Source organism: Rhipicephalus sanguineus, chromosome 6 (genome assembly GCF_013339695.2).
Source record: "Rhipicephalus sanguineus isolate Rsan-2018 chromosome 6, BIME_Rsan_1.4, whole genome shotgun sequence".
NCBI classification, from domain to species: domain Eukaryota; kingdom Metazoa; phylum Arthropoda; class Arachnida; order Ixodida; family Ixodidae; genus Rhipicephalus; species Rhipicephalus sanguineus.
Window position 1 is genome coordinate 50,769,434 of NC_051181.1, and position 68,121 is coordinate 50,837,554.

Genomic DNA, 68,121 nt, shown 5'->3' on the forward strand with positions numbered 1-68,121 from the left:
AGCGTGCTCATACAACCGTGCACGCAGCTTCCAGGTCGCTAAGATTTTGGAGCGACATAGTTTTGCTACCTACACTTCGTCTCAGAAATGACGCGCGCTGCTACTCGGTGCGGCCGTGCATATGCACAGTTACGTTTTCGATTACTTGGCTTGGCTCGTGTATCGAGAGAGTAACGACGCCGGGACAATCCATCCATGACACAGGAGCAGGCAACCTTGGGCGCAGGCGCGCACAACGCTGTACAAATACCGGGAAGGTGTATAAAGCCACACATCTTATTGTAACAGCTCGCTATTTTCAAAATGGTTGGAAAGCTCAAAATAAAGGTGGTTAAGCATAGTTACAGTAATTCCCGCGAGAGGAGAATAACGACAGCTTTCACAAGGGCTAGCAGCATCGCTATCAATTCTCAGCGTTGCTGGAGCAAGCCTCCATGCGTGTTTGGAGCCTTTCAGATCGAAAAATACTGCTTATAAAATAACTACGTGCTTTTCGGATAAACCACTGCAGCTACAAACGCTACGAAGGGTGAGCTTCCTGTCGCGCAGTAAAAAACTGGGCCGAGAAAAATCAGTTGTCGGTCCCTTTAAGAAACCTCCAGGACCAGATGGTATCCCAAACTGTTTTTTAAAGCGTTATGCAGAATAGTGTGCGAAATACTTACATATTTTATTTACGAGGTCCATTAATGAAGGAGCATACCGGAAGGCTGGAAAGTTGCTAGGGTGAAGCCATTACACAAATCACATCACATCACATCACTTTATTTCCTTAAAGACCCCTCAAGGGGGTATTACATAAGGGGTGGGACAAAGCTCGCATAAAAAATTACAGGCCAGTTACACTAACCTCTACATCCTGTAAGCTCATAGAACATATCATTCACAAACATATCATTAGTTTTCTTAACAAACATAAAGTTTTAACAGATACGCAGCATGGTTTTAGAAAAGGCCGCTCGATAACGACTCAGCTTGTTAAGATCGTGCATGACTTTGCTAGCACTATAAACAAAGGGAAACAAACTGATGCCATATTTATGGATTTCAGCAAAGCTTTCGATAAAGTCTCGCATGTTAAACTGATTCATAAGCTACGCGCTGTGTTAAAAAACGACAAAATGATAGCATGGATTGAAGCCTACCTTACTGATCGCCACCAATTTGTTAGTTTAAATAAAACAGTGTCAGATATAGTTCCTGTCAAGTCTGGCGTCCCGCAAGGATCCGTTGTTGGACCACTTTTCTTCTTGTTATATATAAATGATATCGTCGATAACTTATCTGTAAAAGTCAGGCTTTACGCGGACGACTGCGTGTTGTGTGAAGAAATAACAACGGAACAAGACCAACTTAGGTTAAACGGGGATCTCTATAAGGTAGTTGATTGGTGTAAGCAATGGCAAATGTGTACTAATTTTGAAGAGACAGTATGTATGCGGGTAACATTAAAAAAGAAGCCACTAATACATTGCTATGGTACTTTACATATCGAGCGATCTCTCTGGTCAAAACACCTTGACACGGTGCTTGCAAAGTGCCGCCGTAAGTTGTTCTTTTTAAGACGAGCATTAAAATTATCCACACCAACTATACGTCTCTTGGCATATAAAACACTCGTCCGCCCTGCTTTAGAATTCGCCGTAATTATATGGGACCCGTTCACTAAACCGGACGTAGGAAAACTAGAAAGCTTACAAAAAAAAGCTGTTACATTCGTGTTACATCACTAACCTTCTAACTCAAAGTGGCTGACCTGCTGTTACTCATCGAAATCGCGTATGTCGTTTAAAATTCTTTTTTCAACTAATGAAAGGTCAGTACAAGATCGACACGTCCCACCTTCTGGCATATTCGTCGGGATACGATACCAGGTGCAGACACTCACTAGCTGTAACGCCATTCACGACACGTGTCAACTGTTTTAAGTATTCTTTCTTTCCTAGAACGATAGTGGATTGGAACAAATTGCCCGATAAAACTGTGGCACAGGATTCACTATCGCAATTTGAATCGCACCTTCAGTAGGAAGGATTTTCTCGTTTGGCTGAGATGTCTTTCGCGTGTTTCTTTTTTTTTCCCCTTTTTTTACTCATGCTAACTCATTGTCTGTTTGATTTTAAGAATTTTGGAATAACGTCACTTGCCTGTTTTGTTCTTTTAAGCGCATGTGCGAACAAACTCATTGATTGTTTTCCCTTGTTATTTTTCTGTTTTTGTGCACTTATATATGTACCACGCTGCCAAGATCTTGTAGGAGATCGCAGTATCTATAAATAAATAAATAAAAAAATTTCGTCAGCGCTCTAACACACCGCGTGGCGGCGGCTTTAGCCCAAGACTCGCTCATAGCATCCATCCATATCGAAAAATAAAATAGCTCTCCGACGCGCTGTCGCACCGCATTCCCCGCTGGCCCTGTGAGAATTAACGGCCGGGCTAGAGGGAAGACACGGCGCTCGTCACGTTTCTCTTCGCGTTTGACGGCGCTTTGAAGAAGCGCAAATCGAGTATCAGCATTTACTATGTGCTTATAGCTCTCCGACGATTGCCTGGCTGTCAGCCTAACTTCTACAGCCCATCGAGCCACCTCGCCAGCCGTTCGAGCAAATCTGGATGGACTCACTGGGGCCGTTCCTGACATCAAATTCCGGAAACAAATGGATCGTGTCGTAGCTACCGACTACTTCACCCGCCACGCCGAGACAAGGGCCATGCCCAAAGGCATTGCTGCCGAAGTAGCCAAGTTCTTCGTTGAGAACATCGTCCTGCGGCATGACGCCCCAGAGGTCCTCATTACTGACAGAGGTACGGCCTTTACTGCGGATTTAACTCAGGCGATCTTGGTATACAACCAAACAAGCCCCCGCCGGACCACCGCCTACCTCAGACCAATGGCCTCACCGAGCGTCTAAATAAGGCCATCGCCACATGCTCGCCATGTAGGCCGGCATCGAACACAAGACGTGGGATGCCATCCTTCCGTACGTGACCTTCGCATACAACACGGCCGTGCAAGAAATGACGCGGATGAAGCCATACAATTTGGTATACGGAAGGAACCCGGCAGCTACGCTGGACGCCGTGCTACCCAACGTCACCGATGAAGAAAACCTCGACATGACCGTCTACCTTCAGTGCGCCGAAGAAGCCCGACAACTCGCCCGCCTACGCATCAAGAATCAGCAGACGACCGATAACCGCCGTTAGAATCTTCGACGACGCTTCGTGGAATACCAGCCCGGTGACCGTGCTTGGGACTGGATGCCTATACGCCGACGTGGACTTAGCGAAAAACGCCTTCGTCGATACTTCGGGCCATACAAGGTGCTTCGACGACTCGGCGCCCTAGACTACGAGACCATCCCGGATGGCGTCACGAACTCTGAACGGCGCCGCGCACGCCGTGAAGTCGTCCATGTGTGCGCCTTAAGACGTTTTATACGCGTTAGCGAACGTTGGACTTTACTTTTTCCTTTATCATTGTACTTTATTTGTGTATGCACTTTCCTCCCCTTCCATGTTCTGTTACAAGCATCGGGACGACGCTTTTCCAGAGGAGGGCAATGCCACGCGCGCTTCTTTTGTTACTTTTGTGTAACTAGTCCATTGCACGCGTAGCTGCTGCTTTGTGCAAGCCGCGCCCTTATGTCTGGGAGCCTTACAGATTATTTTAGAACCTTCTTATATGCTTGAGCCTACAAACGCGAACAGTTGAGTTTATTTTGGAAATAACGCGGCACTAGCTAGCCCCTTTATGATGATAAGTGCGGAGCGCTTTAGGAGCCCGGGCCGTCGTATGCTGTCGTCGCTTGGCGTAACGCAGGCAAAACCACGTATAAAAACTGAAAATAGAAAAAAAGGGGGAAAGCGAGAAATAGAATAAGAGCGAAAGAAAGGGAAAAATTAGGAAGGAAAATAGAAAGAGCAAGAAATACAGGGTGTTTCAGCTAAAAAGCACCAAGTATTAAAGAATTAAGCATAGGCGCTACGCGTCTACAATTAGTGTAGTATTGTTCTGAGCCATATAGAGTAGGTCAGAAAATTTTTTTCCAATCCGCCAAGCTCGGCAATTAACAAAGATTGCTTAATGAACTTTTTAAATAGTAGCTCTAGAGAACAGTTTTCAATACAAAAGTTGTAGCGCTTGTGCAGGAACATCGAATTTTTCAATCTATGTTAAGATACCTCCCCTGCTTAAATTTTTTCCGGCCTTTCTTTAAAGCGCGCGAATTTTAAAAAATACCACGTCACTGCCGCCTAGCGCGCGGCGCTTGTAGTGCCCTCAAATGTAAGTTGAACGAATTATCAAAGGCTGCTCCGCGCACGAAGGTCGATTGAGCAGGCCGCCGGTGACTGCGACGGACGCTAAATGATGATAGGGGCGTACCGTCTAAAGAAAAGAAAGTCTACGAAAAAGCGGCCGCCAAGTGTGAGTGAATCTTTTACTTCGGTCCATCATCACGCTGTAACCCTCGCCCCTTCCAATGCGATCATTCGTGCGAAAACATAAAAGAAAAAATGCCTACGCTGCATCAAATGCTGCCTACGGTCTCATGTGGCATTTTCTTCGTGGCTGCCGCTTTTTCGTTGAAGCATTATTTGGTTGTTGTTGTTGAAACGGTATGCTGATTTTGTCGCTTAACGTCCATCGCAGTCACCGATAACCTGTTCCATCGATCTGCGTGCGCGAAGCAGCCTTTGATAATTTGTTTAACTTACATTTGAGGGCACTAAAAGCGCCGCGCGTTTGGCAGCAGTGACGTGGTATTTTTTTTTAAATTCGTGAACTTTAAAGAAAAGCCGGAAAAAAATTAAGCAGGGGAGGTATCTTAACACAGATTGAAAAATTCGATGTTCCTGAACAAGCGCTACAACTTTTGTATTGAAAACTGTTCTCTAGAGCTACTATTTAAAAAGTTCATTAAGCAATCTTTGTTAATTGCCGAGCTTGCGGATTGAAAAAAATATTCTGACGTGCTCTATATGGCTCAGAACAATACTGCACTAATTGTAGACACGTAGCGCCTATGCTTAATTTTTTAATACTTGGTGCTTTTTAGCTGAAACACCCTGTAGAAAGAAATAGATAAAGAGAGAGGGAGAAATAATAGAAATAAAGATAGAAAATATTGACAGAAGAAAACGCGAAAAGAGAAAAAGAAGGAAAGAGAGGAGGAAAGAAAGAGAAAAACCAAAGAGAAAAAAGAAAGCTGTCCAGCTCCGCACTTCCTTCAGGCTTTACACACCTAGTGTGAAGCTATCTTAATTTTTGACAACCACGTCTGTTGGATGTACAGCCTTCGTGTGCGAAAAGAATTTTTACCCTTTGACTCTGCCCATTTCAAAGCAGTAAGAAAATAGGGAGCAAGCGCTTGTGTGTCCGTCTCATCCCTCTTGTGGGTGTGTGTTCGCGCTGTTACTCCCTTAATCTACAGTAAAAAGAGCGATTGCTTCTCAGTGCTTGGCTTTGGCGATCAAAAATTATGTTTGCACATTACGAAGGCGATCTTTGATCTGCAAATTTCACACCTTTTATCTGCTAGATTTCCTAGCGCGGTGGTTCCTTCTGTAGTAGAAGCATTGTTAAAGAAGGCGAAAGACTTCGAGACCTGCTTTAGAGTTTCAAAAAAAGAAAACAAGACCGATAGTTATTTCTTACTCGCATAAAGTCGCACATAACCTTAAGAAGTAAAGTAAATGTTCCAGCTGCTAGTTGCGCGTCGTCCCGTGTACTTCTTTTCGTTGTGTGCCGTTTTCTCGCGCCCCTCAGTCATCATGAACCTTAAGAAGGTTGCTTCAAGGTTTCACGTGCCCGTGGTCTTTTCAACGCCATGTGAAGCTTTTGTAAGCGTGTAATGAAAGCTGGTGATCCTAAACGATGTAGCCATAAAAAACGTGACCATCCTTTTGGGGAGTGTTCCGTGGGTGTGGTGTACATGACTCCGTAAAGCTGCGGTAACGTATACATTGGCCGAACAGGCGGATATACAGGAGCACGTGCTGTCCATGAAAAATGAAACGGGCTCGCATCTGCCGTTTCATTGTAAGACCTGTGCATGTGTACCCATTAGTGATGCAGAACTATCGATGGTACTATCGATACTATCGATAGCTGAGTCAATATCGAACTATCGATGGTAAAAGATACTGTCGATAGCGCTATCGATAGTAGGTACTATCGATAGTTTAAAATCAACAGTGCGAACTCATTGCAGAATAAACTTGTTCCCCGCGCGTGTGGTACATAGTGGAGCCGGGTGAGCAGGCTGAAGGGCAAGAAAGTTGAGATGCTTGTGTTCTTCACGAGAGTGCTTCGCTGACACATGGTCATAAAGTCAAACTATTCAGCTGTAGCGGAAAGGAAGCCGTTACATGGGGTTGTGATTATGAGGAACACCATAATGGAGGGCTCCGGAAATTTCGACCACCTGGGGTTCTTTAACGTGCACCTAAATCTAAATACACAGGCCTGAAACATTTTTACCTCCATCGAAAATGCAGCTGCCACGGCCGGGATTCGATCCCGCGACCTTCGGGTCAGCAGTCGAGCGCCATAGCCACTAGACCACCGCGGCGGGGCCGGCTTCAGATTTATATTGCATTTTATGATTTCAGAAAAAAATCTAAATATCAAGAATTAAGTTTGTTAATTGTAAGATGCAACTGGTTTCTTTTAAATATGAATTTATTGATGGACATATGCCGCCATTTTCACTGCGCAAATAATTTCTCTCGCCAAAAATTTGCTCATAAATTAAGCGAAGCTGAAAGTAGGCTATTGCGAATATTTTGGCAATTTGGCCAACCAGCAGCAGCATCGTTATTTGCACCACTATGGATAGTTTGTCACGTGGTTGAGACGGTGAAGAATGCTGCAGCAAGACTGGGAAATTCGAAGCTTTTTATTCGGTCGAACTTGTGCCCAGAAAATGCAAACTCAGAATACAAGCGATACACGCTGCGCACTGATAGCGGCGAGAACAGTCGCCGGCCGTTGAGTAATCTGATAATCGGTGGAACGCTTCGTCTTTTATACATCTGTCATCGAACCTTCCAGCGTTATCGCTGGTGCTCGCGTGAGCTCTCGAATAAGCTTGAATATTCGCGTCCGGCGCATAATGTTAAAATGTCAAACAATCGCGAAGCTTCTCAAACATTGCGGCACGGTCTCCGTCAAATGCTGCTAACGGTCTGTGGGTGAAACCCGAATACATCAAAACAAAGCAATAAACACGCGTGGCAGTAATATCGCTGGTAATATTAGCGATGGTACTACCGATTCGACTATCGATAGTTTATCGATAGTAGTACTATCGATAGTGTGTTTGCACTATCGATAGTCAATTTACCAATAGTTCTGCATCACTAGTACCCATGCTTTCTTCCACTAAGAACCTAAAGCGGAGTCGTGACGCAGTCGCAAGGGAGTTGGCTGAGGCTTACGTTATCAAAGTGTCCGGCAGTGTACGTGTGTAAGCGTACCTGCGATCGTCTTGCACAACAGCGAATTTGATTTTTTTTATAGGATCGCTTTTGATTTTGGCCCTCTGCGCATGTGCGTGCGATTATACATATTGAGCGTTCTTTCCAAAATAAACCAGTTAATACTGTGCGCTTGTACTTGTTCCCTCGTCTACGTCTTTGTCCCGTGTTGCACCGCTTGCCTATATTAAACAATCAACTGCACCTCCGCATCTGCCCCTCCGAAAGATAAACGAGGACAAGAGCGTCCCAACTTAGAATGCTCACTCTGGCTCCTACATCCACTCTGCAATCACACAGAATCGGCCGTTCCTTGCTGCGTCCATCAAACCTGCACTGGCATACGTTACAACGAACGTCGTGAACTGCTCGACTTCTCGATAGCGCTTATATGCCTCCTTTTCGAAAGCTTAGTAATGATGATTACATTACGTACTGGTTACTTGGCCACGTACCTTCTGTGCAGATAGCGCTCAGGGCGATGATCGCTGTTAAGACGACCCACCTAGAAAACAGATGCCAAATCTTCGACGTCATTCTTTCCTCTATCTCTCTCTCTTAAAACAAAACGATCGCTGACAAAGGCTTTATATAGTGACCCTGAGGCACCGACACTGCTTCACTTCGAGCATTCGACGGTGCGTCACTTGTCATTCCTGTAGTCCTCGCTGTTTTTCATCTCAGCAGGGTTGCCAATGACTTTCGAGTAAATATCGCCAAACGACGAGCAAAAAGTCGCCAAAAGTCGCCATATTTTTACAAATTTCGCCAAAAAAGTCGCCATTCTAGATATGTGCGCCATACCTAGTAATAAAAATTTCCACTGGATGGTACTGCCCCGTAGAAGGCAGTACCATCCAAGACCCTTAAATTATATTGACCTTTCTCAATGCCAGTCGTACCGCCCGCTTCACCATGGGAGTGCATGGTGCTACTTCTCCCACTGGCCGGAAAATGTGCGTGGCGGCGCAAGGGTGAATGAATGAAACGCTCATGATATCCTTCCATCCCTGTCCGCTCGTTTCAAAGGTAAAAGTGTGGTAAACCTTGGGCGAAAACCGTGAAAGCGTTGTTTGTAAACAGCTTTACGTACCCTTACATGAATTAAAAGGATTAAAAGGTTTATTCAAGGTAACACGACAACATTCTTACAGGAACCGATCATTAGTGAGTCTTACACCTCTTCAGTGTGAACTAATATGATACCGGACGCCACTGACCTTTTCTTATAGTCACTTATATCTACACGCGTCAATCCGGTGCGTTATTAATGAACAGGTAGAAAATGTAAAAGTTATATAGCAGTTGTTTTCATTGCACACGCTCACCGCGAACAGCGGAAAATGCCTCAATAAATGTTTTTATTGCACAAATAGCCGCGTATCCACCTCTCTTCGCTATTCCAAAACTGTCCTTACGAGCTGAATTGGGGGTACTGCAACAGTGAATAAGTCGCCAAGCTATTCAGAACAGTTGGAGCTTTGGCGGAACAAATGGTCGGAACACGCGGCCAACCCGTCGCCTAGCCCCTTCAGAAGCGAAACTTTAGAGAAGCTTTACAGAGTCACCTAAAACCATAAACTAATAGTCAAACACTGCCCCCTCGGTGGTTTGCAAGGCAGTCCGCTGACTTACATTTTGCTAGAATGTGGCTGGGGGACGTTCAAGTACCTCCTGCATCTAGATGAATTGGAGATACACACGAGTTACAGGACGGACATACCGAATGACGCGTAATGTGCACATTGTGCTCATGGGTATAAAACCAAGAAAAATACGGAGAATGTTGCCGCTCATTCGTTGGGAAGACACTGAGCTTTGAATGCATAACTCAGTGAGACCTGAGCCGAAAATCGCCAAAAATTCGCCATGTCGCCATTCATAATTTTAGGTCGCCAAGGGCCTCTCAAATTCGCCAATTTGGCGAAAAGTAGCCATCATTGGCAACCCTGCATCTCAGCTTTCTGGGGGCTTGCAGTTATTGTGGCTAGCATTGTCTTTTTGTTCTACGACAGCGTTGTTCCTTAAAAGCGAAGTCCCTGTAAACTGTCTTCCAATTTGCGCAATGCGGGCGGCAGTGCTAGACGCTCTCTCATCAGATGCTTTTGATAAAAACTTTTGTTTTTTGACTGTAGCGGGATTGCCGGGACCTCTGTGTTGCTTCTCCAAAGTGAAATACGGCATTGTGTCTGCACTGTGAAGTTAGAGCTAAGCCATTGTCTCAGACTTCCCGTCAGTTTTATGTTGTTTTTCACGAACCTTCCGCAAATACTCGAAGCCATTGTTCTGTTTTCTTTTTTGCCTTTTTTCGAACCCATCTTTTGTTTCTCGTGTATTTCTTTAATTACATAATCCGTGGTATAAACGACAATTGCAAAACAGTTTTCAGCATGTTACACTCCGCAACATTTGAAGGCAAAAGCCTGCTGAACACTTGGTAATGCGTTAAGTCATGCAATCGACGAGACTTCCTGCAAGACTTAGTCGCATTGTGAGAAGCGAGAAATGAATGGCCTTAATTGACATTCTGTCGACGGTAATGACATTCCCACCTCCACTCAAGCTTTCCGCACCTCACGTGAAATTAGGCAATGAAGTACGCAAAGCACGGAGAAGTATTTGAGGAAGAGAAACTGCTCGGCCGCCGCAGCGCACCCAAGCTCAAGTTTACGGCGCGACGACAGGGCCGCGCTGCTGCTCTCGAGAAAAGCTCTGGCGAAACTGGGGGCAGGCGCAGCCGACTCAGCCTGTTTGTCGGCAGCGGGAGCAGGCGCGCGCGCGTGCGTTGCTCAGTCGATGCGGGGAACTGGGGAGCCGTGCCCGAGAGCTTGGCACGCTGAACCGGGAGGCTTGCGGTGAGAAGCTGCATTTCCGCGTTGGCAGAAGCGACCCCGAGGAAGCGGAAGCGGGGTCCGAAGTATTGCTGTGTCGTGGCCTGCCACAACAGTACAGACAACTTCAAGGCACGCGATTCACGTGTTAAACTGTGTGGGTTCCCGGCAGGCCCGTAGCCAGGAATTTTTTTCTAGGGGGGGGGGGGGGGTAGTTGATGAAAATTTTGACTATTTGATAAAAACACCCATTTTTATTACTTATTTTTGGTAAAAACACGTACTTATTCACCAAAATTGGGGGGGGGGGCTCCTATCCCCCCCCCCTCCCCGGCTGCGGGCCTGGTTCCCGGGCATGTCGCACGAGCTTTATTGCTCGTGCGACATGCCAGGGAACTTTTTCTTACTGCGTGGATCACCGCAGTAAGAAAAATCAAGTATGTCCTAGCTGTCAGCGCTGTTTCGCCTTCTGTTTTGGCTGTCTGAGTTCATCGATTTCGCTCGTTTCGACTGCCTGATCAGTACGTGACGCGGCGGATGCACGCAGCGGCTACAGTAAAGATTACTCGCTGTCTTCTCGCATTGTGAAAGTCCAGTTACGGTTGTAGGTGAAACAACTTTGTGTTTTGATTCCCAATGTTCGCGAGACCTACCCGTCGTTGAACGTTCACATTCGCGTTGTACCGCTAGCGTCGCGCAGTTGATTGAATTCAACTGAACTCGGCACATTGTCAACAGTTCGGCGCCTGCAACTTACGCGTCAGGAAGGCTGCGTAATCACGCCGGAACGGACGTCCGTGCATTTTCAGCAAACTTTGACATCATTCTGTTGACTTTCTTTGTTTTAGTCACTTTATTAGGGTGATATATATTTAAGCCGCTAAATATATCTGGCACTTAATACATGCTTAGCAAGTGCCACCTTGCAGTAGCCACCTTCTGACTTTGTGCGATTTTCTAGCCGCGTCGATATCCTCATAAAAAGAAAGTGAAAGCATGATGCGAGAGCCGAAAAAGCGGGGTGAGCAGTTCATCGGTTCATCTTGCAAAAGTTTTGAGCACCTAAAGTGGTTTTGCACTGCCTGCAGAAAAGGAGGCATTAGAAGCTTTCTGCATCTCACCTGATCTTGCACTGCCCCCGTGATCGGACCACCGACTACGGCGTGAAACGGGCAGAGCCCTCTTTGCTATTCCCAGCGTGAAAAAGGATGCCAAGCGACGGTCTGTGTGGCTGCACAGAATACGGCGGGATAAATTTGTTCCCGCGACTGATACCCGCCTTTGTGAGGCAAGCGTTTCATTGAGAATTCGCAAATGTTGTTTCGGGGAATGTTTGCGTCTCCGCTACACTAGTGCAGTTTCGCGTGGTTGCCGCAGAAGGATCATGCACAATAACATTGCCGGGTAGCCCTTAATTATGTTTGGCGTAAAATCGACGCCTTTGGGCTCACATATAAAGATAAGTACGCCATAAAAACTGACTGCTACAGATTGGTAGCGTGACGTGACTGTATGACGAATATAAATAACAGTGTGTGCCATGAAAATAATGACACGCATGTCATGTAAGGCATCATTTACATGCCAAGCTCATGGTGCACTCGCGGCCGGTTCGCTGGCTTGACATGCACCTTAATTGGTAGTGCGAGACGTGACTGTATGACGAACAAAAACACCAGGTGATAACGTGAAAATAATGGCACTCATTTCATGTAAAGCATGACTTACATGCCAAGCCCATGGTGCACTCGCGGCCGGTTCGCTGGCTCGATATGCACCAAGATTGGTAGCGCGTGACCTGACTGTATAATTGTGCATTTTGTGTCAATCCGGCAAATCCCACGCATTGTGGGAATCAGCCTAATGCGAAGCAGCCAGCAATGAGCTGCATATATCGCCTTGTTCGTCTTTGAGGCAGATGAAGTCATTCACGTCATGACATCTAGTTCACTATATATCGTATGTTTGTCATGCATGAATGCATGTACAATCTAGTATATACAACGCATGACCTGTAATTTACGTTCGTCACACACCCATGTCGTGCCATACCAAATTCACATACATCCAGTTAACAAAGCGGCCGGAAGCTCACAAAAACAGTGTAATGTAAACCATGCCGTACATGTCACGCATGTCAAGATTTTCACGTTACCACCTGTCATTCATGTTCGTCCTACAGTCACCTCACGCTATACCAATTTTGGTGTATATCAAGCTACCGAACCGGCCACGAGCGTACCATGAGCGTGGTAAGTGATGCTGTATATCATATGCAAGTCATGATTTCCATGTTACCACCTGTCACTAACGTTCGTCATACAGAAATATCTCCTCATATCAATTTTGGTATATATGCATTTCATTAAACGACCGCGATCGCCCCGAGACCATGTCATGTAAATCATGTTTTACATGGTATGCCTGCCATAATTTGCACGTTATGACCAGTAACTTATGTTCGTCATACACACTTCTCACGCCATATCAATTTTGGTGTGTATCAAACTAGCGAAGCGGCCGCGAGCACACCATGAGCGTGGTATGTAAGCATGCCGTACATGGCGGACGTGTCATTATTTTTATGTTATCATCAGTAGTTTATATTCGTCATACAGTCATGTTATGCCATACCAAATCTAGTATACATCCCATTGACGAAACGGCCAGGAGAGCACATAGTCGTGGGCGGATAGATAGATAGATAGATAGATAGATAGATAGATAGATAGATAGATAGATAGATAGATAGATAGATAGATAGATAGATAGATAGATAGATAGATAGATAGATAGATAGATAGATAGATAGATAGATAGATAGATAGATAGATAGATAGATAGATAGATAGATAGATAGATAGATAGATAGATAGATAGATAGATAGATAGATAGATAGATAGATAGATAGATACCACGTTCAAACTCGCAGAAGTTCGCTAAGAAATGCTTCGCATTTAATAAATGCCGACAACCGAGCGCGTAAATGCCGTGCAGTTCGCATTCCTTTATCGCGTTAGTACGCGTGCGTGCGCCTGTAGGCAAGTGAAAACTGCCGCTATTTCTTTCCTAATAAGTTAGAGAACAACGGTAGGCTTCATTCGGGACTGCGAAAGTGCATGCAATGCGTAAAACATGAGTTACTCCGCGTGAAATCAACACCGCGTCGGCCGCGCTGGACCAAATATGGCGCCGGGCAGGAGGGTCGCGGTTCTTTTCCCGTTCCAGTGATTTTAACGCAGCATACGCTACCTTTAGGTAGCAGAGTTACGCATCTGTCTTCCAAACGCCGCTAGCAACCATGCGTTGCGGAGAAGCTGACGCTGGGGCCAAGTTTTGTATTTCTCGATGGCGCCGCTGCAGCGAACATGTCGACCGGTGACCCGGTAGGCATGTCGCCTGCAAAAACAGAGTGAGTCTTCGCGACAAAGCCATGGTTGCTAGCCAGACCTATGCGCAACTCTGTTACCCAAAGGTAGCATATACAGTAACTCTAACGCAGCGCTCCTCTATCGTCTTTCGACGACATTTGCAGCGAAGCACGCAGATACGCGGCCATTTTTTTGCATCACTCATGTTGACGCCGCCCACGGTCAATTTTTGCGTTTGATGAGGCATCTAAGGCTCTCGGCTTAAAAAATTATACTTAACCTATCGAGTTCACGTTACCAAAAAATTATGGATTTCGCGTTCTACAACATATCTCACTCAGGTAATTTTCGTATATGTGGCGTCATTTTTTTCCTTGATTTATTGAAAAAAAGTCAGTCAAGGGCGAAGCAGTGAATGCGATAGCAACAAATTGTAGTGTCATACGAAGCGAGGCTGGCAGCTAACTGTTTTGTATCCAGTATCGCGTAACTACAAAACGCTTGTGTAAGAGAATACGCCCGCTCCAAGGAGAGATGCTCTGCGCATAGTCACTTCGCGTTGAGAGCGCAGTAAGTAGAAGGGTATACGAGCCGCCCGCTGTGATGGCTGTCAAGATAGCGTGCGCTAGCGATCGCGACCGCGCCCTTAGATTCAGAGTTCAAAGTGGCTGCTCGTGCGACCCCCCCCCCTCCACACCTCGCGCCTTTTCATGGTCGTTGAAGACGGGTGCAGCGTTTCCTGTCTGCTTTGACGGCAGGCCTTCAGAGCGGGCGGATGTTATCAAATGCACCCTCCGAGCGACGGAAATGAGCCGGCTAGTTTGATCTCTGCTTCGGCCGCGTTCGTCGCCCCCGCTAGCGCGCCGCGGTGGTCTAATGGTTATAGCGCTCGACTGCTGACCCGAAAGTCGCGGGATCGAATCCCGGCCGCAGCGGCTACAATATTGATGGAGGCGAAAATGTTTGAAGCTCGTGTGCTTAGATTTAGGTGCACGTTAAAGAACCCCAGGTGGTCGAGATTTCCGTAGCCCTTCACTACGGCGCCTCTCATAATCATATCGTGGTTTTGGGACGTTAATCCCCAGATATTATTATTAACATAGTGCTGTGACCTGCTGCTCCAGAAGTTCTCATCACCGACAGAGGGGACCGCTCTTACAACGGTCCTAGCTCAAGCCATCCTGCGATAGAGCGAGACTAGCCTACGTAAGACAAACGCCTACAACCCGTAGACGGGTGGTCTGACGGAACACTAGAATAAAACCGTCGCCGACGTGTTATCCATGTACTACGAAGACGTTGAGCACAAGAATTGGGAAGCTCTCCTTCCGTATGTAACTTTCTGCTATAACGCGGCACTACAAGAAGACCGATTTTTGGGCGAGTTGGTTTTGCATAGCAGAACACTTAAGCGCGCACAAACAAGAACAGAGGGAGGTGATGACAACACAAGCGCCTACTTCCAACTAATCATTTATTCACAGAACTGCATAATATGAACACTTTCTTTCATGACGTCACAAGACTGGAATACCCATATCAGGTGAACATGCTCAGAAGCTGCTTTTCTTTAGATAAAATAATGGAAGGTGCGCTGACGCACAACTCACCCGCCTTTGTAATCAAATCAGCTTCTAATAAATCCTTGACGTCTTGGCTATTATTTCTTGCTACTACCCTCCACAATTTATACAATGGTTTGCAAGGCTTCCCGTTCTTTAACCCGCGCTCATGACAATATACAGAAAGATTGCCACCCCGATAGTTCCCCACCTTCCTCTTGTGTTCCATAAGACTTTGGTTCAGACACCTACCAGTGTGGCCGATGTAGCTGAAACCGCATGATAACGGGACCTCGTATGCTACCCCAGATACACACGATACAAATGGGCCCCGATTCTTGGTACTACATGGCTCTTTCGTTTTCTTGAATGGATTGGTCATATGGCAAAATTTTAACATGAAAGTGTTTTATTCTGGGGTCCACCACGGCTCCACTGACGCATTTCCGTCACGGATATGACGTTGTAAAATCTAAAGAATAACATATGGCAAAGAAAAAACTTGAAGAAAAAGTTGCGTCACCGGGAGTCGAACTTAGACCCCTCGATCCCCAGCGCGGAACGACGCCGCCACAGACCGCACGTTCTTCGTCATACTAACGGCGTGCTGTTTATATACACCATTTGCCGGTGACGGTACTCAAATATCGGTGGTACATCAGCGTGTTTTCGTTATCACTAGCGAGTTAGCGCGAAGGGCTCAAAGAGCCCGCTTTAAAGGTCGTCGCCCCACGCGTTAAGATGAGCGTGCGCCTCTACAGGGCATCGTCGCTCATGCGCGCGCGCTCATCTTCTACGTCTTGCGCTCTAACCGCAAGTTTGCGTTAAAGTTAGAGAACCCGAAGGTCACTTCGCTCACTACAGCGGCCGCTTTTGCGAAAGGAGCGCGCTGCTCACAAACAAATAAGTTACAACTGTGACAGTTCGCGCTCATCCTGTGTATACTTGTGCGTTTGTTTCGTGCGTCCTCCTTTGTATTTGACCAGCGCGCTTTAACTGTCGAGCTGTGACAGTTGTTAGTTCGCGCTCATCCTGTGTATGTTCGTTCCGTGCGTCCTTTCTGCTTGATCAGCGCGTTGCAAGTTTCGAGTTGCTTGCCGTTCTTCGCGTGACATTACAACTTGTTGCTGTAGCATTCATTCCTTCGCCCTTGTGCCGAAACAATGCACAACAAACGCTCAACTACGTCTGTGAAGACACGTTTTACTTACCTGTTATACCGATTTCTATAACAGGGGATCAGCCATGTTTTTCTCCATCTTCTCGGGCGCAGAAAGCATCACTCTGATTTTGTTGCGGTTTCCAATCTTCCTTAGGCGGTGCGACGCGTCATGCATTTACGGAAGCATAACGGTGCGGATTCTATTTCCTTCTTGATAACGGTTTTCATTTCTTGGTTGTTTTTAACAGCGAAGCTGTTCAGCAAATCGTTCCTTGTTCACCCCATAGCAAAAAACTATCATCATCATCATCATCGCGTATGCGCCACAGACATTGGGTGAATCCCACTACTCACCACTGGTCCACTAAAACTGAAGAAGGAAACAGTTAGCCCAACAAACGGGTATGTGCCACAGAAATTTGTGCGGCCTATCAGAAAACTATCATCATCATAAACAGGTATGTGCCACAGAAATTGGGTAAATCCCACTACACACAACTTCCACTAAAAAAAGAAGAAGGCAAGAGTTAGCCCAAAAATTGGACCATCTCCCCGAAGGGAACGCTGATGGGATGCGAAGCAGCAGCGTTGCGCACGGGTGGCGTCACGGGTTGAACGGCGCTAACGCGGGTGCTGAGGTGAGCGCTTGAAGATTCGTTTGAAGCGAAACTCGGTGTAGCGTTTACTGGTGTAAACGTTTGTTTGAAACGCAGACACGAGGAGGCGAGCGGGCGTTGGAACCGGCAGAGCCATCGATGGGGAGAGTCTGGCGAATGGGCGGGGCAGTGACGTCACGGCGCGGCGATGACGCTGTTGACGTCACCGCCACGCCTCCGCTCCGGCGGCGTCCGCCATATATAGTCTTTCCGCGCGACGGGCGCACGGCTGAGGCTATGTACGCGCTGTTCATTCGTGAAATCTAGCGCTGCTAAACAAATTGCGAAAGCGCAATTGTGCAAGAACATTGTTACACAAATTTAATGAAGAATATGGAGTGAATTAGACGTGTCCAAAGCATCGTGAAACTGAGTTGTGCACGCCGATTCGAGTACGCGACGTTCTACGATACGCGCTGTGCTTTTAGAGCGCAGCTCTTAGGCGTATGTTCCTGCGTTGTTCGGCATCGCCGTTGGCGTCGTCGGCGTAACCGATAGAGCGAACGAGGACGAAAGACAGCGAACGTGGATTCTGTCGATATCTCGAGCCACTGGCCACTAACATCGCTTTCTTGCTCCGTCATGCGTGCTCGCCCTTCGGTCGGAGCTCGTGCGCATGCAGGGCTGGTGGGTGCGCTGCTGCTGTCTCGCTTGTCGTGACGGGGATGTCGATGACGCCTGCAATGCACAGAGTGGCGTGCGCAGCACTCGAGCACTGTCAGTTTCTGTGGCAATATGTAACGAATCGTCCAATGCGGATAGCCAGAAATTCAAACACAGTTCGCGTTGCCTCAACACAAAGCTGCGCTCAGAATTCGCATGAGGGAGTATAGTGATCATCGGTGACTTTTCGAGCTATGAAGACATGTGGGTTTGCGTCTATCTTGGTTTTTTTTAATGCGAAGCATTTCTTAGCGAACTTCTGCGACTTTGAGCGTAGTTATCTGTCTATCTATATATCTAGCCGCCTACGAATTTGTGCTCTCCTGGGCGTTTCGTTCATGGGGTGTATACCAAAATTGGTATGGCATAACGTGACTCTATGAAAAACATAAATAATTGGTCATAACATGAAAATCATGACATGCATGTCATGTACAGCATGATTTACATGCCACAGTCTTGGTGCTCTTGCGGCCGTTTCGTAGATACATACCAAAATTGGTATGGCTTGACAAGAGTGTATGGCGAACATAAATAACGGGAGTTAATATGAAAATCATGAAACACTTGTCATGTATAACATGACTTACGTGCCACGCTCATGGTGCGCTGGAGGCCATTTCGCTAGCTTGATATACACCAAAATTGGTAGTGCGCGACATGACTGTGTGACGAACATAAATAACGGGAGTTAATGTGAAAATCATGACACGCGTGTCATGTACAGCATGACTTACGTGCCACGCTCATGGTGCGATGGCGGGCGTTCCGCCAGATTGATATACACCAAAATTGGTATTGCGTGATGTGACTCTGTGACGAGCATATATAACAGGCGTTAACATGAACATCATGACACGCATGTCATGTACAGCATAACTAACGTGCCACGCTTATGGTGCGCTGGCGGCCGTTTCGCTAGCTTGATATACACCGAAATTGGTATTGCGCGACGTGACTGACGAACATAAATAACAGGATTTAATACGACAATCATGACACGCATGTCATGTAGAGCATGATTTAGACGCCACGCTCCCGGTGCGTCTTCCTTTTCTTCAGTTGATGTATTGTTCATAGTGTAGGATGATCAGCGCAACCTTGACTCCCGCAAACGCTCACACAAACACTCACACATCCACCCGAGGAACACACACGACACTCAGAGCGCTGAGTGTCGTGTGTGTTCCTCGGGTGGATTTGTGAGTGTTTGTGTGAGCGTTTGCGGGAGTCAAGGTTGCGCTGATCATCCTACACTATGTCGAATAACCAACTAGCCCAACAAAAAGTTTTATTGATGTAGTGTTCCTCACGACCCCCCCCCCCTCGAAAGCTTTGTGATCAAACATTGTTTTGCACTGCCTCCAAGATCAGAGGCACTGCAATCTTTCTACAGCACATCTGGTCATGTGCTGACGTCATCGCGTGAAGTCACGTTATTCGACGTCATGATGACGTCACCATCTTTGGACGTATGGTCACGTCATTACGTGATAATTTTTGACATCCCTCGTGTTGACGCCGCCGACGCGGGACGCCGACGCCGCGGACGCCGGCGGTCAATTTTCGCGTTAGCTGAGGCATCAAATGTTTTCGTCAGAGCAGGTGCAGGGCCCCCAGTAGGCGCGTGTTAAATGAAAACAATACCTCGTTCGGCTAGTCTAATAGCGGACATCATGTTGGTTTACTTTACAAAATCATTTTTCTGCTCAACTTCTTCGCGTTTTATACTTCCTAATCACGAAATTTCATCGAGCACATAAGGGCCCCTTGCTAGAGTGGAAGAGCTTTCTGCACGAGCGCAGACATCGTGCACTATACACGCATGACTAAAAAGCGCAAGGCACATTCGCTTAGCACAGAGGCGCAGATTAATTTACATGCGCGAATTAAACGTGACACTGGTAGCATGTACACAAGCGGCAACCAAGCGGTAAATGACACCATAGGCTGACAGCCACAGAAACGCAGACCACATAACGTACAACACATGCCAGGTAACCGCCGCAGCTGACGCGCGGCGGCACTAACCTGCGATATCGAAATAAATCTTCCCCTCACAACATCACGGTAAAATCCCAAGCTCGTGCTCAGAACGCGCGATACATTACGCAAACGCAACACATCACGCTTGACACTTATAGCGTGATCGCTGCAAAATTTCACTCTGCCCAAGCGATTGAAACGCGAACCATAAAACTCCTTTTTTTCAGCGTGACAAAATTATTTTTAAACTTTGTGCGCCTGAAAGGGCCCCATTGCACAACAAATAACATGTTTGTGTTAATGGTACGCTGTTTATAATACCAGCAACATTTAAGCTAAATACTCAAGTACGTATCTCGCATAGCACGGAGCAGTCGGTCGGGGTCCATTTGCTGCGTCTGATGTTTCCGATCCAAAGGCGTCGTAGATTTTTCCTTCGGAAGCCTAAAAAGGCGAAAACCCTGCGCGCTGCTGTTTGAACAGCCAACCGCGCAACAGCAGCCCATCGCACGCAACAAATTCACGCTTGAATGCGAGGAGCAGTCGCCATGAATACGCGCGGCTTCGCACTAGAGCTTCGTAACCTAGGCGCGCTCCTCAGCGATCGTGTAAGTGCGGCGAGCCGGCGTCTCTCTGTCGCGGCAGCGCCGGACTCCGCGCCGCGCTGTCGCCACTGCCGCCCGCCGGCGAGGAGAGAGGGTTTACGTCACGAGAAGAGGGCGGCGCTGGGGCGGAGCTCGGAGAGCGGCGAGATGAAACAATCGCCAAACTCTCCCGAAGGGTATATATGGCTCTGGGAACCGGCAGCTGCGGCGCTCCGGCGGGTGAGGGAGAGAGTGACGTACGCGCGCACCTGCTAGGGAAGCGTGCGAGGGGTGCGTGACGTCAACGCCCAGCTGTGGCGTGATCTACTTGGCACCACTCCAACACCTGCGCCGAGGGAAGCGCGTCGCCTCGCGTTTGTGCGGACTGACAGCGTTACACAGGCTAGTCAAAGAGCTGCTACGCATCTAAAAATGGCTGCGATGCGACGGCGGCGAGCCGAAGACCCCGAGTACGTACAACGACAGAATACTAGGGAAAGGGAAGGGCAACGGCGGCAGCGAGGAGACGCCGAAGCGATGGAAGGCCTACGCCAACGACGTCGTGCCCGTGTCGTGCATGTGACTGTCTGTGGTTTAACCCGAACCTCTCTGCGCTGAGAATCAACGTAGAAACAACCTAGCATCACCTAGCTAAAGCCTATAGCAACGACCTAGAAGCAACCTGGAAACAACCTGCATCACTTAGCTAAGGCCTAGAAGCAATCAGAATCGTCCAGTTTTGGTGTTTCAAGGCTTGCACGGCTTAGTGCAAGCTGATCCACCAATCTTTTTCAGCTTCCCTCCAGCTACAGATACTTAAACACCATCTGGATAGCCTGCCGTCTTTAGTCGTTCAACTTGCATAATATTTAAAGCAGCGCAAAAGGCGGGACGAGAGGACAAGAAGTTGACACAACGAAGCGTCCGTTGTGTCAACTTCTTGTCCTCTCGTCGCGTCTTTTGCGCTGCTTTAAATATTATGGAACCTTACCAACTAGCCCAGCTGTCGACCTTGCGTTCAACTTGCTTTCCAAAACTAGTTGCCAGGAAATCAAAACATTATTTTTTAAGGGCGTTGTCTAAGCACTGCCCCGCTATTGCTCTTTTAACAAGTTTTGAATGGGATGAATAATAACGTAACAGCGGTTTACATGCACGTGGGTGATATTCCCAGCACACATGCTTCTCAGTGAGCGTAAGTTTCGAATGGAGAAATTGTAAAACGCCATCTTTTGGAACATCATGTGTCAATGTTCACTAAAAAGGCTGAGAAGCCGGTTCACAATGGTTGAAAAAGCAACAACACGTCCTTGCATTAAGATAAAAAATATCATCTAGGTGTCTGAAAATGTTTACATGTTGGAATATTTGAGGGGCTGAAAAATCAGTCTGTCACAATGGGCTAAAAAGACATCACTGAGTACTGAAGCGATATACGAGCCAATACGAACTCAATTTTTTTAATGAATTACTGGCCATTCCATTCAAATTTCTATGCATGTTCACCTGATGTCGGCATTACATTCCTGTGACGTCATTATAGAAAGTGTTCATTTTATGCACTTTTGTGAATAAATCATTTGGTGGAAGTAGGCGCTTGTGTTGTTATCACCACCCTCTGTCTTTGTTTATGCGCGCTTAAGTGTTCTGCTACAAGAAGCCACCCAAATGGCACCTTGCTGGTTTACGGAAGGATGCCGGCAGCGACGCTTGACGCCATGCTAATCAACGTCACCGACAAAGAAATCCTTGATGTCGCTACCTATCTGCTGCGCGCCGAAGAAGCCAGGCAGCTTGCCCGCCTGTGTATCAAGACCCAGCAGAAGACCGATATCCGTCGCTACAATTTTTGACGACGCCATATCTAATTCGAAGGCGGCGACCGTGTGCGGGTGTGCACGCCGATACGCCGACGTGCGTGTACTCAGTGAAAAGCTGCTCCGGCCATACTTCGGGCGATGCAAGATACTTCGATGTCTCGGCGCACTGAACTAGGATGTTTTCCCCAACGGCATAACGAACTTGCAGCGGCGCCGCGCGCGACCAGAAATCATCCACGCAGAGCGCCTTAAACCTTATTATGCGCGCTGACCAACTGCAAAAATTTATTTCGAACTTACTTTGTTAATTTCTTTTGCTTGTATTTCCACTTGCATGTTCTGTTATCAGCATCGGGGCGCTGATTTTTCAGAGGGGGAATTGCCGCGCGCCTTCGTTTTTTTATTTTTTTATGTATTCGGGTTTCACGCACAAAACTTGCAAAAATACTGTTAGCAGCAGTCGGCGCAGGCCGCGCAGCAATGTTTTTTAAGCTTAGCGCTTGTTTGAGATTGTTCTGTTAAGATTATGCGCAGGACGCGAATAGCCAAGTTTATTCGGGAGCTTACGCGAGCAACAGTAATAACGCTGGAAGGTACGATCACTGATGTGCAAAAGACGACACGTTCCGCCGATTATTAGATTACCGACGGCCGACGACTGTGATCGCCACGATCAGCGTACAGCGTGTATTGGTTGTAGTGCATTGTCTTTTACACTGCGGGGCACAAGTACGCTCAACAAAGAGCTTTCATCTGTACCAGGTTGCGTTCTGCGTACTTCATTGTCACGACCACGTCAGAATACGGATAACTGGCATCGAGAAAAAGATCAGGTATACCTCATCGGCGGCTGTTAAACAGCTCGCCTTATTTGTATATTATATAAAAACTTATGAGAAAATCTACCCCGACGGTCTCGACCTGCCTAACTCTACCAGGGTTGTAGCTAGAAACTTATTTCATGGGGAGAGGGTGTTCGAACGATGCCCCTTTATGTAGATTCATTCGCGTGTTTGTGTGCGCCCGTAGTATATATATGCACAAAATGTAAAAATTTCAGGCGCGGGACGAGGATCAACTTGAATCCCGATCCCCGCTATTGCAACTCCCCCTCTGGCTATACCAATGAAAACCGCAGTATATAGTCGCAATAATAAAGATAGTCACCACTATTCAAACCAAAATGTCTAACTAACTGACGGCAGCAGATTTTGCGGTGCTTCGTATCGCGCTGCAGTTTATTAATGCCATCAACCGACACGCCTATGGACAATTTTCGGTGAGTCAGTAGGGCCCTCGCGAATGCGGTTAGGCAAGCCTACGCGGCGTGCTCCACATGAACAGTTCAATTTTGAATCCATACACCATCTAATTTAGAAAGAACAAAAAAATCACTTTTCAATACCTACTAAATCACTGTATGATTATTGACAATTCACGTGGCCGATCAAGCTGACCGTTACGCGAATGTAGAAGACCATCAACCGTCAACACCGCTTTTTAGTACCGACAATGCCAGGGAGCTCCGCATAATTGTACGCCCTTGCACCTACCTCTGATTGTTAAGCGCATGATTTCAACCATGCCCGTTTATATTCATTTAATCCAACCCTTAAGCCTTCGATTTCCATCGACGCTTCGCCAAGGAGAGGCTACCCTTTTATGCGTATACACCATGGTCGGGCGTCACATATACCAACGCACCGCAGCCTGTGGCTACTGTGGCGACAAAGAAATTCGGCATATTCCGTGCGACCTGCCGCAAGAGCGACTATTGTCAGGAGAGGAATAGTGGAGCTATTTTCTGCAGCCCACGAAGGAGCGTATGGCTCAGCGCAAGAAGAGAATAAAAGAAGAGAAGAGCAACTACCGGCCCACAGTCCAGTGGATAGAGACAATCCCTTTCCGCCCACGACCGGCCTCTGTCGGAAGAAATAATTCTTCGCAATCGAAAGGACTTAGTCGCATAAGAATGTCACGCATAAGCGACTGCGCTTCTTGTGATTCAGCGGCCTTTGTGAATGCCCCTAATGAAAAACCCCTTTCCCGTCTCTCTTCTGTTTTTTTTTTTTTATTGTTCTCTCTCTCCAACCCCTACTTGTCGCTATCGCTAGTGCAGCACAGTAAAACGGTACTCACACCTGATTAACTTCACTGCTTTAACTTTTTTCTTTTCTATCTCTCTTTGTGATGCAGTCTTCATAACAAATCGGTTAATTCTGAGGCAGTCAACGCGAACTTACGCTGCATCAAGATAGTATTTTGTAAACTATAGAGACAGCAACATTGAAAACGAGCATAAATTTCAAGTCGTTGCGGAAACCCAAGTTCGATGCAATGTTTTCGAATGTGCTCTTTACAAGGTCGTAAATAATTTCCTGGGTGTCTAGGAGTTTTGTTCACTAATTTGATGAGACTTTCGCTATTTTATGCAAGATGTTTCGACACCACGTATCCCGATCAGCCACACCACTGAGTCATGAGATCACGTCCCTGACCGCGACAGCTGAGGTTATATGTGGAAAATACACTAAGTATGTGATGTTTCTCCGAATACTGGAAAAAATTTCTAAATACACAACACCTAAGATAAAAATGCGACTTTTAGAGAGAGAGATGAACCGAGGCAACGCCAGTTTGCTGCACCGGATTCGTCTGGGAGTTGCATTCACTCGCCGCTATGCACACCTCATCCGCCGTGCGGACCGGAGAGCGTCATAAAACAAGATGTGTTTTAATCTCGTCGCTACAGTCAGGCAAATATAATTTTCATATATTGAATATTAAAAACGGAAGGTTTTCAAGTACTGCTGAGGTGATGCCAGATCAGTTTTCAAATGACGCAGATGATCGTTTTCCTTTAAACCCTGCAGCAAGATGTCTCACTCTTCTTGCTGGGAAACAGAGCGAACTTTTGAGGAGCGCAGGAGATGCTGTGTGAAAGCAGCATTAGATGCTGAAATCTAACCGTGTGCTCACACATGCCAAACGAACTTCTTTATTTTAAAGCAGCCTCTAAACCCGTGGCATGTGTTTTTGCGTTGCTGGTCATTGATGCACCAGTCTTCATCGATGCGCCCCCTAAGTCCTAAGCTCCTCTCTCCGGCTGCAGCCCTGTTCAGTGGAAACAGGGACACCTTAACACTCCAGGCAATACAGCCGCCAGTCCATCAGTACCGAAAGCGCATTGTTCAGAAGGTGTCGTTTCCTCACCAACATCCGAAAATCAATCGCGCTAAATTCTATCGTATGTTTATGAGGGCGATCGCGAGAATCGCTCTCAACCTAAAAATGTTGCAGTGACTTAGCTCGGCTATGCCAGGATAACGTAGCGTTAGCAAAGGTTTAGCTGATTATTCTTAGCTTTCCTGATTGTCCAGGATTAGCTTGATTATCATGCTTACTGCTGCTCCAATGACACACACACACGTTACACGTATTTTGTGGCACATGTATATTTATTTTGCCAGGCAACTACTTCGGAATCCGATGAGTTAAGCTTCTCCGCTCTTCTGCGCCGTTGAGCAGCATTTGCGCTCTCCTTCTCCATGGCTATACCAAACGCCAGTCAGAGGCGCTATCAAGCGGCTCCAGCGCAGTGTCAGACGGTGACTGCACAGCGAAGGCGAATAGCCGCGCGCGTGCGGCGCCAGTACGTCTGCCTCGGCTACGACGTTACTCCTCTGGAAAGCGCAGCCCGGTGGCGGCGAGTCGCACGCCGTGGCGGCGGAGTGCGCGGAAGGTGCCGACTCCTGTGCGCCAGCTGTGTGACATCACTGATCCTCGCGCATGCGCAGTACGGCTCTTGAGGAGGCACGCGAAACTGGCTCGGCTAGGCCAGTGTAGCTAACGCTACAAAAGGGCAAGCACAAAATTAGTCGCTAAGAAAGGCCTACTTGATAGTCCACCTGAGTTCGGTATCATCCTAGCAACAAGTACGATGATTTAGAACAAGAAGGTGATGACGACACCACAGGTCGGCAAACTCACTCATCGGTCGACTCCCTCAGACTCACTCAGACTGAGATCGAGCCTTGAGTCTGAGTCTGAGTGAGTCCGGGGGAGTAATATTTTAGTGCGTTTGAGTTCGCGTGAGTCCGGTTGAGGAAAATTTCGATGAGTCGGAGTCCGAGTGAGCCCTAAACGCAAAATATATTTCTTGGGTGAGTCTGAATGAGCTCCGCTCTTTTTTGCCGGGGAGGGGGGATGCCGTGACCTCCCCTCCCGCAAGCTCTTTCACAGGAAGTTCTTGATAAAAATATCTCGTGTGAGTCATCTCTTTCAATAAAAATGTCCTTACTGCCTTGCAACCACTGAGAACTCATATTTGAAGGTACGAGATCAAAAGGCGCCAAGTAGAGCACCAATTATGCGAGATATTGTGTTGACACCATGGATGAAAAACCTAATTATACGCTAATGGACTCATGAGTCGACTCACTCAGACTCAGATAGAGCCATGAGTGTGAGTGAGTAATATTTTAGTGAGTTTGAGTCCGAGTGAGTCTGAGTCCAAGTGAGTCCGGTTGAGGGAAATTTTGGTGAGTCTGAGTCCAAGTGAGTCCGGTTGAGGAAAATTTTGGTGAGTCTGAGTCCGAGTGCGGCTCTAAGGGTGAAATATATTTCATGAATGTAATGAACTGACGCGTGAGTCGCAACGACACGGAACAAAAAGGCGTTTATTGCAAGAAGGACACTGATTATATAGCTAAGGCGGTGATAGGTATCAGCACACTTGGTGATAACAGAAAACAGGCACAAAGCTGGCGCATGCTCTCTCGTTGCCCACTGACGTCCCTTCGTGTGATTTCACAATCTATAACATCCCTACCCCCTTAGTCATCGATGCCATAGCGTCGCACTGGCCGGCGTTGACGAGTGGAACGTCTGAGAGGCGGCGGCATCTCAGGCCCGGCAGGTCCCAGGGCGGGGCTTGGTGTAGCCGGGAGAGCAAAAGAGGGGTACGCTTCATGGTTAAGCCTCCGGGCTCACAGTGCCGTGCTCGGCGCACGTGGTCCCGGTGGCGTCGGTGCACAGTACCGTCTGCAGTCCGCAGCTCGTACATGACGTGGCCCAACCGTCGCAACACACGACCAGGAAACCACTCGGGGCCGGACCGGAAGTTTCTCGCGTACACAGCATCACCCGGCAGGAACCCACGTTGAGGAGGCGGCAGCGGGCCTCTTGCGTCACTCTCGTCCCGTTGAAGGGTCGATAGGGCGGTCGTGAAGTTCCGACCCAGCATGACTTCTGCAGGCGATTTGCCGGTTTCTGAGAGTAGCGTAGAGTGCTGTTTGAACAAAAAACGTGAAACCTTGCACAGTACGGTGCCCTGTCTCTGTTTCCGTAATGCACATTTCAGTTCTCGTACCATCCGCTCCGCCCTTCCGTTACTTGACGGGTGGTACGGCGCGGTATACATATAGCGAATACCATTTCGTTTAAGGAAATCTTGAGTTTCCCTGCTGGCAAAAGCGGTGCCATTATCAGACACGACCAGGTCGGGTAATCCATACGCTGCGAACATCTTGCGGAACTTTTCAATGACCGTAGCTGAATGAAGAGACGGCATGACTTCGACTTCAGCCCAGTTCGAGAGGGCGTCTACCGCCGCCAGAAAATGCACGCCTTGGATCGGTCCTGCGAAATCCACGTGGATTCTACTCCAAGGTCGTTCTAGCTTACTCCAGAAATGTGTTGGTGTCTGGTTCACTCGGTCTGTTTACCTGACACGGCCTGCAGCATCTGACTAGCTCTTCTACCCTTCTGTCCATATGAGGCCACCACACGTACGACCTAGCAATTGCCTTCATGGCCGTCACTCCCGGATGGTTAGCGTGCATAAGACTTAACACTTCTTTCTGCAATGTCTCAGGAATTACTACGCGGCTTCCCCAGCGCACGCAGTCGCGATGCACAGACAACTCGTTTTGTCTCACCTCATACTGGCCACGCGAGCGAGTAGCTCGCGTGGCCAGCCCTCAAGGATCCATTGCTTCACTTGGGACAGTTGGGGATCACTGCTGGTGTACGCTGCCACTTCTCGTGCGCTCACTGGAGGGTACTCCACAGCTTCCAGTAGGTGTATGTCACCCGGTACTTCAGTCTCTTGTCTGGTTAGGGGAGCTGGCAACCTACTCAGGCAATCTGCGTTTCCATGGTCCTTGGTTTTCCTGTAATCGAGCACGTATTCGTAGGCTGATAGCACTAGAGTCCACCGTAACATGCGAGGCGAAAGAACAGCCGGAATATGCTTTTTCCGCTGAAAGATTCCTAGCAATTGGGCTTGTCATCCGTGAGAATAATAAAATTCCGCCCACAAAGGTACTGGTGGAAATGTCGCACCCCAAAAACCACGGCAAGAGCTTCACGGTCGATCTGAGCATAATTACGCTGTGTCTTAGATAATGTTCTAGACGCATACGCCACAGGCTGCTCATTTCCTTCGTTATCGCGGTGAGCCAAAACTGTCCCCACTCCCACAGATGACGCGTCGCATGACAACACTAACGGCGCATCTGGTTTAAAATGCACCAGTAACGAGTTAGATGTTAGCAACTTCTTCAGGCTCTCAAACGCTTCCATGTGCTCTGAACCCCAGTTCCATGGCACGTTGTTATCCAACAAACGATACAATTTTTCAGTTACTTCTGTCCTGCCCTTCAAAAAACGATTGTAGAAATTGATCATACCCAAGAAAGCTTGCAGTTCCTTTTTGTTCTTCGGGGCAGGAGCCTGGTGGATGGCCTCGACCTTGGCCTTCGAAGGGTAGATGCCCTTAGCGTCAATCCGATGCCCCAGAAACTCGAGGCTATCCTTAAAAAATTCGCACTTCCCAGCTTGAACTCTAAGCCCGGTTTTAGACAATCGGCTGAGGACCTCGGCAAGCATCCGTTCATGTTCCTCGATAGACTCGCTGGCAATCAGGATGTCATCCAGGTATACCGCTACTTGCGGCATTCCGGCCAGTACCATGTCCATGGTTCTTTGGAAAACCCCAGCAGCAGAACGGCAGCCGACAAACCTTGTACAGCCCCTGCACGGTATTAATGGTGAGCAACTCCGCCGTTTCTTCATCCACTAATAGTTGCTGATAGGCCTGCGTCAAGTCGAGTTTGGAAAAAACACGCCCCCTTCCTAATCTGGCAAACAATTATTTGCTTGTTGGTAACGGGTATACATTACTTTTTACGGCCTGGTTCACCGTGCTTCTATAATCCCCGCATATTCGTAGGGAGCCGTCCTTCTTTCGCACCACGACGATCGGCGTTGCCCAGTCTGAATATTGGGTGGGTTTTAGAATTCCCAGTTCCTCCAAGCGATTTAACTCAGCAACGACTTCATTCTTCATGGCAAACGGAACGCTGCGGTATTTCAGGAACCGGGCTTGGGCGGTCTCCTTTAGTTCGATGTGGATGCGTGGCAGATTAGCGCTTGGAAAGGTTTCACTGAACACGTCTGCTAATTTTTCCACAATCGCTTGAGGTCCGACATTTATGCTATGCAGACCTGTTAGGCTGATTCCCAATGGCTGGAACCAATTTCGGCCCAGCAGAGTGTTCCCGTCGTGCTTCAGTACTAGTAGCGGCAGCTGCAATTCTCGGTCTTTGAACTTCACAGGCACAGACACTTTTCCCAGCACGCCCAGCCCTTCCTTTGTCCAGGTCACCAGTTGCGTGTCGCACTTTTCCACCTTCATCCGCTTCGCCACTTGCAGCTTCCGAAATTCGTTCACACTGATAATCGACTTGGCAGCTCCAGAATCTACTTCCATCGGCACGATTTTATTTCCAATCTCTACAGTGATGACGTACTTTGGCGTCCCGTTTTTTACTTGGCTGATACTGAACAAATCGTCGTACTCGCTCTTCACGGAATTTTTTCTGTCCTCGAGCTGAGCTTCCACCTCTGCTGGCTTTCTTCGGCATGCTTTTGCTAAATGCCCCTTTCCGCCGCAGTTGAAACACACCGAATCTTTGTATCTCCAACGCCATCCAGCATGCGCTCGCAAACAGCGGAAACAACTGCGCTGCCTCTCTGGTTGCTTCTTATTGGCTTCCATTTCTACATCGGACGTCAACTCTTGCTGGACTTCGAGCTCCTGTGCATTGCTTCGTATTACTTTTTGCTGCTTGGCACCTGCTTCTGCCGTGAGTGCTAATTCATATGCCGTGTCGAACGTCAGGTTTTTTCCCGCCAGTAATCGTTGTTGAACCACATTGTCAGAGATTCCAAAAACCAACCTGTCGCGCAACATTTCCTCTAATGGAAATTTTGTTCCGCCAAATCCGCAGTTCTCGTATAACTTGCGCAGAGCAGTGACAAAGTCGGCTACGCCCTCCCCCCCTTGCTGGTCTCACTTAGAAAAGGCGTACCTCACGTACAGCTCGGACGGTTTCGGGTTGACGTGCTTCTTCACTGCCTCAACGATGTTTTGGTAGTCCACGTTTGGCGGTCGCGACGGCTGCACGAGAATGGTTATGAGGAGTACGTCTCTGGGCCGCAGCAGCTGAGCAACACAGCTCGCTTGTCCTCCTCCGTTGTGAGCTTGTTCGCTGCACAATACAACTCAATGCGCTCGACACACTCTACCCACGACGAATTTTCACTGAGGTCGAACTCTCGAATGCGACTACCGACGGCCATGCTGCCGGGAACCCCCGGGCCACGTACGGGTTAGACCGTGCTTCGTCGCCACTGTAATGAACTGACGCGTGAGTCGCAACGACACGGAACAAAAAGGCGTTTATTACAACAAGGACACTGATTATATAGCTAAGGCGGTGATAGGTATCAGCACACTTGGCTGATAACAGAAAACAGGCAGAAAGCTGGCGCATACTCTCTGGTTGCCCACTGACGTCCCTTCCTGTGATTTCACAATCTATCACAATGAGTGAGTCTGAGTGAGCTGCACATTTTTTTCCGACCTATGGACGACACAGAGGAAATGTAGGAAACCGCAACTAGGCTGGTTTCTGAAGCAATCGCGAAGCACAAAAGGCCTCATAAAGAAACGACAACAGACTACTCTGAGAGACAAAATTCAGAACTGCTAAAGCTGATCACGAAGAGGTCAATCAGGGACATACGGAATTTTAACGACAAAGAGATGGGTACAGCAGCAAAGAAAGACTACAGGATCAAAGCAGCTGAAAGCGCTGAAACTAGACGCGTAGCCATTAATTTCTACTTTTTGCTGTCGGTATTTCAAATAGGTTTTATGACATTTAAAAAGTTACCACGGAAACCATAGTGTTCTAGTTTTTTAATTGGTGTAGTGGGGTTAATTCTGCCAAATGCTTTTCAGAAATCTACAAAAATTCCAAGTGTATACACTCCCTTTTCAAGTCCATCGAGTATGCTTTCTTTTTGCATTAGTAGAGCAGTTTCTGTATAACGCTGCTTTCTCTATAGCACACAGAGACAATTTCTTTGTAATGCTTTCAACAAGTTAGACGACCAGCCTCTTTCAGAAGAAAGACTACTACGCTATCGTCCAGACTTAGCGTCGCAGAAGGCCTTACAAGCGCTACTGGGTTTCCTGCGATCTACTGGCTTGTAAGCACGACTCTGAGTGGAACGCTCTCGTGTGTGTGTGGTTGTGTTGTTTTTTTTTCCTTATTATTCATTTTTATCTCCCTCTTTCTCTTTCAACCCCCATTCCCCAAGCCCAATACAGGGTAGCATACCGGATACTACCTTCTGGTTAACCTCCCTGCCTTCCTCTTCTCTTTCTCTCTCTCTCTATTCTGTGGTATTTTACCACCACTGAGGTGGCCTCACTGAGAGACAGTTATCATGCACTCCTCTCTCTCTCTTTCCTACCGTCTTCCTCCTTCTTTCCTATTTAAAGAAATAATCACTCAGAAGCTGGTCGTGAGATACTGAGACAGCTCCACTACGCTCCGCCATTAAACGAGAACAAACGACTCCAACTTCCTCCGAACATACACGATCAGTACAACATCCAACCACTACCGAGAAACATGCACCCCGAACTTCATATCCAATGCCGGAAACTTCGAGCCACGAAGCTACAACGCAGCTACACCACTAAACACCGCTATGCCCTAGCGGTCGTGGACAACCAGGGCAACATTGTTCGTTCAGCATCAATCAAGGCCACCTCGGCGGGAGACGCGGAAGAAGCCGCCATCGCATTCGCATCGGGGCTACCTGATTGCGATGTCATAATTAGCGACTCTAAGACAGCTATCCGGAACTTCAGTAGTGGTTATATTGTAACGATGGTATGGATTTATTTACAGGGTGAGACTAGTGAGAGATGCTTAGTGCAGCGCAAGGGACAGGACGGTCAGCCCCACAACGGCTCGCTGCTCGTGCGCCCTTCTACCTCCTCTTCTTCTTCGCTTCAGAGAACTCATGCAGCGTGACAATTTCCCTGGGTGCAGACGAAGCTCTCCGAGCGAGTTACGTAGTCCGATGGTGGTAATGCTTCAGGCGGGCAACATATATATGTACTGCTTGGGTTATACGTGACCGCCGGTTGTCGGAGGACACTTTGGCGATGACGAACGTGACGTCACTCAAACGTCTCAATATGACGTATGGACCGGTATACCTGCACAAAAACTTCGTGCATAATCCTTTTTTCCGCACAGGCGTCCAAAGCAAAACAAAGTCTCCAGGAGCAAATCTGACAGACGTGTGTCGAGCGTCGTAACGAGTTTTGGCTCGATCTTGTGACAAAATAGTCCTGAGGCGAGCCAGTCGACGAGCTTCTTCAGCACGTCATAAAGTCCGGGCTACTGAGAAGTCTTCGTGTGGATACCAGGGAAGTATCGTGTCGATAAAGCTTTGGGGATGGCGAGCGTAGAGCAAGAAGAAAGGCGCATACCCGGTGACTTCGTGCTTCGCCGTGTTGTATGCGTATGTAACAAATGGCAAAACAGAGTCCCAATTTTTGTGGTCATTGGACACATACATGGCAAGCATGTTGGTCAAGGTGCGATTAGTGCGCTCAGTCAGGCCGTTTGTTTGAGGGTGGTAGGGTGACGAGTGCCGACAATCAGACCCACAAAGGCGTAATAGTTCAACAACATCCGCTGTAAACTGTCGTCCTCGGTCACTAATTACAACACGCGGAGCACCGTGACGAAGAATGACAGAGTGCAGCAAGAAGAATGAGACGTCAGCTGCTGTAGCGGAAGTGAGAGCTGCCGTCTCAGTATATCGTGTCAGGTAGTCCACACACACTATAATCCAGCGACACCCAGCAGATGACTTAGGGAAGGGGCCAAGCAAGTCAACGCCGATCTTCTCAAAGGGTAGGGTTGGTGGCTTAACTGGCTGCAAGGCACCCGCCGGAGGTGTTGTTGGTTGTTTGTGGCGTTGACAAATAGCACAGCTGGCGACGTACTGTTTTGTTGTCTTCCAGAGCTTGGGCCAGAAGAAACGCTGACGCACACGGTGCAGCGTCCGAACAAAGCCTAGGTGCCCTGACGTGATGTCATCGTGCATGGCTCGAAGGATCTCGGGTCTAAGATTCTGGGGCACGACGAGGAGAAGGGGAGCACCTTCAGCGGAATAGTTCTTCTTGTACAATAAACCTGCGGATATGGTGAAAGGTGAACTCCGTGCTGCTGATCGAGCGGCATCAAGAAGAGTCCTTATGGAAGGGTCTTGCTCCTGTTCACGCTTGAAGGCCGCGGCATCGGGAAACTCCGTGGATATTCCGAAAAGATATTCGTCCAAGTCATCCTCCCCATCTCGGGTGCTTGCTGACGGAAGTCGAGATAAACAGTCAGCATCGGTGTGACAGCGACCACTCTTGTATGTGACGGAAAAGTCGTATTCTTGCAACCGTAATGACCAGCGAGCTAATCGGCTGGTGGGGTCGCGTAGTCCAACCAACCAGCAAAGTGAATGGTGGTCGGTGACTATCCTGAAGGGACGGCCGTACAGGTATGGTCGAAATTTCTGAATGGCGAACACGACCGCGAGGCATTCCATTTCAGTGACGGTATAGTTCCGTTCCGCCTTTGTGAGTGTACGGCTTGCATAGGCGATGACTTGTTGGCGTCCATTATGTATCTGTACAAGTACCGCTCCAATGCCCACACCACTTGCATCGGTGTGAAGCTCAGTTGGTGCCTCAGGATCAAAATGGCGTAAAATTGGAGCAGAAGTAAGTAAAAATTTTAGCTCACTGAACGCAGACTCGCACTCAGTAGTCCATGCGAAGGGTGTGTCCTTGTGAAGCAGAGACGTAAGTGGATGAGCTAGACGTGCAAAGTCCTTGATGAAACGGCGGAAATACGAGCACAGCCCAGGGAAGCTGCGGAGGTCTTTCACTGTCTTCGGTTGCTCGAAGTCACGGACGGCGGCAAGCTTCTGTGGGTCGGGACGGATACCTTCCTTGTCGACAAGAAAACCAAGGACAAGCGTTTGACGCTCACCAAAGTGACACTATTTCGTGTTAAGGATCAGTCCCGCACGGCGGATACAGTCGAGAACAACTTCAAGCCGTTGGTTGTGCTCGTGGAATGTCTTACCGTAAATCACCACGTCGTCGAGGTAGCACATGCATATTTCCCATCGGAGGCCGCGAAGAATCGTGTCCATGAACCGCTCGAAGGTTGCCGGAGCATTACACAAGCCAAAGGGCATTACATTAAACTCAAAGAGGCCATCCGGCGTAATGAAAGCGGTCTTCTCTTTGTCTTGTGGGCTCATAGGTATTTGCCAGTAGCCTGAGCGCAAGCCGACAGATGAAAAGTACGAAGCGGAATGTAGGCAGTCTATGGCATCGTCTATTCGTGGAAGCGGATAGACATCCTTTTTCGTTACTGCGTTTAGGCGTCTGTAGTCGACGCAGAATCACCACGAATCATCTTTTTTTTTCTTGACCAATATAACGGGAGCTGCCCAAGGACTACAGGACTCTTGGATAACACCTTTCTGTAGCATCTCCTTAACTTGGTCGTCGATCACCTTCCTCTCGGTGGGAGAGACGCGGTACGGCTTCTGTCGAATGGGGGCTGCGGCCCCAGTATTGATGCTGTGGTGCACGCGGGACTGCGGTGGTGAAGGCAGACGCTCAGGTTGGGCAAAGTCAAGCATAGCGCACAAGAAGCTCGTGGAGCACGCGTTGGTCTGACGAGGGGAGCGACTTGTTGATCATGCCGTTGAACTTTGACGAGTGGCCGGAGAGTGGCGAAGTTTTGTCGGTACTGACAGCAACTGCACGAATACTCACAGCGGTATCTTCTTCAAAGTACGCTATCTTCAACCCAGCAGGTAAAATAACGGACTCGGAGGACACGTTCACCGTCCACACGTGAGTAGAACCGTCTACGAGTTGGACAAGTGAACGAGGAACTATAAGGCTCTTCTTTAGCGTGTTAGAATAGTCCGGCTCAATCAGTCCACAGGAGAAACCTTCACGCGGGCGAGACAAAGTAACTGGAACAAACTTTGCTGTTTGCGCAGGAAAAAGCACATCACTGGACACGGAAAATACCTCAACTCGATCAGATGGCATTTCGTCACAACCATGCGGTAGTATATCAGTTCGGAGGGATATTTCGCCAGCTCTGCAGTCTAATGTCGCTCCACAGTTTCGCAAAAAGTCGATGCCAAGAATGACGTCATGAGTAGCGCGTGCTAGTACGGTGAATTCAGTTCGAAACGTCTGTTCACCCACGGTAACCAAAACTGAACAGACTCCAACAGGTCGCAACAGTTCGCCGCCAACTCCGCGAAATGTGGACTTCCCGTCCCAGGCAAACATCACTTTCTGTCCTAGGCGATTCTTGAAAGAAAGGGACATCACCGACACAGAAGCACCAGTATCTACTAAGGCAACAGTACTAACACCCTCAATACAAACACACACTTTGTTCTTTGACATGACGACAGGCGGAGGAATTTGCGAAGATGACCGTCCTGCGACCTCACCTCCATCGGTCGCACCAGCTAGTTTCCCAGCTGGGGTGGTGTAGGCGGGCGGCGCGGTGATGGCGATCGACGCGTCCGGGTTGGTGGCGGAGTCAGGCTCCGGTCAGACACCGGAGACGCATTCCTGGGCATGTATTCCCGAGGTGGCAGACGAAAAGGGGTAGCTGGGGCACATGGTTGCCAGGGTGCGCTGTCTTGCATGCGAAGCGGATACGCACGATCTCTCGCAGTGCGTCGCGGACGACGTCTGCAGTACCTCGAGATGTGTCCCTGAACACCGCAATTGAAGCAGACAGGTGGGTTGCGGTGGTTCTCGTTGTTGTAGGACACAGGTCTCCTGGGCATTACGCAATCCGAAGACACTCGCTGAGGCGGCACGTCCTGTCGACGCGTAAAAGTCGTCACTTGAGGCTGTGTCATGGTGCTCTCCATATGGGCGTCATCGCGGTTGGTGTATGCAGGTCGCGACCAGGAAACCGGTACTTCCAGATAGCGCTCATCCAATGCACATTGGTGGCACACGCGGTTGGCATCTCCACCTTGAAAATGAGCCAGTTCGTCTCTGACAACACGCCGTATCATAGCGGCGAGGTCGTCAGAGGAAGGGATGTCTACACTTGCTACAGTTGTGACGTTGTCCAGTCGGCCGAACTTCGGAAGTACCCGCCGTGTTTTGAGAGCTTCAAAGGCACGGCAGTGACGCCTCAAGTCGGATGGCGTCGTGACATCTTCCTTAGAGATAAGAAAATTATAGACATCTTCGGCAATTTCCTTGAGCAAATGTCCTACCTTGTCCTCATCTGACATGTTTATATTAACTATTTCACATAGCTTCAGGATCTCTTCTATGTAGGTCGTGCACGTCTCTCCAGGTAGCTGTGCTCGCCGTGAAAGTGTCTGCTCGGCCTTTTTCTTTTTGGAGAGCGAATCACCGAAGCACTTCTTTATCTCGTCGACGAAGTTCTCCCAAGTTGTCAGCACATCCTCATTGTTGTCAAACCACAGAAGTGCAGTTCCGGCAAGGTAGAGAACAACATGCGAGAGTTGTGCAGACGCGCTCCATTCATTAAGACGGCTCACCCTCTTATAGCGCCGCAACCAGTCGTCGACGTCCTCATCTTCTCTTCCCGAGAATGTGTGCGGCTCCCGATAAGGAGTGCAGCCCGCCTGTCTTGGACGAGCAGTCTCTTGTGCGACTCTTTCGTGGCCATCATCACGTCTGTCCGCGTCATTCATGGCAACGTCTCCCGGTGGTAGCCCGGCCAACCGTTTACTGCGTCGAGGGGGCGGTAGAGCTCGGTCGTCCAGTGTTACGTACCCCGCACGTCCACCAAAACTGTAACGATGGTATGGATTTATTTACAGGGTGAGACTAGTGAGAGATGCTTAGTGCAGCGCAAGGGACAGGACTGTCTGTTTGTTTGTTTGTTTGCCCTGTGGAGACTGTCAGCCCCACAACGGCTCGCTGCTCGTGCGCCCTTCTACCTCCTCTTCTTCTTCGCTCCAGAGAACTCATGCAGCGTGACAATATTACCAATACCGCACATTCCTCACTTGTCGCTCACCAACCACAAAACAACATCGCTCTCGTCTGGACTCCAGCACATCAAGGACTCCGAGGAAATGGATCATGCAGCTGCTCGAGGATTCACAGACTGAGTGGCCACAAATGTGCGCCAACCTCTAGGGCCCAATGACTCCTCACAAGACACCCATAAAGACACGCTGATCACATTTCATGAAATTTGCACATATTACAGACAATAACGCCTAAGATATCCACCTGTTTCTCTGCCTAGAACGCTCCAGAGAGAAATATTGTAGCGGCAACTACAAACTCCCACATTTCTTACCCCGCGAACTCTGCACTTATTTTTCCCTGCCACATACCCGTCACCCAAGTGTCGCTTCTGCCCTGTCCAGATAGCATATCTCTCGCATATCATGTGGCAGTGTCCCATCAAATCTCCCGCCCGCACCCTCAAATCATTAATTAGTAGTGAGGAGCTGTGGGAGACTGCTCTGTGCATCTCCGTCCCACCCTCCAGGACCGACTCCTGAGGTGGGCTGAGGAGGTAGCGGAGGCCTACCACGACTGGTAGGCTGACGTTATGCCACACGAAGTGGTGACGGACGCCTACTGGAACTAGATCATAGACCTCCCTCTCTCCCCTCGGGCCCCTCAACTTTCTTAAAAAGAGAAATAAAGTTTCTTCACTTACTCAAAACAGGAGATATGTCATTAATGACATGCTTAACAGCCCGAAATTCCAGGCCATCTACGTAACAACGCCTGCTATTCTTTAGAGACATGAAATCAGCCGCAACCTTTTGTGTAGTCACCGGAAGCAGAAATGCACTTTCGCCTATTTGCGTGCCCGCGTAAAGTTATTGTCGCAATGCGTGGGATGTGCCGGAAATTTTTGTTATTTCGATCTATACAACAGATATATGTACATCGTCAACCCGTGTTCCCTGCACCAGGTTTGTGGCCGAGCGTGAAGAACGTTCGACGCAGACATCTGGGAGGTGGTCGCCATCGGAAACGGCTGTGGGAGGTTGCGTGACATTCCTGCGCCGGCACTTCAGATGGGCAGGCTGCCGGAAGGATTTGCGATGCATAAACTTGGTCCAAGGTGGCCATGCATTAGAGGGATTAATAGCTTACTTTACGCGGATGGAACGCGTAGCGACATACGGGGCGTACAGCTGTACTTGGTAGCCAATCCGTCCCCCTTATAAGGTGCACGGCGGCTGTACGGCCGCAGGTGTTGTTTACTGGTGATGTTAATTCTAGCTGGTTGAAGTAAGGTGTTCCCCTCTGTGCGGACTCGCAGATGGAGCTTCCAGGTCAGGACCGGAGACGTCACCGAACGGTTCTCCTCGCAAATCCTCCCGCTAAACACTCGTCTTTCGATGTCCGTGCCTGGAAACTACACCGCCACCGCTTACTTTTTAGTGGCACGCGCACCGAACGGCATATTTTGCCATCTTCCACCCCACTCTGTCAAGCGCCGGGGCGAGTTGTCCGAAAACACCGAAAGACATTTTAAAAATGTTGCAGTGGCTTAGCTCGGCTATGGCAGGATAACGTAGCGTTAGCAAAGGTTCAGCTAATTATTTTTAGCTTTCCTGATTGTCTAGGATTAGCTTGATTATCATGCTTACTGCTGCTCGAATTACACACACACGGTATACGATTATGTGGCACATGTATATTTATTTGCCAGGCAACTACTTCGGCATCCAATGAGTTAAGCTTCTCCGCTCTTCTGCGCCGTTGAGCAGCATTTGCGCTCTCCTTCTTCGTGGCTATACCACACTGGCAAACGCCAGTCAGAGGCGCTATCAAGCGGCTCCAGCGCAGTGTCCGACGGCGACTGCACAGCGAAGGCGAATAGCTGCGCGCGCGCCGGCGCCAATACGTCTGCCAAGGCCATAGGCGTGCGCAGGGTTCCCCTTCAGGGGGGGGGGGCGAAGGTTCGTCGCAGCTCCCCCCTCCCCATTATGACGATGTATGGCGCTGACGTTGCCCCCCCCCGAGTCGCAGCTCACCCCTCCCTATTATGTCAATGTGTGTGGCTGACTTTGCGCCCCCCCTCTTAGGTGAATAGGGGGGCGGCTGCCCCCCCCCTTCCCGTGGTGCGCACGCCTATGGCCAAGACTACGACGTCACTTCTCTGGAAAGCGCAGACCGGCGGCGGCGGCGGAGTGCGCGGGAGGTGCCGGCTCCGGTGCGTGACATCACTGATCCTCGCGCATGCGCAGCACGGCTCTTGAGGATCCATGCGAAACTGGCTCGGCTAGGCCAGTGTAGCTAACGCTACAAAATTAGCCAGCTTCACTGATTATCGTCGCGAAAGCTGATGAAACAGCGAAGCGTTCTCGTCGCTTCCTCTTGCCTTCCAGGTGAAAATGTGTAACTGGGAATCCAGCTGGTTTCTACCAACGTTTCTAGAACTACTTCAAGTTCTATAAACGTCGGTTTCTACTGGCATTAACTGCGATCAACTGGTCCTAGTTGAGAACCAACTGGGAACAGTTGGTTCCAGTTAGCTGCTCGTCGCAGTTACAACTAAACTGGCCACCAACGGGAACCATGACCAGTTGAACTGGAAGCAGCTGGTCCCAGTTGGAAACTATAACCAGTTAAATTGGAAGCAAGTGGTCCAAGTTGTGCCCTAACTGGAAGTGCAACCAGTTGTTCTGGTTGTATAACTCTTCTGAGGGAAAAAAATTAACTCGAATGTGTATGATGTAGCATTGCTGCGCTTGAACAAACGAATTTTATCCAAGAGTTTTTTCCGTCTTACTCACAGAGGGGTACCGGATTGCTGGCCTATAGATATCGTAAGGGGTCGATGTTAAAACAGAGGATAGGACGATGAGAAAATAAAAAAGAGCGTCTCATGGTTTGCGAATTAGTTGTCTTTTCTTATTTCGTCGTCATCCTCTGCGCGTTTTTTTAACCTCATTACAATATTACAAACATTCTTAGCGGACCCGATAGATATTTTTTTTAATATACATGTTATCGTGGATGATTCTGTTGCGCAAATGCGCAATTAACACAATACACTCAAACGTACGCTTGTTTTAGCTGCAGTACATTGAAGTAATATTTAAAAAATTACACCATCTTCCACTAAAAAGAGCAATGTGGGGATGCCCATGGGTCGGCTTAAAGTTCCGTTAATCACGGGCACCTTGCCCGATGTTAACGCGTCCTTGCAAGTGGAGCACATCATGAATTCACTGTAGTTGCTGTTGCTGTTACTCATCCCGAACTGTTGGAGCACGCCACGCGGGTTCATCGCGCGTCTGCAGAATCTCGTTCCCCGACGCCATCGCGCGATTTCTGAGAGAGTTTAAAGAGGAGAGGCCACAGCGTCTTACCCAGCCCCTTACACAGGCCCGAACGCGCTAGCGCGTGCCAGCACACGTGGTTTTGTCTGCGTTACGCCAAGCTCGGACAGCATACGGCAGCCCGGGCCCCTAAAGTGCTCTGCACGTATCATCATCAAGGCGGTCGACGAACAAGAGGAAGAAGACTTCTCCTTGGGGCGAGCGCGCGCATAGCCAGGTGGTAGAAAGCGACGGTCGCCAATGGAACAACGGACAAAGCCCAGCGCAAACGCTGCTTCGCATCTAAAAGTTGCCAATCTTTTTACGTGACCATCGCGGTGACAATACGCGCAGGCGAAGCGGGCCCGATTGACGCCGGGTGTTAATGGTATTGCCCTTGTCTCGCTGGGAGCATGCTTGCTTGATAGTCTTGTGCGCAGCACTGCGACTACTTCCGTACGACAACGAAAAATAGAGCAGTGCCGAGCCGATAGCTACCAACGGCCAAGACTGCCGACATGCTGCCGACACAAACGTACGTCACGTCGCACCCTCCCCCCCACCCCTTAGAACATCTACCAGTCCCCCTCTCTACAACCGAGAAATGTTTGAGACCGCGTACTACTTGTTATCTCTTTCCTCCTATATTATTTTTCTCCCCTCGCCCCGTGTAGGGTAGCAAACGGGGTACAACCTGGTTAACCTCCCTGCCTTTCCTTTACCTCCCTCTCTACCTGGATGGTCGACAGCCGTCACATTATATATATATATAGTTGCGTCAGGCCCGTGGCCAGGAGTTTTTTTCGAGGGGCCACTTGCTGAAAACCTTGACTATTTGAGAAAAACACCTATTTTCATTGTTTATTTTTGGTAAAAACACCTACTTCACGAAATTTCGGGGGAGGGGGCGGGCCCCTAGCCCCCCCCCCTCCCCCCCCCCCCCCGGCCACGGGCCTGAGTCGCGTATATAATCGTCATACGCTCAAACAGTGCATGAAACAGTAATCAGACATAAATATAAAATAAACTGAAATGAATTATTTAGCTCAAATGTCGCATTATTTAATGAAAGAAAGATGCTAGATAATACAGGCAGAAAATTTAGAAACACAAAGACGCGCAGTTGGCGTAGTTTCGAAGAGCTCAAGTCTCATGAGGTGAGGCTTAGCTACCAAGCGATGGACGTGCGCTGCGCAGTTGTGGTGTTTTTGAAGAGGAACGTAGAGTCATGGCGCGCGTAATTTAGATTGAATTAGTGTTCGACACTTTCATCTCTGGAAGTCTTTATGACTTCGGGCGAACGCCGGACGAGTTTTCGCCTGTGGCAGTTCGGATATATGGATCCACTGTGTACGAAATTCTGCGCTGCCTGCTATGTCCATGATGCAGCCGTTTGAAGGTAATTAACCACTCCTTCGAGTGAGGGAAGATGTAGATATAGTATAATGCAACACAGAGTGTTCTGAGTATTGATGCGATGGAACGTTGCATTGTGAACAAATGCTTTCGACACGACACTGTAATATGTTTGTGTGTGCCGAGTGCTTGCAAATTAGCTGCCATTTGTATTGAAGCATCATAGAAAACGAGGGCCGTGCAATACTTGTATCTTGAACAGCATACTAAGTAACAATGAAGTATACTCGTAGAGATTTGTAGCTCTGTCCGACGTACAAGAAAAGTGCGAAAGAGCCCGTATTTGCTCTGCAAATGAATATCCGTAAACGTGTTGTCTCTGTACGCATATAAATTACAGTAAAAATAAAGAAACTTCGACTTGACTGGCCCATGCTTTTTTTTTTTTGCCGCTGACATAAGCTCGACATTTTAGAAATCGGAACAGATGAGGGCACGATCTCTACAGATGGTGTGGTGTTTGTCATGAGAATTTAGAATTGTGCCGTGATTTGTGTTAATAATTGCACCACTGCACGGCTGTAAATAGCACTGCGGTGTATCTGTACCTTGTGCCAATGTATATATACATTAAAGGTGTGCTTATTCACAAACATGCTGTTGACTGTGTGGTACAGGGATTTATAGAAAACTACAATCGCATACTGAATGGCACGATCGAGTATAACCTCACTTATAAATGCTTCATCAAAAATCGGCGTGGTTTATTCTATCCCGCTCTCATGTGGTAAGACCTACGTTGGTGAAACGGAGACGTGCGTCAAGGAGCGGCTCAGGGAACATGCACAAAAAGTTAACAAGAACATTGATAAAGGAGCCCATCTTGTGGCTCTTATTAATTCTTGCAGCAATTAATTGTGAAGCGCGATTTGAAGGGACATCGACCCTAGGCAGAAGCGAGAATGAGCATGCGCGGCTGGCTTTATAGAAGCTTAGCCACATCAGGAAAAGAGCTCAGCTTTGTATCAGCGATACATCCTTGTCCCTCCATTCATCTGAGTATGAATTCATGTCTGCGCGTATCTAATACACCGACTTCATCTTTGTAACACGTCTGTTTTCAACTACTGTTGTGCGCATGTGCTGTAAGGCTGCCTTAGGCGTATATATGCGTTTGACTTCCAAAGAAATAAAGCAGTTGATAGTCAGCGCTTATTGTGTGTCTGTTTCTTTTCTACGTGAGGCGTCTTGTGTGTTTGCGCTGTTTCTTTTACCTCAGGAATATGTACCAACTAGGCCCAACTGAAGTATTATTGGAGTTTGCTTTGGTTATGGCCGTTTTTGCGTATTCTCAAGTGAATTTAGATTGAAAAGTGTTTTTAAATGGCAAGACACGCGTGCTCTTCGCTACCGGTGATGAAAAGTTAAGAATATCATAACGCACAGATTGTTACATTACATTCGAAAATTATGCAGTGTCTGCCACAAATAACGGCAGCAGGAAACTTTGCGCGCCGCGCCAGTCGCAGAGCGAAAATCGCAAACCATTCGCAGTCCATGTGAAACGAAACCACCATTAGCGGCAGTTGCGAACAGAACGAATAGAGCGAACCGAGCGATTTTCTTCGCTGCAATCGCGGCATATGTGAAACAGCCTTTACGCGGATAGTCCCGGGAAAGCCTCGACTACAAAAAGCTTCGCTGTTAAAATATATGTAAGAGTTGAGTTGAGCTGAATAAACTTTATTTGCCCAACGGTTGTTACTGTGCCCGGGACTAGGCTGCCAGTGTGCCACCGTTCGAGGAACATCTTCTGAGGTCCGAGGTGACGGCCCTGGCCCGCTGGACGGCCACCTCCTGGTATTCGGAGGCCTAGCTGACGAGGGCGGCTTGCCATCGCTCAGCAAGGCGCCCTCGTCAGAGGGTCCTTCAGTTGTCGTCGTCCTTCTTCGTGGCCTATCTTCGCTTCTTGCGCATTCCCCAAGTACCTGGGCCATGTCGGCCCGTGCATGCTCGCGCCACGGGCGACCAGGTGACGGGTGCAGCGCGAGCCACAGGCGGTGCAGGTGGTAGGGGTTGGTGAATGTTCTGCAGCCGCCTCAGGTCCACCGCTTGCGACTTGTCTTCCGGTCTTTCCTACAGTGTCCAAGCACCTCGTGGTACCTGGCCGGGAACTCTTCGGCATAGCAGTCGGCGTACCTCTGGTTCCTTAATTGCTCCTTCCGCCATGACTTCGGTTGCCGCAAAAACAGAGGGGGTGGTCAGGCCCGTAGCCAGGATTTTTTTTTTCGGAGAGGGGGGGGCGGGGGGTATTTGCTCAAGGCCTTGACTATTTTAGAAAAAACACCTATTTTAGTTATTTATTTTCGGTGAAACACACCTCTTCATCAGAATTATGGGGGAGGGGGGCACCCCCTCCCTCCCCGGCTACGGGCCTGGCGATGATGATGAAATGAAGTTTATTTGGTCCTGGAGAACCACGATCAGACAACCCCCGAAGGGGGGTCCGCCGCAGTTGCTGGCCGCGCCCACGCCGGTACTGGAAGACCGTGGCCCTCCGCCCGTTCGCAGGCCTCCTGGACTGCCGACAGCTGGACTGAGAGCTCGTGGCTTTTAAGAGCCCTCTCCCAGTCCTCTTCTGTGCTGAACTTTGCGCTAAGTAACGCCGGGCACTGCCAGAGCATATGATGGTGGTGGCAATAACGGCGGCGCCGGAGCCGGTGGCTTCCACCGCCGTTCCTCCGCGGGGGTCCCTCTCAACAACGGCGGCGGCTGCGACGTGACCCTCGTGCTGAACCTCTTGTGGGAGAGCGGGTTCCCAACGTGGTGGTTTACGGACACCCAGGCCAGCGTTTGATTGAGCTCTTGCGATCACCTCTTGGGCTGCAGTAGGGATAGCTACGCCTCAATGCCCACTACTATGTGGATGGAAGAGGGATGGAATGCATTAAGCTAAAGGTTGTATACAATAGAGTATACATTATGGTATGTCATTTAAAATTGGAGTTATAGTAGTAATTAGTACAAAAAGATTAGATCTCACAGAACGCCAGGCCTGCGTGCAAAGTGAAACACAGTCACAGCGAAAGCTGCAAGAGTGGCATTTCTAGAGCCCCGTTATAAACTACCTTGGGGCTACTAATACAAGTACACCTGCAACGTACCCACTACGCCACAAGTCATAATTTTTGTGAAGTTGGGAAGCACTCACTACGCCATTATTCGTAATTCTGCGGAGAAGTACGTACCATCTCTATCCATACTTGGGACTGTGCAGCGCTCACAAAAAGGGACAAGGAACAGAAGAAGTACACAGGACAAGCGCTTATTGAGGCCTTCCACATTACAAGAAGCGTTAGCCAGCCATTGATAAAGCTTTGGGATAGGGAATACGAGTTCTTGGTCAGCACGTGCGGGAATGTGACCTAAAAGTTGTTGTGCGCATGCTATGTTACGGGGCGACAGCCATTCGCTTCGTTTTTCGTCTGGAGTACAAGTCACGTGACTCCATTTTTCTTCATGTTTACTTTTTTGTGTTTTCCGGAATAAAAATTCAGTTGAGAGTCAGCGCTTGTCCTGTGTTCTTCTGTTCCTTGTACCTTTCTGTGAGCGCTGCACAGTCCCAAGTATGAATCAATAACAACTCGCTCAATTTTCTATTCTATACCATCTGTGCACTTTGTTGATGCGACGGCTGGTGACGATGAAGAACTATGGCTGAGCCCTTTGTAATGGGTTGGAAGCTTTAAACGACCCACTAGTTACGTAATTCGCATTGTGTTGCGCCCGGTAGTTATTTTCCTCTCCCACCATGCAATATAACATACGTTAACGAGAGAAAAAGAGAGAGGGAGAGGGAAATAACTTTTTTGAGACCCTGAGGAAATGGATGATGGGGGGCCTTACGGGCTTCCTTGGCAACCAATAGAAGTGCACTTGCGAGGAATCCACTACGCTATAAATCATCATAATTTTTGTTATAAGTACGACCGGGCGAAGAGCGATTCGTCGGGAAGCGCGTCAAAACAGAAATGGCGGCTACGACGTCATCATAACTTGTACCGGCTGCAACGGTTACGTAGGGGAATTAGGGGGGTCACCTCGGGTCACCTCCGAGGGTGTCAATGCACCAGGTGCGGCCTATAATGCTGGATCGCGCTCGCGAACTTCAAAATTCATGTAAAATACCTTCCAAGCTTTATTCGCTGTCGATATTTTGCAGATGGTACACGCACGTACACGGGAATCGATCCAGCAGGCTATCTCGGCTGCGAAATTTTGTGCCAGTACCCCTTTAAAGCTTCCAACCCATTACAAAGGCATCAGCCATAATTATTCATCGTCATCAGCCGTCGCATCAACAAAGTGCACATAATGCTTTACGGATTGTACCTCGCTTCTCCGCAGAATGACGAATAATGGCGTAGTGGGCGCTTCCCAACTTCACAAATATTATGATTTGGGGCATAGTGGGTACGTTGCTAGTGTACTTGTATTAGTAGCCACAAGAGAGCTAGTTTATAACTGGCTCTAGAAATGCCGCTCTTCCAGCTTTCGCTGTGACTGTGCTGCGCTTTCCGCGCAGGCCTGGCGTTTATTGTGAAGTACGGAAGCAGCCACTATGCCATTTTTCGTCGTTTTGCGGAGAACCGTGGTACCAGTTAAACACCTGTAAGGAATTATGTGCACTTTGTTGGTGTTGTGGCTGATAATGACAATGACGTTTATTTTTTCGAATCAGTACAGTGATTGATATGATTATACGATTGATACCATTTTTCAGTCATATTGAATCAATTGCAGAGTTCGTTAACGAAAATCACTTTGATGTTGTGTTCATTAATATTAATATGATGAGAATGACTCTCAAGGAAAAGCTTGATTTTTTCCTTATGGTAAATGGCCTAGTTAATCTAATTAATTTACCCACTAGAATAACTCAACATTCCTCATCTTTAATCGATATCTTTTTCAAAAACATAAATTATGCAAATGGTAAAGCAGGTAGGTGTTTTCGCGTATGATATCAGTGATCACCTACCTATATTTCTTTGTTGCAACATACATATACGTAGTAAGAGGCCCAAACTAACACATTTTGCCCAGAAAATTACAGAAGAAAGTTTATCTAGATTTCGTAGTCAAATAGAACGTACTTCTTGGGAGGAAGTGTTCAGGTGTTGTGACGCGAATAGGGCCTACGAAATCTTTCTTCGTATTCGTAAACCTATTGTGGTGACTAAAATGCTTTCCCACAAGACACCGAATGCTGGCCCGCAAAGCGGCAGCCAGACGGCCGCATCGGACCGCCCGGCGGAATTTCGAAGACCGTCCCCAGACCGCCGAAGCAGAAAAATCAGTCTGAAACAAAGGTGCTTCGGCACCACGCGTCTGGCCTGGAATGGGCGAAACACGGAAATTCCGCACCCCGGGCCGGTGTCGGATGACCGCGGAGCCAAGAGCGGCAGTTCGAGGAGAGCCACGCTCAAGCTCGGATCGGGCGGGCGCCAACAGGCCCGCAGGGACGAAGCGCTAGCGCAACTTTGCGCGAGGCCAAGCGTCGACCTTACCAACTCCACCGGTCCCAGCCGTCGTCGCCATTAATTGGGAGCATCAGACCACCACTCAAAAACCACGGAGCAACGGACATCGAACATCGCTGCATTGCGTCGGATGATGGACGATAATCTGTGAGCTATTGTTTTTGCATGCGCTGTCATATTCTTTAAATTTTGAAGTTTGATGTTCTCTGTAAATTGAGTTGCTTTATTCTTTTTTTTTCTGTCATTTGCTGTCTGTATGAATTATTTATGTTCATTATGAATTGTCAATTACACGTTTGAATTGTGTATTTGCGTATGGTCTCTCGTGTCCATTCTCTTCGCGTAGCACACCTACAGGCGTGACACAAAAGTACCTCACAAAAACTGGCGTTCGCGACAGGACTTTGCTCTTCTTAAGACCTTATAGAGCATCACCTTGTGGGTGTTTGTCGGCTGGGAATGGACTTCGATAGATTATTGGAACTTGGCAAAGAATTAGGCATATCGGGCCCAGACCTAATTAAGAACCTGGGTAGATGACGAGCGGGCGAAAGCAAGAGACCAGCGTACAGCTCTGCAGCTAAATAGGCAGAGGAGAGCTTTGCTAGAGCTCGCTTACAAGAAGACAGTTCTTGAGCTTAAGGTAAAGTTATATGAACAGCAGGCAAGATTAGCTCCCGCGGCTGTTAGTGATCCGTCAGCTAGCACTGTTTCGAGTTCTAGTTCGGCGCAGGGTTACCAAAGCCCACACAAGCTCATTCCCCCGTTCAACGAGGGAAGGGACGCGTTGGATGCGTATATTCAACGATTTGAGAGAGTGGCCAATAGTCAATGATGGCCAGCTGATAAATGGGCGTTATCTCTGAGTTTGTGCTTAACTGGAGAGGCACTGCGCGCAGCGAGTCGAATGGCGGCCGACGACGCCGTAGACTACGCTAAGCTGAAGCAAACCCTCCTACAGCGTTTTCATTATACCGAGGAAGGGTAGTATAGGACGAAGTTACGAAATTCGAGAGGTGAGAACTCCGAAACAGGGAGACAGTTTGCTGCTCGTCTTGCCGGATACTTCGACCACTAGCAGCAAATGGCGAAGACAGAGCGTACCTACGAGGACCTCCGGGATATTATCATATCGGAACAGTTTCTTCGGCAATGTCACGAGGAGCTGGCAGTATTTTTTAAAGAAAGAGGCTGCAGAGGTCTGGATAAGCTTGCAGAGACTGCAGACCATTACCTCGAAGCACAGGGTCTGATCAACCTTGGCAAAAGCAAAGAGGATAAGGAACCGGGAAAGTTTGCAGCACAGTCGAGAGTACCAGACCAGGGGCGTAGCCAAGGGGGGGGGGGGGGTTCAAACCCCCCCCCCCCGAAATTTTTCAGTTTTGCTAGCGTATATATACACGCACACATACAAACGAACGCACGAACATACATAAACTATGGTTGAACCCCCCCCCCCCTGAAAAAAATTTCTGGCTACGCCCCTGTACCAGACAGACAAAATGCAAAGGGAAAGATTCACTGTTTTCTTTGCAACAAGTTGGGGCATAGAGCGGCCGATTGTTGGTCAAGAACGAGACCAACTATTTCAAAGGGGCCCACGTGCTCGAAGTGTCGCAAGGGTGGTCACAAAGAACACGCCTGTCCTTATGACGCGGGCACAGGTGGCCAAGCCTCGTGTTGTATGACTGCTGAGAACAGCTTGACCGGTGTTGAGACAGAAGGCACCTCCCCCAGTGGCACTGCCATTGAGACGAACGATGAAAGGAGCACCAAACTGCCAGTGAACAGAATGCCAATGGCCGATGGCGTGCTTGAGGGACAAGCCGAATCCGTGCTGCGGTACACTGGATGTAATTCAGTTATAGTTAGGCAGTCATTGGTGTCAGAAGAGAACCTAACTGAAAAAAGCCATGTCATTACTTTACTAGACCGGTCGGTCATGCGTCTCCCTGAGGCTGAAGTAAACCTCAGCTCCCCATTTCTTGCCGGCAGAGTGAAGGTGACATGCATGGAGAATCCACTTTATGATGTGGTTGTGGGAAATGTCGAGGGTGCGCGAGATGCTTCTGCTCTTGACCCTGACTGGAAAAGACCGCATAATTCTTTGGAAATAGAGTGCACACTCCAAAGGAACGAGGTGGCTGGGCGCCACAACCAGCCGAACTCGACATTGGAGGGCACCTGCGATGCGGCTGGCCGCTGCCAAGAAAAGCAGCAACGAGGCCGCAGTCGAAGCGAAATATCCGATACCCTTCGCTATTCAAGACACAGTGCGAAAAAAAGTAGGAGAGATGATTCAACAAGAAATAATTGAGCGCTCGGATTCACTTTACGATTACCACAAACTACTGGTAAAAAAAAAGGGCGGAAGCCGACCACATGAGCCGGATGTAATCACTAAAACTGTTGTGTGTGTGTGTTCTTGTATGGTGTCGTGCGGCGGGTAGAACATCAGCTAACTCGTGCACAGTGCACGTGAACACTGATAAAAGCAGTGTGTTGAGCCACGACACAGTGCGAACAATGACTAAGTCCACATTAGCATTTGCAGGGCCTGTCAAATAATTCGACAGGCACTGCAAATGCTAATGTGGACCAGTGAACCTGGCAACCTCGAAATTTGGGAGATTGGTAAAGCAGGAGTAAGTGGGGGTGGAGAAAAAAGAAAATTGCCGTACGTTTTTGTCTCTCTGTTTCTCAAGGCTGCAGAAACGCCATACACAGCAGCTCCAAATGATTGCCAATAATTTTGTAGACGTCAGCGATCATACTAGTACTCGCAATTACACGGCGCATGCACGAATGAGTAATTAAGGAACAAAATGTGCTGTGTCCATGACAGCTAGTACCAATGGCCTCTTCTAAATCTCATTACGCTTTACCACAGGACACCATCAGGAAATTTGAGAACCACTATACTTTTTTATTGCAATAGCAATTATATGGACACTCTCGACGGGTTTTTGCCGTCATGTCCCGTATAAAGTCCGAATTGATAACATCCCCCCACCGCGCATAGTATGTCTACAGCGGGTAAATGCGTGCGAGTGCGGGAGACGAGCGCGGCTGAAGCAGAGATCAAACGAGCCGGCCCATCTCCGTCACTCGGAAGGCGCATGCGATAACACATCCGCTCGGGAGGCCTGCCCTCGAAGCAGAGAGGAAACGCCCCGCCCGACTTGAACGAGCATGAAAAGACGCCAAGGGGGAGGGGGGATGTCGCTCGAGCAGCAGCGCTGAACTTTGATTCTAAGGGCGCGGTCGCGATCACTGGCGCGCGCGCTTTCTCGGCAGCCATCAGCGGGCGGCTCGTATACCCTTCTACGTGCGTGGTCTGCGCATCTGTATTGGATGACGATGACCACACTGCAAATGACCAACGAGGCCCTCATTTCTCGCTAAAATTTACGCAACGGAGAAAACCTTGAAGCTGGTCGGGCATTTTGGCACAGCGTGGCGCAATTTCAACAAATTTCACGGTTTTGGCTCAGCTTGGCGCAAAAATACGGAATCGTATCAAATTGGTGCAATTGGCGCAGCTGTTGCACCCTTGTAATAAGAAACGAAGTACTACAAAGGGAATGCACAAAAATGGTGTCAGTGCCTAGCAGCACTGCCACACAGACACAGCATGACAACAGCTTCGGTTTGTGAAATAGATTTTTTTTCATTTTAATTAAACACAATGAGAGAGCTGACAATCATTATATGTACAGAAATGCAAACACAGGCATGAAAGGAGCCGCTTGGCTCCTCGCACATGGCATAAGAGAGGGCACACAACCTAGACACCCACCGCTCACCCGATGAACTCAACATACACAGTTTCCAACAGAAATAAACAAACAACACACAAACGGACATATGACTATGTTGCATCCCTTGCAGATGTTGATGTGGCTCCCTGCCACCATGACTGATGATCATCCTCCTCCACCAGGATCACAGAATATAAATCTGGAGCATCGATCAAGTGCTTACTGCAGCACCAATGCCAAGCAGATGTGTGGGCCTGCGAACTTGGTCTGCTTGGCGAAAGAAAAACTGAAAAAGCAGCAGCACAAACGAACAAAAAAAAGTCCTCATGATCATGTGGCTTCCTGAAAATGAAGCACAGAGCACAAAAAAACACGCACGATTGAAAAGTTCACCTAGCTGCAAAAATTCAGTTGTACAGTTCCTGTGGTCCACTCTTCTGCAATGACTAACTCCCACAAGGAACCGCACCTGCGAGAGGCGACACAGTTGACTTCCTTCAAATTCACCAAGGCAAAGCATGGCCATGCTTGCAGCACTCACACTTGCAGTGGAAAACTTGCGATGAACACAGTTATTCTGGCAAAAATCTTCGCTAAACAGCAACCTAGGAGCAAAATCACTAGCCTTGTCAACACTGGATTGTCCGTCCCGACAAAGTGAGGTTTCTGGCATATTTATCGGGGACACCAGCGCCAGACATGATGTGAACTGCAGCTCATGGCTACGGCACCACACACGTCCATGTAACGTCGAATCATCCCCGCTGGGACATTTTAATACTGTGAGTGGGAAAGATCAATTCAGCTGCCGGGCTATGGTGCATACGTATTGAAAGGCAGGATCAGCCAGAAGAGGCCGACACGGCTAGGACGATGAAGCAGGGACACTGTTTCGGGCTCGGTTCCACTCGATGGCCTGTTGGGCCTCGGTCGTGACGCGCGACGTCTTGAAGAGGACGGGACAGTCGACCGACAAGCAGACGCTGCCGGCCTGGAAGCCCATGCAACTGTGGCACACCGTCTGCAGCTCGAGCAGTGCCTTCTGAACGCGCTGCACCTTGCCACCGAGGATGAGCGCTGCATAGCCGGGGTCAGCCTCGCACGAAGGCACACAGCTGCCGCGACTCTGCTTGTCCGCCGCAAGCCAGGCACAGCTGGTTCACCACCACGTAGGCAGCCATTGTGCCTGGACGAGGGGTAGACACAAAGCGAGGCCTTGGAAGCTCCTCATACCTGTAACAAAGAACAGCGTTCATGTTCATGTTCTGTGCACTGGGGTAGTGCATTTTATCAATCACTCAGTTTATGCTTAAAATTGTGACTTATTCTTTATCCTAATGATCCACTGAAATTATGCGAGCAAAAAACGGGCAAACGACAGTATTCGCTTCTCTGTCTTGCTTGCTTAAAGGGCCTCTCACAAGGCCACATAGCAAATTTTAGTTAGACGCTGGACGTTGTTGTGTGCCGAGTGAAGAGCATTATGCCGCAAAAATTTTTCAAATTGTTTCGTTACGAGCTGAGAAAAACAATAATTTGTAGTGGTGTGAAACCACGATGCGAGGAGGCGAGTTTCAAACCCTTGCCACTCGCCTCGTGTAGCCTTCGCAAGCCAAATCCCTTCCCTGCCCTCTTCGGCAGCGGAGGTGGAGGATCACCTGACACATACGCATGAACACATCAGGCGCATGCATGGTCACGTGTGCATGACGTGCCCGAGCCAGCCCGAGCACGCGAGCGGCATTGCACGGCCGCTACCTTTATTTTTTATGTAGCAGCTGTGGGCCTTGTGTCGGCATTCTCTGTGGTGTACTGCCTGTTTCTGTGGGATGGGCATGAAAGTTGCGACACTTGTACGAGCACGAGAGTGGCGGTGTCATGAGCCAGTGCCGCATGAACATTTAGGTAGACCCAGGAGACTAAATGAGCCTAATGAGTGCTCGAACGCGCCAGAACAATACTTTCATTTCCAGGGCTGGCGTCTGCTCGATGTGCTAACCGCGGGGGCACGAACGCATGCGAAACGGAGGCACATTAGCACCGCATCTCGCTGCAATTCACGGGAAATAAATGAAAAAGAAGCACACATTCCCTTTGTGTGTCTCCTTATTTCTCTTAAGTTTTATTCATCTATTCAAGCAACCACTTACACAAACTACACATGCAATGTCAAATAATTATCGCAGTGTCACGTGCTACTGTTGGCGATGTCAGAGCACAGTCGTCTACATAGAGGACCGATGTCACAGCACTACCGTCTACGTATGGCCATTCCATCGTGTACGTCATCCCCTCATTCTCTGGGCGCGCGCCCGTGAGAAGGCGGGCAAGCAGCGTTCAGCTTGAAATTTGACCCATTTCCGCGACACGTAGTGTTGCGAATTTTGGCAGACGTGATCGTGAACGTCCTGTGTATGCATTGCGCTCGTCAGCTCAAAATTGTCAAGCCTGTTAGGGGCCCTTTAATAAAGAATGAAGGAAACCACAGACTCGGCAACAATGGCATGACTAAGTCTACATCTTGTGGCCACTAGAGCAATGATCACACATTTACTTTGCCCTTCAGGCTAGCAGGACAAGTGGTGAAGTAAACACCATCACTGTCGTTGGACTTGTCAACTGTGGCGGCAGGAATTTGATAGATTTCATACACACATGCTATGGGAGCATGGAGAGCCCACAACACTTTGGTGAAGTAGTCATGAATGCAAATGGTCATAAGGCCACATTAATACCTTGTTGAGCTGCCTTTTTATATCACAGAAAAATAATTTTAGATGCAAAAGTAGACAAACACACGAGTACAATGCAGACAACAGACTAGCACTTTGCCAACAGTCGTTTGTTGATGTCACACTCACCAACACTTTATACACTTCATTCTTGCGCATCAGCATCTTCACAAAAGTGGTAAGGTGCGTGACAATTGCAACACACAGCCCCAAAAGTTGAATAGCACCCTGCCTAAAACAATATCCTAAGGCATCTTCAAACCGAAGCTTCACACATTCAAAGTGAGTCATTCATCCCGCCAAAGAATGCTTCCAAAGCGAGCAGTGGGGACCATCTTTTACTGCTGCATAAAATCTTGGCTTTTCGGAAACGCAGTGACGGTCAAACCAATTTAGCATTTGGAGCAATTATTGGAGCAGAAAAAAATGCTGTTAGGAGCACATTTGGAACAGAATGGTGCTTTGGAGTAGTTTCAGAGCAGGAATAATAGTAATTTGGGGCAGTTTTGAAGCAGAACAAAATGGTGTTTGGGATCATTTTAAGCAGTGTGTGCGATTACTTGAGGTCATTTAGAGCATCTGTAGAACAGCATTTCACACACAGAATGCCATGTGCTGACTTCATTGTTATTTACAAGAAGTGTAGTGTGGTGAGGCATTAGTGACAAAGGCGAACATGACGTGTACGGTTTCTGCATGCGACAGGTGTCAAAATGTCATTCCGAAGGAAACCTAACCAAGCCTGCTACTCACAGCCCCCTAAACATTTAAAAATGGCTGCGAACTAGAACTTATGAGCGCATTACCCTGTCTCCGGCCCAACAATGTATGCCTAATTCTAAATTAGGCTATGTGTTCACCCAGTGCACCAACTAGCCCAAATGAGAGCTTTACTGCCTAATTCTCCATTGCTTGTCTTATCAAATATTATTAGGTGGACAAATATTTGTACGCGTACAGCACCCGCGGGAGCAGTCATATTCAATTAGGTAATGAATACCGACTAGACAACGTATCGCGACCCCGCAGACCATATCGGGAGGCTTCATCCAATACATATTCTTTATTCCTGGGAAGCTTACTTGAGATAGACTGGATTCCACGAAGGGCGTTTTAACCATTAGCGTGTGCTCGAAACTAATGCCAATCCAAACCCTTTACCTGCCATTAAATTGCAAAACTAATTGACTTAGGCATCCTGCACTGCGTTTTCTGCATTCAGCATTATTAAAGCTCATCACACATGAGTGAAAAATTGAAAAGTTATGCAAGCTGGGAGCCAGTTGTCTGCAGCAGGTTGCTGATTGACGATGATGCTTGCTGTTTGAACGAAGTTTTATAACGGCCCATGAGTACGGTCACGCGTTTGCGCAGCTCGTGGCGCGTTGGTGTCTTCATGACTCCTCCTTTATGCACACTAGTTCACAGCAGCACCGCATCAGTATTGTAATCAAAAGACTAGGCTTATGCAAATAGTAAATTTTAGGTTCGAAGCGAATTTGAATAATATATATCATACATTATAGAGAAAAATGAGCATATTTGTCATGACCCAACTAACCCGCACAATATTTTTTTAAAATTGAAACAAGGTATGTGCAAATGCCATTCTTCTTGGTCAAAGGGAAGTGGAAGCAACTTTGAGTAGTAGCAGGATTTGACTTTCAGTAGAACGCAAGTGATAACCAGTAAAACATGTTACGTTTTAAAATTTACTATACTTGGAGCATATAAGCCGATATAACAAGCTTTCAAACTTCAAAAATGATGAATGGATGTGAGGGTAATATGTTCATTTAACCTTGAAGTGGGGCTTCGCGGCAGTGTGGATATTCCCTGGAAAGGTGTATTCACGGTACAGCACCCCTCCACTGCAGTGAAACCACCTTTACGGGAGGGGGGGGGGGGGGGGCTGCAAGCGGATTAATATACACCTATTCGTTCATTTCCAATACTTCGAAATTTCCAATAATTTAAATTCGAGTTGAAGCAAATTCGAACACTGTAATATTCGTTCGAATATTCAAAGTGCTCGAATATTGACACAAGTCTACATAGGACATAACAAGCGCATCGGCGTGCGTGAGTGGCATTGTGCTGTGCCAGCTGCGGGCAACGCTGGCAGTCAGGTTTAGCGGTACTAAGGTCCTTAGATTTCTCACTTAAAAATCTAGGACTTCAAGCGGTACGATCGGCATGTATAAGAACATTCCGTAGCACAAGTAGCATGCCATGACCTTGTTTTTTTTCTTTTTTTGCAGGGAAACTGCCACAGATCTATCTGTGTAAAGACGCCACTTGCAAAGAGCAGTGCTATGTATTAACACGTTCACTGCGTCACGGGTCACCAGTGGGTCACGGCCTGTGCTCCACCTCTGCGGCTGCGAGGTTACATGTATTTCTCTGCTTGCTGATGCGATAACTTTATGACACTTGAATGCAGAGGTATGATTTTTGTTGCATGAGGATACACATGCCCCGAAGAATACTTCTGTGATGTTAAAGGGGTCATGAACCACTTTTCCAAGTAATGATCTAATGACCTCCGTATCGGAGTTTACTGCATCCCGAATTGATTGCCGCAAAGATTTCTCGAATCCGTCAAGAATAAGCGGAGTTACGGGGTTTGTCGCACGCTCTCAGTGCTTTCTTTCTTTCCTCGTGCCGACGAGCGCACTAGAAGCTACACAGGGAGGGATGGCACGGGGGAAAGAAGTTACGTCAGCGCGCATCATAAAACGTGATCGCTCTCCCGCTGTGATTTGCGTGCGCAAGTGCGGCTACCGTGTACTGAGGAGTGCGGCACCGGCAAGTGGAGGCACCTCGTGGCAAGAAGCGCATCTGATCCGAACGTCGCTCTCGATTTATGTCGGCTATCGGCCAATGAGGATGCTATGTCTTATGCGATGTGAACAGGCAGATCGCGACGTCAACGGGCAGACGCCCCGCCCACCGACGAGAGTGAGAACCGGCCTCTGTTTGAAAAGAGGGCGCCTGAGAAAACAGCAACTTCGCGTTCCGCTTGTAGCCTTTATGCGGCGCGAACGACTGCAATATTTGGCTGAGCAGTTCATAGCCGTGTCAGCTTTCCGCAGGATGCATTTTTTCAACAAGCCAAGGGGTGCTTCATGACCCCTTTAAAGGCTGTGACGCACCGGTGACCAACGACGCACTCAATAACAATCTTTTTCTGCTGTGTGCTGCGTGACTCACCGGTGACCCACGTGCGACAGCTCTGAATCTTGTGCTGCCATCTGAAGTTCGAAATTGCAACAAATATATATTGCATATTGCATTGGACGTGAGGTGGCGCGATTGTTTCCAAGGAGGCGATAAATCTACCCAATAAATATTTCTATCACGAAAACTCACTTCATGTGTTTGTTTGTGGTAAGCACTTTGTGTTTAAACATAGATTCACGCGAAGAAGGCGGAAAACAGCTTTGCATCTTTCAAATAAACATGCCAAACCCGCGCTGCAAAGGTGGCAGCGCCATCCCGCTGGAGCAAAAGAAACAGGCGTAGCCGCGTGTCCCACCAGTGGGTCATGACACACCTGGGGGACATGCGCGATGGCCCACTGGTGGGTCACTCTGCACCTAAAACCAGACCGAAAAAAAAAAGCGTGCCGCAGTGAACGTGTTAAGCGGTAGTCACGCGCTACTTTAAAATGTGCCTAGCAGCTCCAAAAATTTTAGGTCGTTTGTCTAGGTATTACCACGAGTTCCCCATGAAGAGCAATGACCTGCGAGACTAAACAGGACAACACGTCAAACCATAAATATAGTGGAACCCCGATTATACGACTTTGAGGGGACCACGCAAAACCGTTGTATAATCCGGGCGTCCTATAATCGAAAAACTAAAAATATTAACAGTGGCAGTCAACTTTGCCCAAAAAAGGGGAACAGACCGCCTCAATAGCCCGTGACGTGACCCTGAGGTTCTCCAAGGAAGATAGATTAAATTATTTTTGAAAATCGCAGCTAATGGCAGCATTACTTAGTTAAATGAGGTGTGAGCGAGTCGTTATCCTAAAACAAAACAAACAAAAAAACGATTAAAACATCGAATCCAACGCGCATCTTTCTCCCGATAAATTGAGTCTGAAAAGTGCCTGCACGTGAAAACAAAACCGAAACCGCTTCGGCAACAGCCTCCCGTCAGAAGAGTCAGACATAGTGTCATCGCCATCACATAATGGCGACGGAGCACGAGTTTGCGTAGGATCCTTTCGTGTGTGTCTGAGCTGTGCACATCACATTTGTTCCCTTGTGAAGTGAAACTGGTGATTTCCCGCTGTTATTATGAACGTTCACGTCAAGCGAAAGTTATTTTCTGTGAAAATAGCTGCGTCGCATCCTTTTTTTCATGCTCAAGGCTTGTGACTGCGAGTGCCGCAAACAAAGGCAGATCGGCTGTATTTCGACCAGGAAAAGTTTCCATGGACTGAGAACATGAAAATACCGGATCTCAAAGATGAGCTTTACGGCCAGTTGGAGCTTCTCCGTGTACTAGATAGAGCTTGTCTAGTTAATGACCCTGGATACGCATGCGATCAAGGCGTATCCTGAAGTGACCTTAAAAGCCAGGAAAACTGGATCACAAAAGCGCATGAACTGCCTGGATAATAAATTTTACATTCTCAGAAGGCGTGCTGTCTCACTCTCTACTTTTCTAATCTACAACTTAGGGGTACATAAGTTCTTATTTTGCACTCACGAATATTTCGTCGGTGTCCGATACGAATAAAGAAGGTGAGGTTTTCTCTCGGACGGAATCGAAAAGTCGTCGTAAGATGCGGGGTCGGCGTAAAATTACGTCGTATAACCAAGGCTTTAAATGCATTATTTCTATGGGGGTTTTGCCAGGACCAAACCAATTCGTCGCAAAACCGGGGGACGTATAATCGAGGTTCCACTGTAGCGGAGGCCACAGGTATACCCGGTGGCGCTGATGCACTTTATATGAATGCTTTAATGAGGAAAAGCGCATTGGTGGAAAGAGGGATAGGTAGCCGATCTGCCACAATTTCAAAAAACTCTCTAGGTTTTTCAGGCCATACGATGAACATTGTGGGCATATAACGCTCACTTGATGCATGAAAGACCAAAACAATGAATTTTAGCACAGCTGGCGCAACTTCTAACGGGATTGGTGCAGCGAGGCGCAGACATGTTGCATTGTAGCAAAATGGTGCAGTTGAACCACCACTGGAAACGCAGCTCACACCCGCATGCAGGAACAACAAAGAGTGCATAAAAAGTTGGCGAGTGTGGCAGCCATGAACATCTTGGAGCAAAGCTCCATTCTGTCATCTAACTTGTAGTACTCAAGTGCTTTGTCTATTACTGCACCTAAAGTTCTACGATAGGCAAAGCCAACTAGACCAACAATCAGTGTGTCAGTGAGCAAGTGTCCGCACAATATTCCACTGAACACACACACTTTATTCTCAGTCTCCCCCGCTGCCCCATCGTAGTGATGATGATGGCTCTACCACAAGTGGTGCCATCTCTCGGCCTTTCAGTTGTCACATGGCCACAAAATCCTTGCATGTGTTATTCAAGCACAGATGTCACCTTAATGAAAAGGAACACGTGGGCGTGCGGCATTTAGCCTGGACGCCCACATGTGGCACAGCACAGTGCAAGATGTAAAACGAAAAGGAAAGGTCGATGCCATTGTTTCAATTGCCTGCACTTGTTGTTTCCAATATTTGCTACGCTTCCGAAGCTGTGATGGCAACTATTTTTATCTGCGACAAGCCTTGTTTGCTGAAATGTTCCAATTAAACATTGACATCAAAAAGAAAATGCAAAAGACAAACACATTAATGATGGCAGTGAAGGCAGTAGAAGGAACGGCACCGCTCTCTCCTTTTCTTTTCCCGTTGCCATTGTGGCATGCCCCATGGGGCTATCTGCCATGCGCTCGTGTGTTCGCGTTCATAAAGATGATGACTGTATACATGCCCTTTAGGTAACTTGCACAGACTGTGGCACCAAAATTCACCCCTAGGTGGCACTGTGAATAACGCTATGGCAGACAAGTCCACACTCACCACTGAAGGCAATCAGCACCAAGCAGGCGAAGGACACGGTTGAGAGCAGGACCAATGACACGTGCCACGTAGTAGTGGGCGTTGAGGCGTAGCTGCCCAGACAGCAGCTCAAGAGGCGACCGCACGAGCTCAATCAAACGCTGGCCTGGGTGTCCGTAAACCACCACATAGGGAACCCGTTCTCCTACAAGAGGTTCAGCACGGGGGTCACGTCGCAGCTGGCGCCTGCAATGGCCGAAATACAGCACAGAGTCATTTGTAGAGGGTGAGTGATTAGAAGTTTTCGTTATCATCATTAAATAAACTTGATCACAGTGTAGTCAATTGTGCATCGTACATTTCTCCACTATTGTGCAAATCAATCCTTATAAATACAGAGGAATTGTGATTATATGACTTTGAGGGGACTACGCAAAACCGTCGTGTAATTTAAGCATTGCTAATCGAAAAACTAAGAATAAAGGCAGTGACACACAGTCTTTCCCTTAACCCTTTGAGGGTCGAATTTTTTCGCGAAATCCAGTTCAAAAATGTGTAATTTTTTTATTGCTGAAATAAATTCTTCAGACGATTCTATTTAAGAAAAAAATTGTCTAAATATTTTTTTCGTGACCGTAAAGGAAAAAAAATCAGTTTTGTTGCTACATACATATGGTTTATTCGTAGTAAAATCAAGCAGAATCCTAAAAAAAAAACTTCACAGTTTTTTATGAATAAAAATTATGCATTGTATTAAACATAGCTCACAAACATGCAAAAATAAGCGCACCAGAGTAACGTTTCCGGTTAAAAAACGCTCGTGCTCTAACACTAAAAACTTTTCAGCGTGTGAAGTCTTTACATGGCTCCCCGCGCACGCGTTTCAGATGTCGCTCCTTGGTCGTCATCATTGAACTGTCAAAAATTCCTGTCTGAGAAATGAAATCCAATGAATCAGATTCTTATCGGCAACTGAATATCCGCATCGGAAGAATCGCTGCTCGATCACCGGCAGCAGCGCAACCGACGCGCGTCCATAGCGTGAGCGAACTCGTTATCGAGTGAAAATCATTAAATAAACTTGATCACAGTGTAGTCAATAAATGAGAGAGTAACAAGCGGTCAACCTTTGAGAGATAGAAACCAACGCACATTTGCGGGCGCAAGAAGCGAAACCACCCGAAGGACGAAACCGAAACGAGCCACCGCGTGCGCGCGTTCTGATGCGAGACTACAAGCCGCCGCGCCTATTTGGAAAGAAACAAAAAAAGCGGAGAAATGGCGCATTAAAAAATTCCGTATTCCCGAAGCGTGGCAAATCCAACAAGAGAAAAGGGAGAGGCGTGCGTTTGAAACCAAACCGCGCCGCGGGCGCTCTCGGTTGCGCAAGCGATAGCCGGCGCGCGGCGCGCCATTTTGCGAAGCATAAAAAAAGCAACAACGGAGAGACATCGGCGCATGAAAAAAATTCCACGTATTCCCGAAGCGTGGCAGCACATGCCAAGCAAGAGAAAGCATCGAAAAAGCCGCGCACTTTAAACCAGCTGCACCGCGAACGCGCTCGGATGGGCAAGCGATAGGCGGCGCGCCGTTTTGGGAAGCGAAAAAAAAATACAACGGAGAGACATCGGCGCGTGAGAAAAATTCCACATATTCCCGAAGTGTTGAAGCACAGGCCAAACAAGAGAAATGATCGAAAAAGGCGCGCGTTTTAAAAATAAACGCTATGCCGTACATGTACGACGAAAACCCTTTGGTACCAGGAAGCTTCTGCCGTACATGTACGGCGAAAACCCTGAAGGGGTTAAAAACCAGCCCTGACCACCTGAATAAACCCAGTGCACGAACCTGCACTGCTACAAAGAAAGTACTGCATTTACTCGAACCTAGGCCAATGTTTTTTTCGAAAAAACGATGTGCAAAAGTGGGGGGGGGGGTCGGCTTAGACTCAAGTACAATGATTAAGTCTTTTTGTCCTTGCGAATTTCGGGGGTCGGCTTAGAATCGGGGCGGGCCTAGATTCGAGTAAATACGGTAGGTTAATTTTTTTTTTAGTGCAAGCCAGACACTCAATTGGAGCAGGTGTGAGTAAATCTTTATTCTCACCTTAACAAAGAATCTAATCTGATACGCATCTTGTGTGTGATAAAACAGGTTCAAAAATTGCCTGCACGTTAGAATCTAAAACTTAACAGAAACCACATTGGCAACGGCTTCCCCTCAAAGGGGTCAGACACAGTGAGTTCGCATGGAGGAAACGCTTTCCTTCCTCCATGAGAGTTTGCGTTAGATGATTTCAAATGTGGCTGTAACCTCATGTCAAGGAAAAGTCATTTTGCATGCTGAAGATAGCTGCGTCACATCCTTTTTACATGCTCAAGGCTCGTGAGCGTGCAGAGCACAAAGAAAAGGAGACGGTCGGCTGCATGTCAACGAGGAAAAGTTTCCACGGGCCGAAAATGGGAAAATATCCAAACCTCGAAAACAAGTTTGATGACTACCTTAGTTACTCCGTGTAGACTGAGCTGGTCCAGATAATGGCCCTGGAATACACAGGCAATCGAGGTGTATCCAGAAGCAATCTTAAGGAGGGACGCGGCGCTTGAAAACCAAAAAATCGCGAAAAAGTCGATTTTTGAAAAACCACATTTTTGGGTTGTATGTCTCATAAACTACCTATTCTGTAATTATCAGCATCTAATTCAACCGCAAAGTGGAAAAAAAGTGCTATTTTCAAGGCCGCCGGGGCGTCCAAAACACGCGCAAATCGCGAAATCAAACCAAACTTCGCGCGCGCTGCCATTCCCAGACCATGCGGTCGTCCCGCGCCATCTTGGTGTTGTTTTGACCGTGAATTCTTTTCTCGCATTTGCCGCCTTGCAAAATGGCGTCGGCGGCACGGTTGAGACGCTATTGGCGTTTTCCCATGATGCGATGCAGAGCACTGATTGGCTAGAGCAGCGCATTCATATCTCGCGGGAGAAAGCGCACCCGCCATTGGCTGCTGCGCAGCAGCGGAGACGGTCGTTCCCGTCGATGGCGCGTCCAGCGCGCTTGCCATGTTGTCAGTTCTCTGCACCGTACGCCTGGATAGACGTCTGCTTACGAGCCGCTCTTCACCTTGCGCGATCTTTTCGAATCATTTTCGCTTCTTTTTTTCTTTTTGCACTACTTCTGTGCCCTTCATCTTTGTTGTTGCGGGCGATGACGGCAATGAAGACGAAAACAGTGCGGAGGTCCGGTGCGCGGAGGCGCGCTTTGTGGCTTGTACGAGCATCGAAATTCTGCGATTCTGCTGCGGGTGCCGACTGCGTAGACGCTTGCAGCGGCGGAACTGTGCTGTAGGCTGTCGCCAGTCGAGAATCCGACACATCGAGTGTGGCTGGAGCCGCAAATGCACCAAGTGTTTCAGAGATCATCGCACGCGGAACGTACTCCGTATCGGTGTCATCGAGCGTGACACCGAGTGTTTGTGAGATCGCCGGACCCAGCACTTCGCCGGAATTGGTGCCATCGAGCATGAGTGGACCGTCGCTCCATCTGCGGATGCGTTTCCTAACGAAGGAAGAAATCGATGCGAATGCGAAACGTCGTGACGCAGGCTCGCGCTGAACTGGAGACACAAAATGCATCAGTCATTCCACTCTATTTTGTGGTCCCTGATGCCGAAAGAACAGCACTACATGAAGCGGTGCTGCATTACAATGCCGGCTGCTGCAAAGCAACCCTAGTGATATCGGACTTCATTGGACTTCAACCAGGTCACCTGGCCATCCAGCGAGCTCGTGAAAAAAATGCTTTACGCGTAAAAAAAAATTCCAAACGACACCTAGAGAAGATGGAGGGAAGACAAAAGAGGCAAAGAGTGCACAAGGACATTTCAAGCTACTCTGCAGGAGCTTTTTGAGAAAAACACATGTACTGAACTTTCAAAGCCCGTTTTCTCATAATGGATTTTTTAGCTAGTTGTGGTGCTGAGGAAAGCGATTTCTCAAGAACTGCTCATCAGATTTGCGTGCAGTTTTTTTTATTCTGTTCCTGGATGATCTGGCCAGGGTGTAACAAGCTGCTTTTTTTAAAAACTGGTGCTGATAATTAATAACAAACAATTAAAGTTTTGATAAATCTCGTCATTGTGGGCTACATCAAATTCAAAGTTGCATAAAAAAGTTTTTGGAGGGGAAATTAAAAAAAAAGGCTCGGTAGCACCCTAGGATATCTATCCAGGGATGACCACAAAGAATTTCAGCTTTCTACTATGTCCTGGGATTTCTGCCCGGCTCTTCCTTAGGCACACATGTGAACCACCCAGTTAGACCTCAGTAACTCAGGAACTGATCAACACAATTTCATGAAACTTTGCAGTTTTTCAAGTTTTAGTGTAGTGAACATACCCTGAAAGTTTCATCAAGAGATCTCAAGAAATAAAAAAGTTCGGTCTCCGGGGTAGCCTCCCCCCTTAAAAACAAGAAAACTGGATCACAGAAGAAAATGAATTGCCAGGAGAATAAATTTTCCATTCTAAGAAAGGGAAACGTCGAACATAGGGGTATGTCACTTTTGTATTAAAAGCCGATATCATTACACTGAGATGCTTTTTTTATGGGGTGTGCTAGGGGTGTGGGAATATTCGAAATTTCGAATATTTTTCTAATAGTGTTTGCTATTCGATTCGACTCGCACTGGAATTTTGTAAGCGTTCGCTACACTTGCCTAGCCGGAGCCGATTTCGCGTGGATCCTCGTGAGCCGTGCTGCGCATGCGCGAGGATCAGTGATGTCACACAGCTGGCTCACCGGAGCCGGCATCTCACGCGCTCTCCGCCACCGCCGCGCGCGACTCGCCGCTGCTGGTCAGCGCGTTCGGGAGGAGTGACACACTGGCGCCGGCGCGCGCGCAGCAATTCTCCTTCGCTGTGCAATCGCCGTCTGACACTGCGCTGGAGCCGCTTGATTGCGCCTCTGACTGGCGTTTGCAGGTGGGTAACGCCATGGAGAAGGAGAGCGCAAATGCTGCTCGATGGCGCAGAAGAGCTGAGAAGCTTATCTCATAGGATCCCGAAGTAGTTGCCTGGCAATTAGCGGTTCAGCGCATGAAGAATGAACAGAAGGCTAAGAAAGACAATCTGGAAAGCTAAGAATAATCAGCTGAACCTTTGCTAACGCTACCTATATCCTGGCATAGCCGAGCTAAGCCACTGCAAATTTTTACTATTCGAACTATTCGAACTTCCCAAAAACAAATACAGTCAATGTCAGAGTGAAAGTGACCCCTTCAGATTTTCAATATGCTTCACCTCATTACACTACTATAGTATTGCGGCAAAGTTGCCTTTCAAGCTCCGTTACGGTCGAACTTAGCCAAGACATAGACGTCATTCTTTAGCCTGAGGGTCGAGAAACCGGGCACAGGTGGATCTCATGGAGGGTTTCTCGAAGGAGCGTGCGTGTACCTTTGCTGAGCTCACTGTGACTGCTTGTGCTGAAAGGCAAATATATCCACCCCTCCCACTCTTCCCTTACTGCCAGGGAACAGCACCTATGACACCATCTGCAAACGCGGACTTTACCTACCCCCTCCCTCCTCTCCCACTACCGACAGAACCCACCTTCCTGCCCTCTGTGCAATGCATCGAGGGCAAACCTAACCCACATTCTCCTGGCCTGTCCGTCTTCTCCTCTCGGCGTGTCAGTGCCACTCAAAATCTCGGAGGACTGGGAGACCTCGCTACGCTCCACGGACCCGGCAAGGCAGAAGATCACCGCCCGCCGGGCTGCCAACGTCGTGGACTTATTAGACATGAACATTTGAGTGTGGTGGCGTCGCGCGTGGACCCAAGGGGCCTGGGAGGCCCTGAATTCCCTTGCAATAAAGTTTTTTCGACTCGATTGGAAGTGTTCCCTAGATTTTCAATATGGTTCACCTCATCACACCCCGGTATTGCGGCAAAGCTGCCTTTCAAGCTCCGTTACGGTTGTTTTTGGCCAAGAGACAGCCAACGTCCGATTGGAAGTGGTCCTTACATTTTCAATATGCTTCAGCTCATCACACCCCAGTATTGCGGCAAAGCTGCCTTTCAAGCTCCGCTACGGTTGCAAATGTATTAACTCAAGAAAACGCAGGTTCCAACATGGAGATGAAAGATGTGGCAGAGGTGGGGGCTTAATTAACGCTGTTTTGGACCTAAAATTTGGGCAGGAAGCCCGAAAAATCGGAAGCTGAAGCCTTTCAGCCTCCAAAATTTCATATCTTATATATCAACATCTACGAGGCAGATTTGGAACTTCGAACTTGAAGGGAGCACACCCTTGTCCGCCACATCAGTCGGCCTTCCACAGAAGTTGAAAGAGGAGGAGAGTCTGGCATCTTTGCCTATCACATGTAAAGTGTTGTCGGCAACACTTTGGTTGCACCAAAATCATGTACATAAATACAATTCAGCCTCTACATTGCGCTTCAACCTAGCGAAAAGAAACACTTTCATGTTGCTATCTCATAAGAATATGCTTAGGAATCCTCTCTAACTTTTTTTCTGCAATTTCGCTTCGAAGTATTTGAAAAATATTCGAGAAATACAGTCGAACCCACTTATAACGATCCCACATATAACGATCTATCGGTTATAACGACCATATTTGGGTGCACTTACGATTTTCCTATGGTAACCATTGAAGCTGCATCCAGATATAGCGAACATTTTTCAAGGCCTCCTACTTTTACAACGAACACTTCAGACACTGTCGTGGTAAAAATATGGTGCATACGAAGCGAAAAAAAGTTAAAACGGGCCTTCTGAAGCATGACAGGGGTGCGCGCTCACGCGTGCCCCGCTCCAGTTTACTCGTGACTAAGATACCCAGATCGGCGAGCACCGCACGCAGATTTCGGACGCTGCGAGCGACATCGCTCACTTTCCAGGCGTTTCTTCAGTGGTAGAATGGCAGTGAGGGAAAAAAAAATAGTAGGCAGCATGAAGCCTTGATGTCAGCTTTCGCACAGTAACCTTTCCTGATGCCGTTCCTTGCAGCTACGACCGCCTGCGATGAACCAAACAATGCCTTGGAACGCGAGAAGGCATAAATGCAAGAAGTGATAACCGCGATAACTTTCCATCGCAAAAAAACGCCAGGCCTGCGCTGAAACCGCAGCACAGTCACAGCGAAAGCTGGAAGAGCGGCGTTTCTAGAGCCCGTTGTAAACTCTCTTGGGGCTACAATACAAGTACACTAGAAAGGTACCCACTACGCCATAAATGACAATTTTTGTGAAGTTGGGAAGCACCTACTAAACCATTATTCGTCATTCTACGGAGAAGCGAGGCACCAGCTACACGTCTGTAAGGCATTATGTGCACTTCGTTGACGCGACGACTGATGACGATGAAGAATTATGGCTCAGCCCTTTGTAATGGGTTGGAAGCTTTAAACGGCCCACCAGTTATGTAATTTGCATTGGGTGACGCCCGGTCGCTATTTCCCTCTCCCGTCATGCTGTATAACATACGTTGACGTGGGAGAGAGACGGCGGGGGGGGGGGGGGGGGGGGGGCGAAGAACTTTACTGAGACCCCGAGGAAATGGATCATGCGCTTATGGGCTTCCTTGGCAACCAATACAAGTGCACTTGCGAAGAACCCACTACGCTATAAATCATTGTAATTTTACTGAGACCCCGAGGAAATGGATCATGCGCTTATGGGCTTCCTTGGCAAAAAATACAAGTGCAACTGCGAGGAACCCACTACGCTCTAAATCATTGTAATTTTCTAGAAGTACGGCAGCAGGCACTGTGCCAGTTT

At 48.2% G+C, this 68,121-nt stretch overlaps 1 protein-coding gene across 1 annotated transcript; it reads right to left on the reverse strand.

Annotated features, from left to right (window-relative positions):
* Nucleotides 1–51,438: 51,438 nt before the first annotated feature.
* LOC119397256 (uncharacterized) lies at nucleotides 51,439–60,672 on the reverse strand. The gene is made up of 2 exons (XM_037664686.2): nucleotides 60,346–60,672; nucleotides 51,439–52,782 (listed from the first exon to the last, which is right to left on the reverse strand). The coding sequence occupies exons 1-2, from the start codon at nucleotides 60,639–60,641 to the stop codon at nucleotides 52,641–52,643; spliced, it is 438 nt and encodes a 145-aa protein (XP_037520614.2). The 5' UTR covers nucleotides 60,642–60,672; the 3' UTR covers nucleotides 51,439–52,640.
* Nucleotides 60,673–68,121: the final 7,449 nt, after the last annotated feature.

Bases quoted from the DNA above. Each gene is read 5' to 3' on its own strand.
- LOC119397256 (XM_037664686.2), bottom strand. From the start codon at position 60,641: ATGATGATAACGAAAACTTCTAATCACTCACCCTCTACAAATGACTCT. The intron at 52,783-60,345 runs GTGAGTGTGGAC...TCTTTGTTACAG, and splicing joins GGTGCTGATTGCCTTCAGTG to GTATGAGGAGCTTCCAAGGC.